Raw genomic sequence first — 63,601 nt, 5'->3', positions numbered from 1 at the left:
GTCTTACAGCCAGTAGGCAACAATGCCCAGGATTTAATTCAGAAGCTAGAATCCTTCCATTTCACTGCACTGTCTCCCCAGTGTATGCCAGGGACCACCTGGGACAGTAAGACACGGGCGGGGCAGGTCTCGAACACAGTGGCCCACCCAAGGGTCTCCACAGCGTTTCTGGCTGACCGTGGCCATGCCTAGTTCCCGAATAACACCAGGGGGGGCTGTGGAGCCAAAAATGCCAAGGAAGCTTATTTTGAAGGAGTAGTGGGGAATATTTGGAGTCCACGATTCTAAGGATGGGGGGTGACCTCCAGGGTCCATCCTTCCGCCTCTGGGCAGGACCACCCCCCAGCACCAGCTGAGGGGTTTTCAGAGTCTCCCAGAGGCACAGGGTTCAATCTTCCTTTTGCAAAACCCTTCTGGGTTTCTTAGGAGAGATTGGCTCCCAGAGTCCTCTTAGTGGGGGACGAAGGAGCCAGTTGAGGCACGGGTGGTGGGGGTGCTGCATACAGGTTTCCTCCAGAGAGCCTGTCCCTCCTTCCTCTCTCCAGATGGCCGCTCTCCGGCACTCGGCCAGCCCTGGGCGGCTCCAGGCACCTGTCACATAGAGCTGGGTCAGGGCATCTGCCAGAGTCTGCCCCAGGGTCCCTTCTGGCCTGTGTCCCTCTAATCTGACCTGGCGGAGGGAGAGAGGTCTATGTGTGCATAAACACACACACACACACACACACACACACACACACACACACACACACCACACCGCCTACCTGGGCTGGATATGGAAGACAGCTTTGGCGGCCACAGAGAGCTGCAAGGGAAGACAGCTTTGGCGGCCACAGAGAGCTGCAAGGTAAGGGACAACCTTGGGCTGCAGCTGCCACTGTCCAGCAGAGGGGCCCCGAGTTAGCTAGTGCAGGCAGGGAGGGAAAATGAGGTGGTGGCCACCAAGGGGCACTTCCAGGTTACAGTGGGGTATTTTGCTGTGCAGACACAAACACAGACACACCCAATATATAGGCACAGCCTCATACACTCACACCTCACTCACACACACACACACACACACACACACACACACACTTCCCTATCCATTCCTTTCCTTCTGGGACAGCATCTTTCTTTTAATCCTGGCTGGATGACAGGCCCCCTGTCAAGGTGGGGAAGTGGGAAGGAAGGTGCCAGTTCTGAGGACCCTCACAGTTTCATTTGGCTTCGATATGTCTCTTCTCCATGTTAGGAAAAGAGGTGGCCAAGGTCCCAAGGAAAGGGACGAGGAGGGACCATTCCCCGAAACGGAGGGAGGCCTTCAGGAAGCTGAGCTGAGGTGATTGGCCATAAAACGGCTTGGCCACAGCATCTGGAAGAGATTGGAACCAGATGTTCCTGGGATGGGGGAGGGGAGGGCTGGGAGGCTGGGAGGGGGCTGCAGCAGGAGAAGCAGGCTGGTCAGTGAGGGGGTGGGCCTTCTGACTCTCAGGGGAAAACATCTGGCCTCCTTCTCTCCTCCTCACTCCTCTCCCCAAGTCAGGCACTACTATTTTTGCAAACTGGGGCAGCAAATCTTTTCACATATTGTAGAATCAGCTTTGTGTGTAAGGACAGTCAAGAACAGGGTGTGACTTGGGAGGTGCCCAGAAGGGCTACCAGCTAGCCAGAAATATGTCCCCCGCTGCCCCGCAAGCCCCGCCTTGCTGTGGGTTAAGCATTGCCCTCTCTGGCACATGTAGTTCTGCGCTAAACTCCTAACGCACGACTGGAACCTGGTGAACCCAGAAGTTTCCTTTTAGCATAGGAAGAGCTTCATCCAGGAACTGGAGAATTGTTTGGCAGATGACAGGAAAAGAAGGCCCATTTACAGAGAGCCTGTTTTCCAGGCGCTGTGACAGGCTTCCTCCAAAGTCCACCTCTTCCTTTCTTGAAACACTGTGCTATCATCTTCTGTATCCAGATGGGGAAACCAAGGTTGAGAGCAGTTAAATGACTCACCAAGGGGCATGGAGCCACCAAATGGGAAAGCTTGTATTCAAAACCGGCTATGTTTTTATTTATTTAAAATTTTTTTAGTCGTGCCGCGCAGCATGTGGGATCTTAGTTCCCCTACCAGGGATTGAACCCGTGCCTCCTGCAGTGGAAGCGTGGAGTCTTAACCACTGGACCACCAGGGAAGCCCCAAACTGGCTGTGTTGCATTCAAGCTTATAACCTTCTCAAGACCTACTGAGAAGACTGTGGGGTAAGGGGGAGGGGGAGGGATAAAAAGGAGTGAGGGGGCAGTGCAGGGCATCCAACCTTCTTTCTTTTACCGTTGAGCCGACAGTTGGCCCTGGAAGCCCCCAGCTGCCTCAGGAGCCTGGCCCTGTCCTCTGGCTCTTGGAGACTAGACCCCGACAGGAAGGGTTGCTGGGGAAAGGTGATAGGCTGGGGAGCAGAGGCCCAGGGAGGGGACAGTTGGTCAACGTCATAGGGCGAAGCAAGGCAGAGCCAGATCTCCTGACCGCCGGGCCAGGGCTGGTGTCCTGTCCTCCGAGGGCTAGAGAGGTGCACCCAGAGGGAAGAGGCCGGAGCTCCAGGGTATGTGGTTATCTTAACCTGGTTACCAGGGTGGGAGCGCAGTCTGGGGGCAGGTCCATCCTAGCTTTTCTGCTGCTGGCCACACACTCAGGACCCAGGAAACCTCAGGGACTTGGAGACGACAGTTGGACGAGGAAGGGTTCCGTCCTCTGACGCGGACTCACCTGAGCGGCTGGGCAGCTGCGCTGGAGTTCATCTAGTCTAGAAGCCTGAAGTAGCCAGAAGGTGAGGGTAGGCCGGGTCTGGAGAACACATTCATTAACTTCTGGAATGTGTGTCAATGGCCTGCAGCCAGCTCTTGATCAGCCTGCAGTGCCCAGAGGCAGCCTCTGGGAAGATGGGCCCAGGGAAGACTGGGAGGGCCCACTAGCGCGGGTCCCTGAGTCGTTAGAGGGGCCTGAGTCCACGGTGGTGATGGAGTCTCGGGACGGGTGCCCAGGGTGGCTGCATGGGTCAGTCCTGAGCTGCCTCCGGCTGTGCTGTTGCTGTTCACAGGGGCCCTGACCTGGGTGGGGGAGGACTGGGTACTCTCTTGGGCCGCAGTCCTGCAGTCTGGACGGGGCTGTGGTCCTGACTCTCTTCGCACATGTGGCTTGTAAACTGGCAGCGCGGTCCTCTGAGCTTCAGAGGAACCTGCAGGGCTGGTGAGGAGAGCTGTGACCACTGACTACAAATTCTGCCATGGAGCTGAGGCCAAGTTTGTTGGCAAAGTGTCCAGATGAGATGCCTGGGCGGCTCCAATGGTTTGGGGGTTTTTGTATTCTGTTCACGGCCCTCTGAGCTGTCCTGGGCACTTTGATCAGAGGAGGTGGAGGGGTGGCCGTGACATCACAGCCTGTGACCTCACTGGCCCTCCGGCCAGCACCCACTCCGTCACCTGCGCTCAGGACTAGAAGAGAAGGCTACAGCCTGACCATGGGAGCTGATCCTGCATGCGCATCAGATACTAGCCATGTGTCTGGTTTCCACTGCTGCTTTCTGCCTAAAGGACCAATATGGGATGCACCGTGCCGTATTGCTCCCTGGGGGTAGGTCCCCCCACAGTCCAGACAGCAGCTGGCACAACATCTGCCTCTGCAATGGGAAGGAGTTTGGGGCCAGTAAAAGACCTACAGTCCCCCGAAGGCTCTCAGGGAGCTCCAGGGCTTGGAGCAGGCTGCCTGCTCGCTCTGGAATCTGGGACTGGCCAGTCCAGGCAGAGAACCTGGGTCCTCTCTGGGCTTTCTTTCCCTGTGAGATCCACGGAGAGAAAGGGTAGAGAGAACCTCCTTTGAAGGGAAGGGGCAGGGATGTAGTTTCTCTCCACCTGGCCTCGGGGAGACAGGTCTGTGCCTCACTATTGCCTGGAGAGGAAGAAGGCAATGGCAGGAAGGAAGAAGCCAGACAAGACACAACCATGGGTCGCCCTGGGAGAGGGGGCCAGAGCTGGAATGTTTGCTCAGTGGCTGCGAGCATCTGGCTCTTGTCCCACTGAGGAGAGAAGGATCCGAGGGGCCAGCACTCGGGGTCCGACCTTCAGGAGGGCGGGCACTGGGGGCCAGCTGGTGGATCTGTACTGGCTGATGCTGGTGTTCTGGGTCCTGGTGGGCTCCCCTAGCCCGACACCCAGACCCAGAGACAGAAGACCCGGATGGACACTGGATGGACAGACACACGCCATCCCCTTTTACATATCTCCTCTCTCCCCACCGAACAGCCTGTTTACAGAACGTTCCACCCCTTCAGTTGTGTGGGAGAGCTGCGAGCAGTGTGCGTACATGGGGCACCTGCAGGCTGAAGTGTGCGAGGCGAATCTGTGTGTGCCCGACCGTGAAATCCCACCCTCTGGGGCCCTGGAATTGACGGAAGGAAAGGCAGCCAGTGAGGCCAGGTGTCCTGGCTGTGGGCCGGCCCCGGACACAGCAAGCCTGCGCATCTGGAGTGAGACGAGCCACCCCACGCCCGCCGCCCCCACACCCCAGACAGCATCTGGCACAGGATACTGGCTGTAACACTTTCGGTTTATTGGCTGGGGTGCCCCGGTGTGGCCGACCAGCCACTGGGCCTGAGCGAAGCCCTGTCTTGCTGCCGCACCCCCTCCCCTGCATCTTCCCGCCCTGGCTCCTGTGGGACATGTACGGAAACTCACGCCCCAGGAAACAGGGGGAAGTGGAGGCTTAAAATAAAACCAAATCAGGGCTGGAGAAGGGGTGGGAAATGTACATTACAATGAAGATATGCCACCGGCCATACACAATACAGCGTGTAGAGACGGGCAGGGAAGGTGGGCGGGTCCCGCTGACAGACCCTCTCCCACCGGGCTGGGCCCCCAGAGAGGAATGGCCACTTCAAGTGTCTCAGGGGCAGCTCTGGCTCCCTGGCCCTGGCCCTTCACTCCTGGCGGGGGCAAGGGAGGAAGGGGTCGTGGGGCAGTGGCTCATGTAGGAGTCCAGTGCCCTGCCACACCTGGACCACTGGCCCGCAGGTCCTGGCACCTGGGGGACGGGGACGGGGTCCCGCCTTCTGCCCGGCCCCCGCTGTCCGGCTCAGTTGACTGAGGGCAGCGGGCCTCCCGTCCCCGCCGTGTGAGGGCAGTGGTCACTTCCTGCTGTGCAGCATGTCCTGGAACTTCGTGCTGGTGTATCGCAGGTGGAAGCCTTTTTTGGTGATGGTGTCATCCGAGTGGAATTTCACCAGGACAGAATCTCCCGCAGAGTACACCTCCTCGGGAGGCTGACGGAGGAAAGGGGTGGGCATGAGACTGAGGACCAGGGGCTGGGCTGCCGTTTCCCTCCCCGAGTTCCCCAGCTATAAGGGAGGTGGGCAGCTCCCGACTTCCGCCAGATTCCCCCAGCGCCGTGAAGCAGGAGGAGGATTCTTGGGAGCGGGGGTTTAATGGGGTGCCTGGAGGAGGGGACGTAGCAGCGGGTAGAGGAGCTTGTCTTAAGTGCAGAGTTACACTTTCATTCCACATCCAGCGCTGCTACTAACTAGTTAGCCGTGAAGTCTTAGGCAAGGCACTGCCCCTCGCTGGGCCTGGCTTCCTCAGAAGCAAATAGGAGCAAAAGCTCTCTGCTCTCCAAGCCTAGAAGGGCTGGTGGCAGGAACAAAAAGAGGATAGCTGTGAAAGGGAGCAGCTTGTCTGAGTGGCTGCCTTGTTGCTGTCCCGGCTGTCTCTTGGAGAAGACAGGACAGCTGGGTCCCCCAGGCCCGGATTCGGCCACTACGCTCCTGCCCTCCCCCGATGCTGGCCATGGTCAGCTCCGGGGGATGCCCCTTCCTAGGCTCCTGCAAGCCCCTCCTCACCTCTGTGTGCAGGCCCTCAGAATGACAGCCGCCCACAGGGCATCAGCACCAAGAGGCCCTGGCCCTCAAGGCGTGGAAACGACCATTTCCGAAACCCTTGGGGACATTTCCAGCAACCATGCCAGGAAGCCCTGACGGAACTGGGTTCCTTCCCCAGGTCCCCTCCCGTTTGCTCCAGCCTGATGGAAGTCTTTGGAGGAAGCCACCTGGGGACACCCAATTTGGTGTGTGACTCACCCAAAGGTGTCAGATCAAGGGAGTCATAAAGAGCTAAGTGGGGAGGGGGCACTAGCTTGGTAGCCTGGGGATTCTGGAGCGGCTGAGGCAGGCAGGCAAGGGGGCTGTGTGCTCCGCTTCCCCAGCTCTCCACCCTGTCCCAGCCCGGCCCAGCCCTTGCCAGTTGACAAAGGCTGAAGCTCTGTTCCTAAGGGGATATTCCACCGACCAGTGCTGGGTTCAGCAGCTACTGCTGCTCCTGGGAAGTTTAACCCTTCCTGGGGCACCCAGGCAGCCCTGGAGCACGGCCATGAGATAGGCAGGGGACCAGGGAAGTGATGGGAAGGAGGGCGTGTCTGAGTGTGCCTATGAGTGTGAGTACGTGTGCAAAAGTGTGTGTGTGTGTGTGTGTGGAATGGCGAGGGGAAGATGGCATTCACTGAAGGAGGAGAGGATTAAAAAGAAAAGAAAAAAAAACAAAAGAACTCACAAGCTCTGCCTGGAGGAAAATAAACCCACCTCTGTGGTTTTCCTGTGGCCTTAGTTAAAACCCCATCGAGCAAACTTTTGCCCACTGCCTCTGAAAGTGCTATTTTATGGACCAAGAAGTAATATTCAGTATCTGCTTGGACAGTGACATCAATGTGCTTTGGGACCAGCTGGCCTTTCACCAAGAAGAGAAACTGGCAGCGGAAGAGATGAGGGTATTGTATAGCTCCGCCAGAACGACTGCCTAGCGCGACTCAGCTCAGTTCTGGTCTCTGGCTCCTGCCCCAACCTCTGCCCTCATTCCGGGCCCTGGTCAGCTGCCTTTGGACTGGGACGAGGGAATGAGAGGGCAGAGGGAACTCCATCCCCCTCTCCAGATGCAAACTACCTTCGAGACCCAACCAAACTGGTGCTGAGCAGGCTTGGGTCAGGGCAGGGCCTATCCCAGAGGCTGCAGGAACCTCTGTGTTGACCAAAAAGGACCTGGTTTCCTAGGTGGGGATGGCCCAGGGTGGGGCGGGCCTCTGTGAGCGACCACCCACTTTGTAGGCCTCTGGCTCCTACAACGTGCCAGGCAGGTGCTGTCCCCTGGGCCGGGACCCCAGGCCTGCAGAGGTGAGGGGTGGCGGGTCTCACCCCGGAGCCGCAGTAGCGCCCCAGTCTGGGGGCCGTGCTGTCGTAGCCGTCGAAGAGCTCCATGTAATCGTAGCCGCAGTCGGCCTCCTCCTCCACCTCGAAGGTCTGGAACACCAGCTCCACGCCATAGCCTTCCTCGGCCACGATGACCCACTCGCAGTCCACGCCCCCGGGGTAGTTGTTGTCGCCAAACTGGGCGTGGGAGTAAAGGTCCTTGGTCTTCACCTCTGCCTGCACCTGGCCTCCACACTCTGAGGGGGGAGGGGGACACAAGATCAGCCACCACCCCCTGAGCACGGCTGCGGCCCAGGCACTGTCCCTCCCCCTATTCAGGCCTCCTGGTCGGATGGAGGCCCTGGGACAAGGCCACATGGCTAGTGATAGGTGGGTTTGGACCCGGCCCAGGCCTTGGCCTGGAACAAGTGCTCTGTGGCTTTCCCTCTGGAGAGATGCCCGCGGAGGCCCGGGGACGTGGTGGGTGGAAGGCCGCTCTGAGTGGAAGCCCCAGGGAGAGGTTGCTGCTAATTGGCTCCAGCTGACGGCTGTCACGGAAGAATGTGGGCCCTGTGTCGCCTGAGCTCCCATGCTTAAGCGAGAAGACGTACTTGTGGATTTTATGCGAAAACTCCTAATTTTTAAACGTTGGCTCATGTTTTTAAAAAACACAGTGTGGGCCAAACAGAGCAAGTCTGAGGGCCAGCTGGAGTTCCGGGCCTCCAGTGTGTGACCCTGTGCTGGGAGGGGCAAATGAGAGCAGGCAGGGCAGGGTCAGCCCGTCCACCCCTTCCTATGCCCTCTGGCCTCCAGGACACCTGGGCTCACGGGTGGGGAGTGGATGGGCGAGGCCTGGGTCAGGGGCTGAGTTAAAAGGGAGGAGCGGGACTGTGGACCCATCAGTTCTGGGGCCTCCCCAACAGGTTGCTTAAGACCCACAAGAAGCCTGCTAAGCCCCCAGCAGTCACCGTTGGCCTGATGTCCCAGGCCTCACAGGACTGGGCTCCAGCCTTTCTCTGTAGCCACACCATTCCCAGTTCACTGTTGTCCTCACATGCCATTGCTCCAGCCAAACTAAATGACCTGCAGTCACCTGTGTGCGCCCAGAGCTGTCTGGGGTTATGGCTGTGCTTGGTCTCCTCCCCTGCCTGCAATGACCCATCACCTCACACCCAGAGCGAGGCCCTTATCGTGTTTTGTCTCCTGCTGTAATTATCTGTCCGTGTCCTGTCCCTCCCCTGGGCTGTGGGTCCCCGTGTGGGCAGGGTGAAGGGCTTACACCTGATTCATCTCTCCGTGCCCCTCTGAGTCTCCTGCAGGGGCCCAGGGCTCAGTAGAAAGGTTGCTGAATAAACGAGCAAGTAAATGCAGAGTAAACCCCTCAAGAACTGAGAGGTTTGTCTGCTTCGTTCATTTTTTTTTTTTTTTTGCAGTACGCGGGCCTCTCACTGTTGGGGCCTCTCCCGTTGCGGAGCACAGGCTCCGGACGCGCAGGCTCAGCGGCCATGGCTCACGGGCCCAGCCGCTCCGCGGCATGTGGGATCCTCCCGGACAGGGGCACGAACCCGTGTCCCCTGCGTCAGCAGGCGGACTCTCAACCACTGCACCACCAGGGAAGCCCTGCTTCGTTCATTTTGTGACCCGCACTTAGGATGCTGCCGCGTACCTGCCACGTGTTCACAAATGTCTGCGGAATGAATGAACACGTGAATCTCGGGGGGTGGAATGTGGGTGGCCTACTGCACAGTCAAGTGTCCTACCTCTGGGGACTCCAGGGGATTCCCTCCCCATCTCTGGTTCTCTACCCACTGTTGTCACTGCCCTGTTTTCTGACCTTCGCACCCCTCATCCGGACCTCCTCTCCCTGGCCCAGGAGGCTGACTCTCTGCCCCTCTGGTCTGGCCTTCAGGACATGCTGTCTCTCCACCCGGCCACGGGCTGGGCCTGTGTCTTCAGGAGCTCTCTGTAAACCTCCGACTGGAGCCCAGGGCCTGCCTTTGAGACCAGGATCAGCAGATGCCTCCAGGACAAATGACCACACAGGGCACCGGCTGCCCCCACCCTGGCCTGTGGTGGGCTCACCTGTGGAGTGGGACGCCTGGAAGCCCTTCCTCTGCACGGAGTTGTCAGAGTAGAAGCGCAGGAACATGCGGCTGCCCGTGGCCAGGACGGGCTCGGGCTTCTTGCTCCCACAGAAGCGGCCCAGGACGGGGGCCTTGGCGTCACGCCCGTCGTACGCCTCCAGGTGGTCATAGGCACACTCAGGCTGGGACTCGATGTCCATCTCCATGAAGGTCTGGAGGGCATGAGGGAGGACAGCAAATTAGGAATTATGTGGCCGGGGGCAGGAGGCGTGGGCAACAGGTGGCAGCAAACCAAGGCCCCTGGACCCCAGTTCACGGACACCAGGGCAGTGGCCACTGCTGGTGGATGGGAGACGGGGAGGACCTAGGAAGGAAGTGACGGCAGGTACAAACCCACTGTATGCGGGGAAAGGGCCTCTGTCCACACCAGACTTGGGCTTCTCACAGGGATGGCAGCCCTGTGGGCTCAGCCAGGCCACCAGCCCGCAGCCTGCATGGCCCTGAGCAGTGCTCTGAGTGACGTGGGGCTTTGAAGCTGACAGGAAATAGGTGATGGGCAGATGGCACAGAGGAGCGGGGTGGGGAGTGGGCACCTTACCAGCTTGACCCGGTGCCCGGGGGTGCTAGAGATGGCCCAGGTACACTCCTTCTTGCTGGGGTATTTGTCAGGCCAGTTGGGGCTGGTGATGGTGCCGCTGGTGGATGTCACCCTGTGGTCACAGCCGGCTGTGGAGAGGTGAGTGAGGGGAAGGGGATCAGCAGGGACCCCAGTGCTCCAATGGCCCCTGTGAAGAAAGGAAGGAAGAAGCCCCTCCCTCCCCTCCTCCTCCTTTCTTGCTTCTCTTGTCCCCCACTTAGAGGTGGCAGGAAAGCTCACATCACTTCTTGCCCATTCAGTCACCCAGCCCGGGGAAATCGAGCTGCTTGGTTCCAAGCTGGACCTCACCTGGCACCGTCCATGGAAGCAGCCCTCCCAGGCGCCCTGTGTACACTCCTGGACCTTGGAGGCCATTTGGCCATACCACCTCTGCCCTCCACGAAGCTGCCATCCTCTGATCTCCTGCCACGCTTCCATATCCACAGAAGACTTTGGCACCTGACTCAAGTTCTCTCCACTCCACTCCTGCCACCATCCTAGGTGATGTCAACAAACACATGGATGGTCCACCCACACGCTGGCCTCGTGCCCCTGACCTCCTCAGCTCTATGGGTTCTCACCTCTCACCCCCAAGGCTTCGCCATCACCCTCCAATTCTCGATGCTACAAACACACCACCATCGCAGTGGCCACCTCCCTTTCTTCCAGGGCGCTCAGGCCCTCCCTTTCCCTAACACCTCTCCAGCTTTAGAGAGAACCCTCCACTTCCTCCCAATACTTCCTCCTGGGTTGACTTAACTTGCTTCTCTATCAGCTGGACCATGTGGCCCATCACCCCAACTGCTCATCAAGGGCCATGCTTGAGCGGCACCATCTTGGAAAACCCCATTCGTGGTCTCCAAGCATGGCTGGGCCCCCACTCCCTTGACGTTTTTTGGATTCGTCCTTCACCAGCTCCATCTCCCACCTCCTCAGCTACGGCTCCGAACCTTTGGCCCTCTCAACTCCCAGCCCCGCTCCCAGCAGACAACCTCACCTCCTGCTTCCTGGAGAAAAGCAGGGCCCTCAGATATGAACAACTTCAACTTCCCAACCCCTACCTGCAAACTCACCTTCCCTCCTGCCTTGTCTTAGAGAAGGTGCCACTCCTCCTGGGCAGGAATGGATTTTCCTTCCTGGAGCTGGAGCTCATTGCTGCCCACCATCTGGGGACCCTCGTGTCACACATTTCCCGCGCTCACTCCCTCTGCCAGCTCGGCCAGGCCACGAACCTTCCTACGCTTTGCCCATCCTGAAACAACGCTCTCCTCCTGCTCCCACCCATCCTGTCTCCTTGTCTTCAAGAAAACTTGCTACACCATGTTCTCACTACTCAGGGCTCCTTGATCCACTGCAATCTGCCTTCTGCCTCGGAACGGCATGGCCTCACAAACTCCAAGGCTGATGCTTCTTATGCGTTATCATCCAATCTGACAGGTCCCTCTGAGGAAAAGCCAGTGCACTTCTGGACTGGGGAGGAGAAAGGGGTGGGTGGGGTGCAGGCTGAACAGCTGTGCCTATAGTCAGAGGCTCACAGGATGAATGCACAGCCGCCAGGGTCCAGAGGGGCAGTGCCCTCGCAGGCCGCCCAGCAGCCCGGGTGGAGGCAGGTGGAGCTCCTGGCCTCCACGTTTGAGCTATGAGCTGCTTCCATTACCCATCTTCACCTTCCCATGTCCACACACACTGCCCCGCACCCCATTTTTACACCAGTTTTCCCCACCCTCTAATTTCTCCTTCCATGCCCACTTCTCTCCCCAGCTACACTGCAGTCTCCTCGGGAGCAGAGGGATCCCCTCTTGAACCCCCTACAGAACTTTGCACAGAGCTACACCCTCCGCAGGGGGTCAGGAAATACTGATTTGTTACTAGCCTAGCACTTGAGTAAGAAACGATGAGTTCTTCTAAAGTGAATCGGAGCTACACACAGGCCGTCTTCCCAGGAAGCTTACACCTGCTCCTGCTATCTTGTTGATGTCAATGCTGAGGGTTCTTTAGCAAAACCCTGTTTTTCATAGAGAGTACAGAGATGGCTTGTAGTTTAGACAACATCAGAAGAAGGTCTCCCCTAGCTAAAAGATAAGGGGGCTCCGTGAGTCAGGTACTCTATATTTGGAGAGCCTGAAGTGATGGGGATGGAAGCCCTGGAATGTCCGTTGGGTGCTTCACCTCTGTTTATTCTAGTCGGCAGTTTATTTGCTGGTACTTTGGTTGTCCACCTAGTAATGGTGAGAAGAGGCATTTGCCAGGCACTGTGCTCAGTGCTCAAAGCAAGGGCTCTAAAGCTTAGGACCATCTCATGGGTGAGGCAGTTGAAGCTCAGAGAGCCAAAATGACTCACCCAATGGCACACAGACTCTCAGTGTCAGAGGCGAGTCTACATTGTGCTGCTGGGATAGTACGTCCGCAGCAGGCACGGGCCACAGTGGAATCGGCAACTGGGAGCGGGCCAGGGTTGTACTGCATCCAGAGAGGTGTCACGTGATACGGGCAATGACCCGAGAGCGGTTTCCAAGGATCTGCAGGGCTTCAATGTCAGGGAAGCAGCAGCCTTGTTCTGGGTGTCCCCAGGGGTCAGAGATGTGACCGATACCAGTGACATACGTGACTGCTTGCTATGAGCCAGGCACTGCTCGGAGCACATCACAGCGCCCCGCCCCTAGGAGGAGGGTGCCGGTGCCATCCAGGAGTCACTCAGTGAGCAAACCCGGGTGCGGAGAAAGGAAGTCAGCTGCTCAAGGGCACGTGGCTGGCTAAGTGGTAGGGCTGGGCCAGGCAGCCTGGCACCAGAGTCTGTACTCTTCACCACTGTCCCAGCTTGCCTCCCTGACAGCGGGAGGTCGGACAAAGAGAAAGACTTGGACATGGATTTTAAGGAGCACTAATGACCAGAACAGCCTAACAATGGGGCCTGGGGGCAGCCCCTCCTCTCCAGAAGTGTGTGTGGCTTGGATATTGCTGGGGGGGTGGGGAGGGATGGGGGGGGGCGTCCGTGCTCTAGGCGGGAGGCAAAACGAGGTGACCTCAGAGGTCACTCAGCTTCTCGAGTCCAAAGAGAGGCCGAAGGAGATGGCACCTCTGAGCCCGCTCCCCAGCCTCGGTCCTTCAGGCCCCAGGCCGTGGGCAGGGGAAGGCGCCCGGGGGCTCCGGCAGCGCTTACCTTCCTTGCAGTCGTGCTTGTTGTCGTGGAGGACGAAGCCGCTGCGACACTGACACTCGTAGCTGCCGAAGGTGTTGACGCAGTCTTGCTGGCAGCCACCGTTATCCTTGGAGCACTCGTCCTTGTCTGCAGGGGGAACAGGCAAGGGCAGGCCGGTCTGTGCAGGGCTGAGGGCTGCGTCACCCCAGGGGAAGTGGGAGGACTGGCTGGGCGTCCACCTCGCCCTCCCCCCGCCCCCCCCACAGGCGGGGTGGGGAGCGGAGGTCAAGGCGATGGTGGGGGTCCAGGGCACTGCATCAAGCGGAGGCAGCTGAGGGGGGCCCAGCTGTGCGGAGAGAAAGGAGGAGTGGACGGAGGGAGGCTGGGGTCTGGAGCGGACCAGCGTGGGAACCCTCTACCATTACCTGCTTACTGGACAGACGGACAAGTGGAAAAATAGACACACGGACAAGCAGACTGCAAGAGAAAGGAGCAGGACGCAGGGGTCCCTCTTTTACTTCACAACAGGAAATGTCACAGACACCATCAAAATGGGAGGGGCGGGAGGCAGGGAGGGTCCCCTGTCCACGTGAGCGGGGGCGGGGGCGAGGAGAGCACCAGTTCTGTCCGGCCGGGGGGGAGCCGGGCCGGCATGGCCGAGCGGAGGTCGGGGTGGGCGGCAGCAGAGCCCCCAGCCCATTCCGTCCAAGGTGAGGTTCCTGAGTAACAAAGGGTCCGGGAGGCCAGGCGGGCCTCACTGGGGGGTCCGGTTTCTTTTCTGCACTCGGAATTTGAGATGGTGGGGCCGTCCCCGGGGGGGCTGCAGAGCTGGCCTCTTTTCTGAAACGAGAGAGAGAAGGAGAAAAGGGACCAAGGGGTGCGGGTGGAGGGCGGGGGCCAGGGAGGGAGAGCAATGAAAACCAGGCCCGGCTCCGAGGGGGGTCCACGGGCAGCGCGGGGTGGGGGGCAGGACACACATGCAGGACGGCCATGTCCGGAGCAGCCAGGCCACGGAGGGGCAGCGGGTGGGAGGAGGCACAGCGACAGGGGACAGACGGGAGGAAGCCTGCGGCAGGGAGAAGGCCTTGGGGGTGGGAATGAGGCCCGCACGCTGGGGAAGGAGACGTCGAGTCTCCAGCAGAGGGGAGCAGTCCATGGGAAGGGGGCCTCATCCAGAGCTCGGCTCTCTCCTTCTGGTGCTGCAACTACAGAGTGTGTTACAGACACAGGCACACACTCACGCCAACACACCCACAGACATATTATCCCTCACCCTGTACCGTCGTCCCGACACGGCGGCACAAACACTGACCCACAGGTGCACAGGATACACGTCAGCCCCTCACACACAGACACCACACTCACACACATCAGCCACCAGCCACCTGTGTACACGTGCACACAGGGATAGACGCCGCTGGCTCACTCCCTGTGCGTGAGGAAGCATGCACAGGCACACACAAGCACAGGTACAAACAGAGACACACGTGGATGCAGAGACCACGGGCTCGTCAGCAGGCCACTGCGGACTCGGGAGGGCTCACAGGCGCAGCTGCACCCATTCGGGTGGATCTGCACATGCGCTCTCCCATGAACACAGAAACCGACACACAGAGGGACATGTGGTCACAGGCACGGACGGGTACATCACAAACACATATTCTCCAGTCTCTCCATGGTCATTTTGGGTACTGTGTGCCTGGAGCAGAGGCAGGCATTCAGGGAGGGGGAGTGGACACACAGAATTCCAGAGATGAGCCCCGAGGTAGAAAGATGCCCGCTGACATTCACATGGCCAGGCGGAGTCTGTGACAACGGCAGCCTGTGCCGGGTCTCCCTTGGGAGAGGGGCCCGAGGGCTGGAGCACTGGCTCCCAGATGGCCCTGCTTCTCCAGTCCACTCTCAGGTGAGCCAGACCCCGTGGGACCCAAACAACCCAAGGTCAAGCGGTGGAGTCCCCAAGTCCTCCCCCAGGTCTCCTCAGTTAGAGCATCGGGAGGGACCCTGACAGAGGGCCCTGTGGAAGCTGCCTTTGCACAAGCCCTGTGAGAATGTGGGGTGATGGGCACCCTACAACCCATCCTGGGGTTTCACCGAGTAACTCATTGGCGACTATGCTGGGAGCTTCAGGAGTCCCAGCTCACGGAATGAGCAAAGCTTGTCCTGAAATTGACCCCCATGCCTTCCTCATATTTGCACCCCAAAAACCGAGTACAGTGCCTGGCACATTGTAGGGGTAAAAGAAATACTTGCCCAATGAATGAGTGAGTGGGTGAGTGAGTGCTGAGTGCAGTGTTGAGCTGTGAGCCCTGAGAAAGGGCTGCTTTAGTGCCCGGAGAGGGGCTCTGCCATGGTTGGGGGCAGCCTCTCCTGGGAGCCAGGGATGCAGGTTGCAGGAGGGGCAGGAGCAGGGAGTGGACACGGGCTGGGACAAGGAGATGGCACTCACCCTCCAGTGCCAAATGCCCCGGAAGGTGGCTGGGGTCACACTGAAGGTCTTCAGGCTCGCTCTTCTTCTTGCCTTATGGTCTCCTCGCTGGGTGTCCCAAAAGTCCAAATAGCCCCCCTCCTGGGGGGTCAGAGTCAGATGCCCTGGACCCTGAGGGCTGAACCTTGATGCCCAGCGGTGAGGGTCCTCTGCAGGTTTCTCGTGAGAAGGGGCGGTGCAAGTGTGCATGTGCAGGTGTGTGTGTGCGTGCGCGTCTGTGCAGAGCTGAGGGTGGGCTGAGGGTGGCACAGTGTCGGGCCAGGGCAGGGTGGTAACCGTGGGTGGAGAGCCCTGGGCTCTAGGTCTGACAGGTGGGGTGCTGGTCCCCCTCCGCCCCCCCCCAAAGACTGGAGCAACAGAAGGGCAGGAAGAGACAAGAGTAAGCAGGTAATGGTTTCCCCGGGGCCGAGCCCATCCCTGAGTAGATGTTACGTCCCCTCAGCCCTCTGGTGAGCACCTCACACGGGTTCCAGGTGGGCCCAGGGAAGAGAGGGAGTCGCATTGCAAGGGTCTCAGCCAGCAGTGGGGCAGGGGCTGTGAGGTACTGTAAGCAGAGCGGGGTGGCTGGCAGTACGAAGCAGGGAACCAGTGCACAGGGGCAGTGCATGGCATCCAGTGGGGCAGGCGAGGGTGCAGGGCGGCCACATAGGGGGCTTGAGGATGCAGGACCCTGGGCAAAGGAGGGGAGAAGGAAGGCAGCGGGGACCCGGCCGGAGGCTTCTGGGCTTCCTGCCGCCCATGCCTGGCCCACCAGGCGTGCAGGGGATGAGGATCCCTGGGCTGCGCACCGATTAACTGTCTGCTCCAGCCAGCCCATGGCCTCCTGTCTGCCCGGAGATGGGGCCCTCAAAGGGACTTGACCCCTAGCCTTACATGGGGCAGCTGTCAACAGACATGTGCTGGTTGGATCTGAGTCCCCCACCGTGGGCCTCGGGGGAGTGGGAAGGCTTTGGGGTTGAGGGAAGGGAGGCTCCTCATCGCTTCTGAAGGCCCCGGCATGACCCCATTTGGTGTGTGCAGGTTCCGATTAAAGATCCAGCCGCTGCCAGATAATCCGCCCCACAGTCCAAGGCAAACACCCTCCTCTTCTGCATGCGGCAGTAGCCGGCCTCACTGAACTCCCTGTTCCCAGGGCCTGACCTCTCTCGGGTCTTGGCTTGCGGCCCCTGAGGCCTGGAGCGCCCTCTCCCTTCCTTTCTGCAGGCCTATGTCCTGCCCGGCCTCAGGTCGGCTCCCATACAGCCTTGAGGGCTCAGGAATAGCGGGGTTCAGGCGGGGAGGGCTGTCCTGGTAGTGGAGGGCCAGTGGGGGGAGCAGGGGACAGACTCTGCCCGGCACCAGAGGGGCTGCAGAGTACAGGGGTGCAGCGGCAGGAAGAAAGGGATGCGGGGCTCGGAGCTGGGGAGTCCGGGGTTACCTGAGAAGAAGTGGGCCTTGAAGCCCTTTTTGGAGACTGTGTTGTCGGACTTGAATTCCACACGCATGTTGTTGTACTGGGAGGTGATGACCTCGGGCTTCTCGGAGCCACAGAACTTGCCGTGCAGCTTGGAGTCGGCCGTGAGTCCGCTGCGCACCTCCACGAAGTCGTACTTGCACACCTGTGGGGCAGCGCAGCTCCAGGCCCACCTCCTCCAGGAAGCCTCTCCTGACCACCCTCGCCTGAGGAGGCTCCCTGTTCTGTGGGTCCTTTCGCCTTTAGTTACCTGCTTTGCCACATCTAACAATTCAAAAAGTGCCACCCCACCCCATCAGTTCCTCTTGTGCTCCCCACACAAGCCCCCAGCCCTGCCTCTCCCCACAGGCTTCTGGACTCCACGTCCTTCATTCCCACGTGCCACGTGCTCCCTGGCCTTCAAGGCCCTCCTCCCTGAGCCTCCCCTGCTTCCCCTGAACCGCCCCCCCCCACCCGCCGCCTCTACATTCCTGGAGTATTTCTTTCGGAGGGTAGGAAGCAGGCACCAGGCTGAGCTCGCAGGCCTCAGATCTCCCTGTGTCTCCCCAGCCCCAGGCGGGCACTTACATCATTGCCTTCAGTCTCGAAGAAGTCAAACTGCAGGGAGATGCGGTACTGGGTGGGCGCCACCAGCTGCCAGATGCAGTTTTTGTTAGGGGGGTACTCCTTGGGCCAGCCCGGGCTGGTGATGGAGCCATTGAGCTTGGTGAGGAATCCACCACAGGCAGCTGGGGGAACAAGGGAGGTGGCGTCACCCACCAGGAGTCCCGGCTCTAGAGAAGGGCATGGACACAGGCTGGGGTGCGTGAAGGAGGAGGAGGGGGTTTGTGGGTTCCCCCAGCCTGGGGGGCTTGTGTGTGGTCTCTATGGGGAAGGAGGCAGGAGAGGCGGGTGTCTTCAGAGTAGGAGATGTGTGGTCACTTCAATTTTCTCTGGGAGAGAACAAGCCAGGCGTCTGCTTAGAGGTGGGGGGTGGGGTGAGGGGCTCCAGAAAGGCAGTACCAGTGGGCAGGGTGGGGGGGCGTGGCTGGGAGGGAGGCAGGGAGGACCAGGGGGCAGGGACTGGGAGGCACGGAGGGAGAGGGAGCTGCTCAGAGGTGAGTGGAGAGAAGCCCCGCAGCAAGACCAGGCTGAGCTGGAGTCAGTTAGCCAGAGAGTGTTTCACTACCTCCTGGGAATATTTATAATGAGAGGCTGGAACTCAGTGCCTGTCTAAGAACAGTGGCTTCCAAACTGTGGATCATGACCTACTGCTGGGTGATGAAATCAATCAAGATCAGCATTTAAAAAGAAGAACAAGAATGAAAACAAAACCAAACCAGAGTACATCACACCTGGTCACAGTGTGTTCCGGGGGACTGAAATAGACAATGTATTCCTTATCCATGAGTAGTGACCAAAGTGCCAGGGAATCCTAGTTTTTCTGGAAAGGGGTCTGTCCAAGGGCAGAAGAGATCCAGGCTGGAGGGTTTGGGGTGGGAGAGGGAACAGGGTCCTGGGCAGCCTGGGGGCACTTACCCTCGCAGCGGCGCTTGTCAGGGGCCAGCTCATACCCAGGGTCACAGCTGCACTTGTAACTGCCCAGGGTGTTGAGACAGCGTTGCTCACAGCCCCCACGGTTGGGCCGAGAGCACTCGTCCACCTCTGCGGTCGTAAGGAAAGGGTGTCAGTGACTCCCAGTCCGGGGCCTGGGTCCCTCCTCCTGCCCTCTGCTTGGGAGTCAAGTCCAGGGTCCCTCAGGCTGCTAGGACCACCCCCAGTCCCATTCCAGGGGGAGGAAGTCAGCTGTGACCTGCTCAGAACCCCACTCGGTCCCCAGGGGATCCTGTCTGTGACAACCCCAAAGGGACAGGCAGTGCCCTGAAGGAGGGGACAGGTGGACCCATGGAGCCTTCCTTCTGACCACACTGGCTGGGCTGGTGGCCACCACCATTCACTGGGGCCTCTCATGTGCCGTCCCCGGCTGAGTACTATTCTTTCACCTCTGCTGCAATCCCTACATGAAGCCTGTGATGGAGGGGCTGTAACTGTGCCCAGCTTACGGACGAGGAAATGAGGTTTGGGCAGAACACCCTCAGTGCCCAGGTTCACGCCGATGAAAAGTCCACGCTGCCTTGTCTCCACCCTGAGCTCCTAGGGTACTTCCTGCCTGCACATCTCACCAACGTTCCTTCAGTACAAAGTTCTGGACTTTCAGGCAACTCCTGAATTGTTATGTCAGTTCTCTGTCGAGCACCTACCGTGTGTCAGCTACTTTTACCTACGTTTGTCACTTACTCAATGAGGTATGTAGTGTTTCAGTGGGACCTTTTCTGCCCAGTTAGGCCATACATTCAAGGGCAGGGCGCCAGGGTCTACGAATCCCTCACAGTGTGTTGAGTGAGTGAATGAGGAATGAACGAAGCCATGGCAGCACCATTCACAATAGCCAAGGTGTCCACCAACGGATGAGGCGAAAGGAAATATGGTTCAGACACACAGTGGAATACTATTCAGCCTTAAAAAGGAAGGACATTCTGCCATATGCGGTAACACGGATGAACCTTCAGGACATTATTTTAAGTAAAATAAGCCAGTCCCCAAAAGTCAAATTCTGCATGATTCCACTTACATGAGGTATCGAAAATAGCCCAATTCATAAAATTAAAGAGTGGAATGATGGGTGCCCAGGGCTGGGGGAGGGGGGGGGAGTCATGAATCAGAGGGCATAAAGTTTCCGTCAAGCAAGGAGGTCTGCACAGCACCGTGCCTCGGTCAGCAATGCTGGTTTGTACACTTAGATGTGTTCCGAGCGTGGATCTCAGGCTAAGTGTTCTTACCACGGTCAAATAAACTTTAAAAAATAAAAAGAAGGAACAAAGGCGGTGGGTTGGCCACAGGAGTGGGCCGGGGTAGGGGAGCGGGGAAGGAGGCACCTTTGAAAAAGTTGACGGCGAAGCCAGCTTTGTTAATGGACCCATCAGAGACGAACTTGAGCCACAGGCGGCTGGACGTGCTCTTGATGTCGTCCGGCTTCTCGTAGCCGCAGTAGCGCCCGATGAGGGTGCTGCTCTCGCTGTGCCCGTCGCGCACTTCCAGGTAGTCATAGGCGCAGCTGTCATGGCGCTCAATCTGGGGGTCGGGGGCTCCGTCAGCAGGAGGAGCCCTGGCGGCCCAGACCCAAGCCCCGGAAGCCCGCAGGAGGTGGGCCGTCCTGGAGGTCTCTGACCCACCTCAAAGGACTGGAAGGTGAGGCCCACATGGAAGCCCTCGGACACCTGGATCCGCCAGATGCAGACTTTGCTGGGCCGGTAGTCGTCGGGGTAATTGGGCGACTGGATGTGGCCGTTGTCCTTTTTCACATCTCCCCCACAGATGGCTTTGGGGACAGGGAACGAGGTGGGAAAAACAGGATGTCGGTCAGAACGCTCTGCAATGTTCGAGAGCCCCTCTACCCCCCTCTTCTAGCCCTGCCCACCTACATCCCCGGCTTCCCAGTGCCCCTGGCCCTGGCCAGTCCCAGTGGGATCTCTGCTTCCTCCTTCACGGGCCCTCGGCCTTGCCCCTGGGGTGCCAGGAGGGAGTGGTTCTAGGGTGCCCCAGGACCCCACCTCTGACTCCCCCGTGCCCCTGCCTCGGTACCTTCATAGACCGCGAAGAAGCCTTTCCCGACCCAGTTGCTGCTGCTGCGGAATTCAACCCAGAGGCGGCTGTCGGTGGAGACGATGGGCTCTGGGAGTTTGCCCCCGCAGAAGCGGCCTGCACAGACAGCGCGGACAGGGGCCATTGAGGCCCGAAGTAAGGCCCTCTCCCTTCCCGCACCAGGGCTGCACCTCCAGGAAGCCCTCCCCACCTCTCTGAGGGGCTCGGGGGCTCTGGCCCTGTCTACACTTGACACACATTCAAGTTGGCCTGCATCTGGTCCAAGGTCCAGTTTGGCCTTGAAGAGCCAGAGTCCACTCTAGAAGATTTCATGCCCTTGAGGGAAAAGATAGGAGTCTGTTTCTGGGAGGAAAGGTGACTCCTCACGTTAGCCAACGGTACCTGTGTTTCATTTACTTTTTAAAAAGAGCATCACCATCACTACTGATCCTTTCTTATTTACTCTCCATGCAAACAAGTAATAACCAAAAACAAACACAGTTTTCTTTTGCTCAAATGCAGGGGATGCCACGGGACCCCAAATAAATCCCAGAATCCAGGGACTGGGTGAGAAAATGTCCTCTTTGAAATAAAACCTGACAAGAATCCACATAAGCGGATGAGGCTGGCCATCTGTGGAATTGTTTGTAGTCAAGAATTGACTAGGGGGCTTTCCTGGTGGCGCAGTGGTGGAGAGTCTGCCTGCCGATGCAGGGGACACGGGTTCGTGCCCCGGTCCAGGAAGATCCCACATGCTGCGTAGCGGCTGGGCCCGTGAGCCATGGCTGCTGAGCCTGCGCGTCCGGAGCCTGTGCTCCGCAACGGGAGAGGCCACAACAGTGAGAGGCCCGTGTACCGCAAAAAAAAAAAAAAAAAAAAAAAGAATTGACTAGGGATGATTTGTGTGTTCGTAATAAGATGGGTGTTTCCCAACTTTCAGCAATGGACAGAGGGTGCTGCCCTAGGAATGTAAGTTATGAAAAAGAAACTGCAAAAAAAAAAAAGAAAGAAACAGCAATCTTGGAAATGCTAACACTTCTGTAGCAAGAAGTGTCGTAATGACAGCTGCTTTGGGTGACTAATAAGAAATATCTGAACATCAGAAACTGGGGGAAAAAAAGAGATGGTTGGCAAGGATTTGTCAGCCTGCTTCAGGCAGAGGCTGTGAGACAAAGTTCTAACGCTAATGAGCGGTCCTGAGCTACTTAGGCTCACATCCAGATCGAAGAAGGAGAATTCATGTAGCTCTTCAGCCTCTAACTCTGTGTCCATTACAGCATCTTCTGTCCTGTGGTTCTGACCCATCCATCTCCCACTTACCCACTCCCCTACCCCGAGACAAAGCACCCTGTGCAAACAAGTTTGGGCGACCGTGCCAGGAATGTAGGCCTCTGTGGTGCACCAGGCTGCATTGTGGGCACCCTCAGGCCACATCTCGCAGACAGAAAACAGAGCCTCTGAAATCGCCCAGATGAGGAAGAGAGCCTGGAGCTGAGAGGACGGGCCTGTCCATCTCCCTCTGTCACCTTGTGTGACTGCCCACACCTATACACTGACAGCCACCCTCTGAGGGAGGCCTGGAAGCCCATACTGAGGACCTTGAGGTCCAGACTGGGGAAGAGACTTGCCCAAAGTCACACATTTAGTGATGGAGCTGGCAGCGCCGAGTATACCAGGACTCCTGGTTCCCATGCTAGGGCGCTGCCCACAGCCAAGTGCTAGTGTTGGGGGGAGGACGCACAGCGTGTCACGTGAGTAGTTCTAAGAAGGACGCAGCTGTGGAGGAAGTAAGGCAGGGCTGTGCCGGTACCTCGGAGGGGCGCCTTCCTCCAGAAGCCGTCTCGGACCTCCACGTAGTCGTACCAGCACAGGCGGCTGCGGTACAGGTCCATGGACGTGAAGTTCAGGATGATCTGGGGAAGTGGGGGAGGAAGAAGGTGACACCGTTGCCCACACATCGCCCGCCGGCCTCGCCCACCAGCCCCATGACCGCTGCCTGCCTCGTGAGGCTGTTTGCCATGGGTTATAAATAGTTAAGTGTTCCAGAAAGGAGCTCCTGGCACAGAAGTGTCCCTCGTCTCCAGCCATCTGCCAGTTCTAGTCAGCATTCTTCCCAGATACCCCAAGCCAGGCCTCACTTAAAATGCACAGCCTCGTTGAAAATATGTTTGAGACCTTGGGTCTCATTTCACTGACCTCCTTAGTAAGGAGCCGTTGCTTAGGGTTAAACAAACCCAGCTCTCTTCATGGTCAACTTAAGTAATATAAATTACAGCATCTTTAGAGGGAAGAGGTCTCCTTGGTGACAGGAAGGGCCCAGGGAGGCATGTGGGACTGGGGGCAGGGGGCGGTCTGAACGGGAATGAAAGGTCCAGAGCGGAAGAGCAGAGGGAAGAAGGCCTGAGTTACCCATCATCACGTATTTACTGAATGCTGGTTCTAGGCAGGGCTCGTGCTAACCGCTGAAGGGACTATCAGGTCTGCATGCCTCCCAAGAATGGGTTTAAGACACTCAATTATACTTCAATTAAAAAAAAAAAGGGGGGCTTCCCTGGTGGCACAGTGGTTAAGAATCTGTCTGCCAATGCAGGGGACACGGGTTCGAGCCCTCATCCGGGAAGATCCCACGTGCCACAGAGCAACTAAGCCCGTGCGTCACAACTACTCAGCCTGAGCTCTAGAGCCCACGAGCCACAACTACTGAACCTGTGTGCCGCAACTACTGAAGCCCATGCGCCTAGAGCCCGTGCTCCACAACAAGAGAAGCCACCGCAATGAGAAGTCTGCGCACCTCAACAAAGAGGCACCCCCGCTCACCACAACTAGAGAAAGCCTGCACACAGCAACAAAGACCTGACGCAGCCAAAAATAAATAAATAAATAAAAAAAAAAAAAAAAAAAGATTTGTCCCTGTCAAGGAACTTAGGACTTAAAAGAATAAGACATATGCATGAAAAGACCACCTAGTGAAAAACTCAGATTCCAGTCATACGAGCCTGGGTTTGAATCTCGCCTCTGCATAAAATGGTACATAAAATGAATGGTGCATAAAATGAGGAAACAGCATCTCACCCTAACACAGCAATACATGGGTACAGATACTGCCCTAAGCACCTCCTTCACATAAACTTATTTCAGCCCTTGAACTCATCAAATGTTCACCTAATACTGGAGGAACGTTTGATACCTCGGTAAGTACCAAGTCTCCCCAGCAGGGGGGCATATGAACAGGTAGAGAAGCACACTTCCTAGGAGGGAAACTGCTTCCTTAGTAGTTTCCGGAGTGAGCCCTGAAGCCTGCTGTATGTTCAGAGTCCAACAAGCAGGGACTCCAGAGAATGGCACCTGCATCTGCGAGGAGTGTGCAGTGGGCATGAGAAGGCCCAAGGGGCCCACCTGTTAGGTGCTAGCTGGGTTCCCTGCTGGAGGAGAAGGGGACAAGGGTGTCCATCTCCCCTGTGGCGCGCCGCAGTGTTAGAGGCAGACAGAGTGGAGGCCAGAATGAAAAAGATCCCACAGGTGCTGGCAGTTGCTGTCTGCAGCCAATACTGCCACTGGTCAAGGAAGAGCTCCTGGCTCACGGTCACTTTAGCACCGACCCCGTCAGAATTCTTGGTGTTTTCTTTTTTTTTAATTTTAATTTTAAATTTTATTTTATTTTTATTTATTTATTTTTGGTTGCATTGGGTCTTCGTTGTTGTGCGTGGGCTTTCTCTAGTTGCAGCGAGCGGGGCCTACTCTTTGTTGTGGTGCGTGGGCTTCTCTTTGCGGTGGCTTCTCTTGTTGTGGAGCATGGGCTCTAGGCATGTGGGCTTCAGTAGTTGTGGCTCGTGGGCTCTAGAGCACAGCTCAGTAGTTGCGGCACACGGGCTTAGTTGCTCCGCGACATGTGGGATCGTCCTGGGGCAGGGCTCAAACCCATGTCCCCTGCATTGGCAGGTGGATTCTTAACCACTGCGCCACCAGGGAAGTTCCTTCTTGGTGTTTTCAATATCCACCTGCACTATCCTTCCCATTTCCTGACCTTTGAATTCCCTAACCTCCTCTTTCACCCTCTCTCTGCCCCTTCTCAGCCAGCACACCATGCCCTCGACCTTGTTATCATCCATAATCTCAAATCCAAGGACCCCACTCTACATCCACGAGCCCCAATCTTTCCTTGCTCACTCCCTCTGTACACAGAGCTCAACGATCCTTCCGGTTCACTGCAACCTTCAATCTACTGAGCCTGTTGTACTTTCACTGCCTTTCACCCCCGTGTACTCACATTTCTTCTGACCTAGCTTGGAACCCATGGTCCATCTTTCATATTTTCTTTTGATTCACACATGAGTTTAAATATGTTTGTGTTTGGGGGGGCTTTCATTAATTTTGTTACTCTGAGATGTAATCGAGTGAGATTACGTTTTGAAAAGTGCACTACAGGGGACTTCCCTGGTGGCGCAGTGGTTAAGAATCTGCCTGCCAATGCAGGGGACACAGGTTCGATCCCTGGTCTGGGAAGATCCCACATGCCGTGGAGCAACTAAGCCCGCGTACCACAACTACTGAGACTGCGTGCTGCAACTACTGAAGCCTGTGCGCTTAGAACCTATTCTCTGCAACAAGGGAAGCCACCGCAATGAGAAGCCTGCGCACCGCAAGGAAGAGTAGCCCCCGCTCGTCGCAATTAGCAAAAGCCCACGTGCAGCAACGGAGAGCCAACACAGCCAAAAAATAAATAAAAATCTAAAAATTAAAAAAACATGAAAAGTGTACTATATTACTCCTTTTTGTTTTGGCCGCGCTGCATGGCTTACAGGATCTCAGTTCTGCAACCAGGGATTGAACCCGGGCCTCGGCACTGAAAGCCTGGAATCCTAACCACTAGGCTGCCAGGGAACCCCCGAAAACTGCACTATATTACTCTTTATGATGATGATTAATCATCATTGGGAGTATTATTATTATTATTATAAAAATACAAGTCCTGGCATTTTGAAAAACTGAAGTTGAAAATCTGTTCTAACTCTTGCTATAGAGCCAGTGTCTTATGACCCAATATTTTACCTTTTTAGAAAAGACCAAATATGACCACAGAGGAAGTTTGATTCACTATGGAATCCTCGGTGCATGGCACATAATAGTTGTTTAATAAATATTTCTTGAATAGAATTTTGCTTTTTGGAATCTATTCTAATATACTTGACCAAGTGTATAAAGATTTAAGTTTCAAGGTATTTATTTTGGCAGTAATAAAAGCTTGGAAGAACTTAAATCAGCATCCATCAAGAGACCTGAGGGGATGATTAAATAATTTAAGGGCAATCAAGATGATGGGATGCCAAGCAACCACGAAAATGATTGAGGTAGATCTATATGTGCTGACATGGAATGATGACTGTGATTTATTGTTGAGTGAAAGGCAAGTTACAGAAGGCCACCCCCACACCCCCACACTACAGGGGTCTGGAAGGACATCCCAAGTGTTACCAATGCTTAGTTGTCTCTGTGGAGTGGGATTTGGAGGATGATCAAGGGGAGAAAATTCACTTTTTACCTTAGGCATTCCTATATTGCTCAAAATTTTTACAACATGCATATGTTATTGTTATATCTAGCAAACAACAAAAATATCTTTCGAAGAGCTGCTGGGTGGAAGAAGGAATGCAGAGGGCTGAGTGAGGGCTCCCTGACTCCTAAACTTACACCCTTAACCCCTACTCCACGTGGCCTCCTTGGGCCTGCCAATCAATTTCACTCAGCAAGCAGCCCTGAGAACGGCAGCCACTTTCCCTTCCTCCCCGGAAACAACTGTGACTCTGTCCAGGGGGGATGGATTCAGGCCTCTGAAAAAGAAACCGTGCCCAGCCAGCAGAGCCCCACAGGGCCCACCCAAGACCTGCCACGAGCAGGAGGAAGCAGAGGCCACCTCACGTGGAAGGAAGAGACCTGGGCGAGCAGTCAGGGGCATCCTACAGGGAGGTGCAGCCACAGCTATACTGAGACCGGAGGTGTCTAATTAAGAGTTGTAACAACTTCTGTCGTGTGGAAACAGCTGTGCGCTGGTGGCAGGGGCACTGCCCTTTGCCAAGGAGAACTGGGCCAGCTCTGCCACTTCCTGGCTGGTGACTCCGGCCCACGGCTTGACTTTGTGCCTCGCTGTCTCTGTCTGAAAAATGGAGGTGACCATAAGGACTCCACTGGGGAGTCGGGGGTAAATGAGATACGGGTCCAGAGTCCCCAGGTGCACCCTGCGTGTGGCAAGTATTCCTCATGCTTGTTGGGTGCTCTCAGGGAGGAGATGGGAGAACACGCCGACCCTGGGGGACCTGTTGTCTGGCTTCAGTCAGATCTTAGGCCTCATGTAACTCCTCTGGGCCTCTGTTTCCTTATCTGTAAGATGGTAACGGTAATAGTACCAGCCTCATAGGACTTTGGGAATCAAACTAATACATGTAAAATTTACGACCTTGTCTGACACGGGTGCCATACATACATGTCACACATCCATATGACAGGGTATGCCACTTGATAAACATTAATTTCACTCCTGGAGTTGAATTTGCTTAGATAGTTTGATACTGGGTTCACAGGATGGTCCAGATCAGAATCCAGGAAATAGAAGGTGGCAAATGAGGTACCCGGGGAAGTTGACCGGGGCTCACTCATTTAATAGAGCAGGACCGTAGAATGATACTAGCAGCTAACATTGATTGAATTCCCACTATGTTCCAGGCAGTGCCCTAAGCACTTTATGTACATTAACTTGTTTAATCCTCGTATCAACCCCATGAGGGAGGTACTATCACCAGGCTTATTTTACAAATGGGGAAACAAAGGCACAGAGAGGGTAAGCAACTTCCCCAAGATCATACATCCAGTAAAGAGCACAGCTGGGAGTCAAACCCAGGCACTCTGGATCTTAAACTTATACCCTTAACCTCCATTCCATGTGGCCTCCCCAGGCCTACCCATCAAGTTTGCCCAATGGCTGCGCAAAGAACGAGCATCAACTTTCCCTCCATGCTCAGAGCTCTACGCCCTTCAGTGCCTGAGAAGAGGGACTTAAGGGAGGGCCCAGCCCAGGCCTTGCAGAGGAGGGATGGGAGGGGTCATCTCTGCCCAGCTGGGGGATGGGAGGAGGCAGAATTTGGGTTGGACCTTGATGGGAGTGAGGGTGGATTCGGCCAAATCCAAAAACATTTTAAGCTCTTATCTTCCTGGCTCCTCTGCAACATTTGCCTACATTTGTCTCCTTCTGAAACCACTCTCCCGCTCATAAAGGAGTTCCCTTTGTTGCTTGGGAAACACTGTAAATCCTCTTCAGGGCAGTTGCTAATTACGTGCAGTGTAAAGACTTGAGGATCCTCCAAGGAGTCCTCCAGAGCGGCTCTTTCTCCTGCCTGACATCCCTACGACTTGCACAATTGTACAAGATAAGTTTTACATATCATCACTTGCATGTCTGGCAATAAGCTGAGAACTGGTAGGCAAGTGAAAAACAACAACCTCTCAGGAGCCAAATAGATGTCAAAGTCCATCTGCTAACACACGTGGATTTATTTAAGGTTTACTGTTGAAAGAGTAGACTTTGGAGTCAGATAGTCCTAGAACTGAATGCTGGTTCCACCACTGTTACCTGAGCAAACCTGGCCAGATCTACTCCTGCACTTTAAGCCTCAATTCCCTCCACTCTCCAGTAGGGATAACAGTACCTACGTCCTGAAACGGCTGTGAGGAATAATGAGATCGTGCATGTACGATGCCAATACTTTGGCACATAATTGGTAAGTAACAAAAAGTGGCCATGCCAACTTTATGATACCATCCTCTTCTGCCTCCCCAGCCTTTAAATGTTTCTGTCCCCCAGGGTTCCATCTTTGGTTCAGTTACAACTCTACAATTTCAACCAGGACCATGGGTGAGTTTTACTTTTTGCATTTCTACAATCATGCACTGGTTAATCTGGAATTTTTATCCGTAGCCCACTTCTCTCCCTGAGCTCCGGGCAGGCCTCTGAAAAAGGATGGGGAGTCTTGTGGGAGCTATGAAGGGAGTAGTTCCCAGGCAGAGAGAGGCTCCTAAGGCAAGGCCATGTGTTCTCTAGAGACTAGGGCCAGCCCATGCCAGCCCACAAAGCAAGGAAAGAAGAGGGTCCTGACCAAGTTGCCATATGCCTGCCAACTGAGCAAACCTCCTGAATGGGAAAGAAAGTGATGCTCTACCCTACTCTGTGCTCCGTGGGGCCGCGGACTGTCTCGTGCACCTGTCCATCCCCAGGGCTGGGCCCAGCACTGGGCACCTAGTGGCCACACAAGTTGCCGAAGGGCACTTAGTTGTTGGAATGGGACAAGGCTTTGGAATACACAGAGTATTTCAATCACAGACTTTTATGTCATAATCTAGGATCTATGAGATCTTGGGCAAGTTAATTTTTCCAAGTTTGTTTTCTCATATACAGAATGAGGCTAACATTAGCACCCAGCCTATAATGTTGTGCTAAAAGACAAAACACAGAGATTTAACACATGCCTGGCCAATCATATGCTCAATAATCATTAGTTGTTATTATTATTATTGTTATCTGCGGTGAGATTTCCAAAGGCTGGAGACCCTCAGCAGAGGAATGAAGGAATCCAGGGCAAGGTCACTACAAGACAGTGAAAAGGACTGCAATTTTTAACTTAGATTCAGAACAAGAAGAACAAGGAAGGGGTGGGTTCACTTTTGAGGGAAGATGGTAGAAAGTTAACCAAGGGAGACAGGGAATTACTCAGCTCTCCATAAAAGCCTGTCGTAAGTGAGGACGATCTTCAAATTATAAAAAATAAAATCAGCATCGTTTGGAAAGGAAATAGAAGCTCAATAATACAGAAGGAGAGTCAGCGAGCGCCTCTTTAAATTGGCTTTTGCCTCTAGACTCAAAAATGACATCAGAGGACATTCAAATAACTTGCAGATGTGAGCAGTGTCTGTAATATTGAGAACTCAGAACAAAATCTTTCCCAGTTTTCAGAAGGGGTTTGTATGCATGCGTGCATGCACATGCGAGTGTTGGGAAGGGGGTTTAGAGTGAATTCTGGGAATTGCAAACCACTGAGTTCAATGGTGATCCCCAATTAAACAGATGGTCTATGACCATTTAGAAAAGAAACACTTGACTACTTTGGGGTTCACTTGAAACAAGGTACATGAGACAAATCTCACTTCCTTTTTAAAAGGGGATTTACCAACTGGTGAAACTGGTGGATTTGTTTTGGTAAGGCAATTCATCCATGTATTCGGCATTTATTAATCACTTCCTGTGCCAGAGACATCAAGATGACAAAGGCCTGGTCTCAGAAGCAGCTCATATGGTGGTTGGTCAATAAGGTGGTGACCGGTGGCTGGCTGGTAATGACATTTAGCATAGTCATAGCTAGTGGAATAGTTTTGCCTGAAGCCTGCAGATTACTGGGTCAATGTCAATTCAGAGGGAGATCTTGGATCTGCTTTAATTCATGTCCTGTTCAATATTTTGATCAAAGGCCAGGTTCGGAACACCCAGAAGACATGCTTATCAAATGAGCTCATGGCAGAGTGAGGACGGCTACCTGCTGGACGGTGGAATTCTGATTCAAAATTCTGTTGGAATGAGCAACGCGGCCGGTAGTAAAATCTAACCCAGCTCAAGGCTGCACTAGGACATTAAGAACCAAGTTCCAATCAAGGGAAATAAAGCCTTAAAGCTGACTCTTGGGAGCAATAAAAATATGAAGAACATGGAAGGTCCAGGGGTGGGTGAGAGGTCCAGACGCCACATGAAAAGCCCGTGAATGGATCTGAGAAGCACTTGGAAAAACGTCTGGCACATAGTAAATGCCATTCACAAGTTAGCATTTATATACAACTAATACTAGAAGGCTCTCATCATCCTGCAGGGTGAATGAGTTTATATTCCCAGGGAGGTCACTCACAGCCACATTGACTAAGCTCTCCTACTCAGGGGTCCTGGCAGAGGAGAGGATGCTCAGTTACCTTCTCCCCAGGTGTGACTGAGATGCGCCATACGCAGTGCATGTGGGCGGAGTAGCCGTTGGGGTACTCGGGAGAGGAGAAGTTGCCCGTGCTATCTTGCAGGGTCTCTCCGCAAGCTGTCAAGGGAAGGAAATGACTGGGTTGCTGGCTGCACGTGCCCAATCCCCCCAACTTTCTGGCTTCCCTGCCCTGAGCCCTGGCATCCTTTGGGGGAGAGGAGAGAGTCTGGGATGGCCCTGTCCCTTTAAGATCCATCCCTTCTCCTTTCCGTTCTACCTAGTGCTGCAGGATGCCCTGTTGTCAAGGCAACATGGGTTCCAGAGTTAAGGTCAAGCTCCTTGGGGGGCCTCACTCCATCTCACTCCCTGAGAATCGCTCTGCACCCCCCATTTTCTGCTCCTACTGTCCCTCACTCTCACCCTCAGAAGATGGGTGGCTCGGCATCTCCCCACCTGATCCAAGCCCCACTTTGGGTCTGTAACTTGAACACCCCCCCTCCCTGGGTGCCCCATCCCCCGACACCAGGCAGCCTCAGCCTTTTCTAAGTCTCACAGCCTCAACCTTCTTGGCCCCAGGGCCTGCCCTCCACCCCACCCTGGCCTGTCCCCACCCCTGCCCCGACCTGGGCACTTGTAGAGCTTGCGGGCCTGGGCAATGTCCCCCTTGCTGAGCCGGGTCCTCTGGCCGATGGGAGGCTTCACCCCATTCACCTCGTACTTGGGAACGATGGTGTCCAGGAAGATGCCCCTGAGGAGGAGAAGCCCAGCCTGGGTGAGAGTCCGATGGGAAGGAGGGCGGCTGGCCTGCGTGCACCGGAGGTCACGACCCCGCAAGAGCCCAGACATTCCTCAGCAGGGTCAGGGAAGGGTGGAGACATCTCACCCTGTCATTACACTGCCCACTGACCAGCAGCCACCCTGCTCCGTGGCAGCCATACCACAGGGCCTGGGGGAGCCCCAGGAACGCTTTGGGAGGTCGGGGACATGGACCTAGGAGGCCCTGGGGACCCACCGGTGCTCCGGCTTAGTCTGGCCCAACTCCCAGCCCCGGGAGAGCTCCAGACCTCTAGTCAGTCATGTCTCAGCCCTGCCCGGCCCTGCTTCTGAGGCCCCCTGTGCTGATTCAGCCCTGACTGCACCTCTCCCAGGACTACCCAGGGCCAATACTTCGCCCTGCTGGCACGGGTTACTCCTGATGTCACGTGCGACAAGGCCAAAGGGCAGGCTCCACCGTGGCCAGACCAGACCCCAGGGACAGCCCCGCTAGCTCCTGATCCATCACTGTCCCCTGTCCCCTCTGTTCCTGCCTGCTAGGTCCTGGATGTTTCCATCTGGGAGGAGCAGGAGGAAGCGGGAGCAGGCGTCGCTCCACCTCCCCAGGGCCCCTGACTCACACCCAGCCGGGGAGGACTCAGCAGGAGGTGGGGTGGGATGTGGTGGGAAATGTACAGGGGGTGGTCTGTGGGTGCGGCAGGTGGGATGACCTCACCACCCTTCCTTGGTCTCTGTTCCCTCAGGTCTGGAGGCAGGAAGAGTGGGTCTAGAAGGAGTGTCTGAGGAGAGGGGGAGGGCCAGGGTCTGGGAGAGCAGAGACAGAGGATGAGGACAGAGCCAGGCACGGGAAAGGCCAGGAGGGGGTGCGAGCTGGGGTGCAGGGGGCTGGGGGGAGGCTGAGGAGGAGGAGGGGCTGTTTCCCACACTCTGCTAAGGAGAAGCTGGGATGGGGAGGCTGGGCCACTACTTCTGGGAGCTCTGGCTGTGATTTCTGGGAACCTAGGCCCAGGATAAAGAGTAGGTGTAGGGGGCTTCCCGGGTGGCGCAGTGGTTGAGAGTCCGCCTGCCGATGCAGGGGACACGGGTTTGTGCCCCGGTCCGGGAGGATCCCACATGCCGCGGAGTGTCTGGGCCCGTGAGCCATGGCCGCTGAGCCTGCGCGTCCGGAGCCTGTGCTCCGCAACGGGAGAGGCCACAACAGTGAGAGGCCCGCGTACCGCAAAAAAAAAAAAAAAAAAAAAAAAAGAGTAGGTGTATACGTGCTTGTGAGCTGGGGAGCGGGGCTGGTCCAGGGCAGAAGCCAGACTTTGTGCCAATCAGCCAATTACGAAAAGGCAGACCCATCATGCCCCCTTTGGCTGAGGGTTGAGAGGAAAAGCTCAGCTCCTTCGGGCGGATACGGGTCCGGGGCCACAGCACACCACGCGGCTGCATAGCAGCTGGGTTTCAGCCTCCGGGGCCAGGTGTGCCCAGTACTAGGTGAAGAACCCAGGCTCTGTGAGTCCCGGCCCTGCCATGGACCCACCGTGGAAGAGGACAGCAGGGCGGGCAGCACCCACGGGTCCTCTGCTCGGGGGCCGCAGCCACCCAGAGGCCCACCCTTGTCCTCGCCAAGGCCCCCAGCAGGGGAGGCTAGTGCGAAGCGGGAGGCCTACGGAGGGCGGGGCTGGGCTGCCCCGGAAGAGGCGGGGCCCCGTCGCTCACCTGGAGAATGTGTTCCGGGCATAATGCATGATACTGTCAAAATCATAGGTCTCCCCCAGGGATTCCACCTCCTGGACCTCCATCTTCAGGAAGTTATACTCCTGCCCTGCGAAGACCAGGAAAAGGGTGTGGGGAGGTGGGAGCGGGCGGGTCTGTGCGGGATGCAGTGCTACCTTTTCAGGGTGGGGAACGGGGTCCTCCTCCCTGCACTTGAGAGGTGCCCCCCCTACCTGAGGGTCTGGGCAGCTGCCAAGGGAAGCCTGGGGGAGGGGCGGGTCTCTAGAAGAGTCTGTCCAGCAGGGCGGTGGGGGGTGGGGTTGAGGACTTGCTGGAGGGAAGGCTCAAGGGAAGATGGGAAGGAGGTGCCCATTTCTAGAACCACAGGGAGATAAGAGCAGTGAAGAGTGGAGGAGGCCTGGGGAGAAAGGGAGGAAGCAGGAAGGGAGGGAAGAAAGAGAGCACAGTGGGGAGAAAGGAGAGAGGAAAAACCCCTTAGAGGACAGCATAGGCCAAGAGCGGGAGACTGGGGAAAAGTGAAGAGAAAGGCTGAGGCAGCATGGGGGATGGGCCCACCCCTTCCCACCCGCCACCCTAAAGGCCAGGGGGGTTCTGGCTGCTCCAGACAGCCCCTGTGTGCAGGACCTGGCCATGGCCTGGCCCCCCATCTGACAACTGATCTGCAGTCCCTGAGCTGCTACTGACAGGGAGGAGATGCTGCAGGGGAAGGGTCTGGACCCCAGGCAGGGCTGTGACTACCCAGCTGGCTGGGACTATAATGCTGAGTTGACCAAAGGCGATGGCTTGAAAGAGCAGCTCCCACCCTGACCAGGAGCCCTGGAGGGGCAGGTAGAGGCGCGTACCTGGCTGGATGTTCTCGCGCACGATGGAGACGTGGCGGTCTCGGTCGGGCCGCGTGTGTTCGTGCCAGAAGCCGATGACATGACCCAGTTCATGGACCACGATGCCGAACTTGTCACAGTTCTTGCCGATGGAGATGGCCTGGGGGCCCCCACCACGGCGGCCCACGTAGGAGCAGCACCTGGAGGGCGGGGCCAGCTCAGGGGGGCGGTCCCGAGCTGGGGGAGTGCATCCACTCAGGGGTCGGGTGTGGCTGCCAGGGGGGCCAGGGAGCGGAGGGGTTGGGGAGGGACCCGAGTGCGGGATGCCCGGACTGTGTGCTGGGGTCTGAGCCACATCCGGGGCAGCTCCTGGGGAGATGCCCCATGGCGGGAGGGGACAGATGACGCAGGGCCGTGCCCAGATGGGACAGCTGCAGTGCTCAGGACAGAACATGGGTTGGGGCAATGGCCGAGGGTACAGTGCCCAGGGGCCCCTGCTCACCCGCAGGGTCGATAGGTGAACACAATATAGCTGTCCTCGTCTGTGCGCTCCAGGAAGGTGACACAGGTGTGCTTCTCCCAGTGCCTCATGGCCTGCCGGAAGACGGCCCTCTGGCTGCCTGCCAGGACCAGGGAGGCCAGGCTGTCACGGTTGTCCAGGTGGGCCCACTTCCACCCATTGCTAAAGAGTCAGCCGTTCATTGGACAGGCAGAAGGCACACCACTCACGCCATCACGCACGACGGGGCTGTCCTGAGGCCAGGCCAGGGTGCAGGCTGCTCCCCACATGCCCGACATCATGCTCACCAGTGAAGTTTCCCCCGATGACAAAGGGGATGACCCCATCGGGCCACACGCGCTCTGGTCTAGACGTTGCTGCCCTCCGGCTCCGGGACCTGCTTCTCCATCTCCCGTGACTTTTCCTCTGCGGCTGCCCACTAGTGCTCTGACAGTTGAGGGTGGAAGAGTTTCCTGAAATTGAAAGAAGAAGGCATTTGGTAGCAAGGGAATGAAGAGCAAGAGGAAGCAAATTACAACTGATCCTCATTATCTAGGGATTCCGTATTTGCCCACTCAGTAAAAGTTCTTTGTAACCCCCAAATCAATACCTTCAGCTCTTTCATGGTCACTTGCTGTCATGCACAGAGCAGTGAAAAATTTAAGTCACCCAACAGGCATGATCCCAGCTGAGCCCGAACAAGGCGACAGGCTGCCTTCTTGTTTCAGCTTATACTGTAAATATCTTTTTCACGATCTATTTAATGCAACATTTTTTTGCATTTTGTGCTTTTTCTTGGTGAGTTTGCTGTTTAAAATGACCCTCCCCTTACCCCCCTGTAGTGCTGAAGGGCTGTCCAGTGTTCCCAAGTGCAAGAGGGCTGGGATGTACCTTATGGAGAAAATACCTGGGTTAGAGAAGCTTTGTTCAGGCATGAGTTACAGTGCTGTTGGCCATGCGTTCAACGTTAATGAATCAATGCTATATTAATTAAGGTGTCTTTAAATAGAAACACACATAAGACTGGGTTACGTATTAATGAGTTGATGAAAATGTGACCAGAGGCTTGCAGGAACCTAACCCTCTATTTCTCCTAGGAGTAATGGCTCAGAATTTGCTAATTCAGTGTTCGCAGTGACTTTATGGAATAACTGTAAGGTTATTCTATAACTCTATTCATAACTACCATGAACAGAGAGAACTGACTGTCAGTGAAAAAGACAACAGCGGTGTACTCGTTTCCGCAGACCTGCAGGGGACCTGAGACTAGGCAACAGTCCCATCTCAGCCAATCAACCTTCATATTTATGGAGCATGCAGAACTTGATGTCCTCTTTAAGTATTCCCAAGTACATGTCCTCATTTGACACAGTAGCTCTCTGGATGGACTGGGCAAGTGTCGCTATCTACGTTTGACAGATGAGGAAACTAAAGCCCAAGATTTGTGCAAAGTCAGGCGGTGGGTTAGTGGCAAGTCCAAGTTATCCAAATCTCCATTCTGCTTTCCTCTTGTCCCATGTCTACAAGTCCCCACTAAGGTCAAGTAAGCCTTGCTAGTTACCAGGCTACCAGGTCACCCTCCAATGCCAGCTGCTCTGTGGGGTAGTTTGACCTTTACTCCATGGCCTGCCCATGCCAGGATCCTCCCTCCTGTCAGATAGGACAACTGCCTGGCACCACCAGAGTGTGCCCAGAACAGGTCCCAGGTGAGAATCCCCCACCTGGGCAATGGGAGGGTTACCTGTGAGCAGGACCATGTTCCAGAGCGGTGAGAAGGCTGGAGAGAAACTAGACAGCCCAGGCCCTCAACCCTCCCATTCCCTCACACATGCACAAGTGCCAGGCTCATTGGGGTGGGGGTGGGGGGGTCCTTGGACCCACCCCTGACCCTGAAGAGCTTTGAGTCCAGCTGGGGAGAGAGACATATAAACACATCATTGCAGTGTGGTGCGACTTGTGAGATGCTAACCGTGTAAGCCCAGAGGAAAGAGCACAACGAATGGTGGCATGGTCAGGACTCGGGGATGATCGGGGAAGATTTCACAAGGGAAGCTCTTGAGATGGGCTTTAAAGGATGCGTAGAGTATTGCCAAATGGGAGCAGGAGAGGAAGCCAGGAGGGACTGAGATGTGCAGCGAAGAGCCTGGGATTTGGAGTGAGAAGGCTTGGGCTCCTGTCCCAGTTTTGCCACTGACTAGCTTTGGGACCTTGAGCATGTCACGTTACCTCCGTGACTCTTAGTTTCTGTACAGATGGTCTCTGACTTAGGATGGTTCTACTTACAACGTTTTGAGAGTATGAAAGTGATAACACACTCAGTAGAAACCGTACTTCGAATTTTGAATTTCCTGGGCTAGTGAGAGGCAGTGTGATCCTCTCTTGAGATGCTGGGCAGTGGCAGTGAGCTGCAGCTCCCCGCCAGCCACACCATCACGACGGGAAACAGCCCATACGCTTACAACCATTCTGTACCCAGACCACCATTCTGTTTTTCGCTTTCGGGACAGTATTCAATAATTATGTGAGGGATTCATCATTTTATTATAAAATGGGCTTTTGTGTCAGAAGATTTTGCCCAACAGTAGGCTAGTGTAAGTGTTCCGAGCACCTTTAAGGTAGCCTGGGCTGAGCTATGGTGTTCAGTAGATTAGGTGTATTAAACGCTTTTTTTTTTTGTTTTTTTTTTGCAGTACATGGGCCTCTCACTGTTGTGGCCTCTCCCGTTGTGGAGCACAGGCTCCAGACACGCAGGCCCAGCGGCCATGGCTCACGGGCCCAGCCTCTCCGCGGCATGTGGGATTTTCCCGGACCGAGGCACGAACCCGTGTCCCCTGCATCGGCAGGCAGACTCTCAACCGCTGCGCCACCAGGGAAGCCCCCCCCAAATGCATTTTTGACTTAAGATATTTTCAGCTTATGCTGGGTTTATCAGGATGTAACACCATTATAAGTTGAGGAAGATCTGTGTCTGTAAAGTGGGAGTTGTCCTGACCTACCTGTGAAGGTGTTTGGGGACAGTCAAGTTAGACCATGCTTTTGAAAGTACTTTGTAAACTGTAAGCAAAAAACAATGTGGGTGCTTAGCTTCTGGGTATGTCTACACTTGCCACTGCTCTGGGGAAGGGATAAAGATATCCCAAGGGAAGGCAAGCCCTTATGCTGGGTTGAAGCTCATGGCCTCTGTCCTGGGAGGGCCTGGCTGGGAACAGGGAGGTTCCTTGTTTTTCCAATTCTGGAACCCATCTCTGGGACAGAGAGGGGCCAGCCCGTACTGGGTGTACCTGCAGCATTGATGGAAGACCTGCTGGTTGCACGCTGTCTGAGATCCGCAGCCTGCTGCACCTGGAAGGCCCTCAAGTCCTCCTCATCAAGGGCGATGTCCCCAAGGAAGGCAGCTGGAGAGAGAAGAGGCCGGGGCGAGTCAGTCCCCCAACCCAGCACTGGAAGCCCAGCCCTGTGGGCACAGCCTCTGGCCCCAGCAACTGTAATCCTCAAGTGCCCTCTGACGAAGGGGAAGGGACATGGGGGCTTTGAGGATCTCTAGGGAGACTCATGATCATTTTTCAGTTGGAATCTCAGCAAAGCGGATGCCCACCCCCACCAGACTGTTAGCTACTGAAAGCCACAGTCGTGTCACTTATTCCAACATTCTTTAGCAAATGCTTAGTAAGCACCTACTGTGGGCCGGCGCTACTCCAGTGATTAGCAAGACAGAAGAGGTCCCTGCTCGCAGGAAACTGACCTTCAAAGAAACACAAGTAAACAAATACAGAGCTCGAGAATTCCAGGAAGGGATGGGTGCTACCAAGAAAATAAAAGGGGATGAGAGGACTGAGTGTCTACTTCGGGGGCCCATAACCTTAGCATTGTGCTGAGCATATGGAATTCACTTAACAAATGCCATTTCGATTACATTGAGGGGAGCGTATACTGAAGGGAGCCAGGACACCTGATGGGCTTGGAGGAAAAGGTTTAATAGTTCTCAAGTGATTCATATTCTGAGTCTCAGAGTCCCCTCTCTGGAGGAAGAAAGGCCTGGGGGAAAAGAACCCCCCTAACGGGACATTTTGATTTCTGGAGCTTCGGGGTGAGGTTTCCAGAGGGATGGGTTAAACAGTCTGTCTGCTTTTTGAGAAACAGAGGCCCTGGAGCTGAGCGCTTTGGAAGGAGCTCAGATGCAAGCTTCATGCTGGGCTGCTGTGGGGGAGGTGAGAGGCTGGGATGGAGGTGGAGCAGAGAGCAGCCTCCCCCCAGCTCCACCCACAGTGACATCTGCTTCTCATCCCAAGAGCTACACAGGCCTGGTGGGCAGCGTTACACAAATTGTTTTAACCTTGAGGCCTTGCACACAGGTTTCTCCTCCCCAGATGGCCCATTGGGTGAACACACACACACACACACACACACACACACACACACACAGTCCTACTCATCAACACAGAATCAGACACATGGGCCAGTGTTCCTCCAGACACACGGTGACATCCACAGCCATGCCATCAAAAACAGAGCTATAAAAGTCACAGAGACAACCCTGCACACACAAGCAGCACCCATACCACCCCTTCTGGTGGGAGGCACTCAATAACGTTTGTTCAAGTGAAGGATCACGTCGATATTCTTTGGGCTTGCAAACACGTGCCCCAGACACACACTCTTCTACAGATGTGACCTGGAGCTGGATGGGCAGAATGCGGGAGTGACTTTAGCAGTTATCTAGGCCAACTTTCCATTTTACAGATGTGGAAACTGAAGCCCAGAAGGGCAATGATTTAACTGAGACCATGTTGCTAGTCACTACAAAGGCTGGGTTTATAACTCATGCCTCCTGATTCCCAGTCCAGTGCTCACTGCACTGAAGTTCACCATCTTGCAGAACCCATATTCTAAATACTCACTCAGACACACACATCCACCAAAAAATACACACATCACAGACAGTCCTAAAACACACATGCAGAAGCTCCAACACACACAAACCCAACTGCAAGTTCCAAGCCCATTAAGCCTGTAATAGTAGCAATAATGACACCTTATGTAAATGTCTGTTGAAATTTATGTGGTGGTTTCCAGTTGACAAAGTGCTTTCATATTAATGAATTCATTAATCCTGGCCCACCAGGGACATGCCCATTAAGCCAAGCTCCACCCATACACTTGCCTAGGAGTGTCCCATTACAAACTCTTGGAGAGATAAGATACTGGCTAGATTCGAGCCCACCTCCCTGACTTGAGAGATCAAAACACTTGGATGTGAGTGGGGAAATGACTTGGCCAAGGTCACCAGCTGGTAGGTGGCCCAGAAGTTCTTCCTCCACACGAGAAAGATTCTCTTATTGAAAACATCACCCTTGGCGGCCTTGGCTCAGCAACTGATGGGATAGCAATACAAGGCGCTTCTCAGCTGACATGGAAGGGTGGCCTTAGCAAGGATATGGGATGGTAGGTACACCCCACGGAGGTGGTGGCGGGTCCTATGTGCCAGTGTTCATACGGGCATTCATGTCCCACGTGAATGCCCTCACACCTCTGCTCACTTTGCACCTTTGCACAGACGCTGCACCGCCAGGCTCACACAGCCACACCCGCAGACATCACCAAGTACACATGTGGCTGGACATTTAGACTCATCTTCAGACATAGCTGCAAACAGCAAGGTCTTTGGAGTCAGACAGACCTGTCTTTGAATCCCAGCTTGACTACTTCTCACTGACAAGTCATATGAACTCTTCTAAACCTCAATTTTCTCCTATATAAAAAAGGACCAAATAAAACAATCTGTCTCCCAGGATTACTGCATGAAATAAGGCATGTAAATGAAGCATGTAGCACAAAGCCTGGAGCATAGTAAGAAGCCATGGAATGGCCACTGTTAATATCGCCCCAATAGTAGCCCTATAATATCAAGTTCAGCTCTCTACTTTCAAGGGCATAGAGTTTTCACCCACACTGGCCTCCTGGCTGAGTGAAGTCCCCAGGTGCTCAGAAGCAGAACCTTAAATTCCAAGTACAGAGGCCACAGAACTGTGTTGGCCTGTGGGACCAAGGCGGTGTGCAGGGCAGGGTGAGCGGAAGGCGGGACACGCTCTGGGCTAGCCTAGACGTGGAGCTCACTGACAGCAGTGCCCTGTGGTGGGAATGTCATGACTGAAGAATGCGTGGGAACTGAGGGGGGAGGGGAGAGATGGGGGTTGGGCAGGAGAGCCTGATGGCCAGGAGCTGGGCCTGAAAGCCCTGTCCATTTGCGATGCCCTCCGGGGAAGCTAGGGAATCTGGATCCTGGAGAGTCCAGGATGCCCCTCCTTACCAGGAAGGAAGCCCTGGGTCAGGGTCAAGGTTAGGATAGTAGTTGTTTTCAACACAGGATCAAAAGTTTTTGTTTTGTTTTCCAGCTGTAAACCAGCCAGGAGCACTTATGGCTGCTCCATAGCCAGTACCCTGCCCCCCCGCATACACACACACACACCCGACCCCCAGCAGGAGAGGAAAGAAGAGAGTAAGCATCGCACCCTTCAGGTCGGCCTCCTCACTGCAGTCTCCTCCCCTTTTAGGGGGAGGGAGAGGAGCCTGGCTGGTGCGACGGGAGCCCCAAAGCCATGTGTACCAGGCATACTACGCATGTCCCATTACACAGATGCAAGCTTCTTGCTGGGGGAGGACATGCGTAAGCTCCTGCAAGTGTTTGCGTGTACTTAATCACAGGTGTACATTTACACACAGGTGCACATTTGCACATGCACTTACATGTACTCAGGGGTACCAACGTGCACAGTTGAACAGACTTGCCCATAAAGCAGGGGCACACCCACAAATGTGCAAAAAACACACTCTTGACTACTTCCCTGTGCAAGCCCTAGTGTTTTCAAACACACAAAGAACTACACATGCATACCCCATTTCACAGGCTACACCCCCAGAAGGAGAAGGGCACCTTTAGAAATGGAGAGGGGAGAGGAGAGAGAGAGAGATTAGCCGATTCCCCAGGCTATCCTCAGGAGGTAAGCTTCAGTGGCCTGAGGAGTGATACATTCGACTGCCTCCCCTCCCCCAATATCTTCTCCCAAAACCCCTGGAGAAACTAAAATTTTTGAGAGTTCCTTCTTCTGGGCGAGTCCCATCGGTCCTCCTCCATCTGGAGCCCAGGGAGATTGGGAAGACTTTTCCTGCTCCCTTGGGGCACCTAAAAGAGAAGGTGACTCATGGAGCAGGGGTATAGGTGGGTGGGTGACTCATTCAGCGTGTCTGGAGGGGGAATGTGGTCTGGCAAGAGAAGGAATTGTTTCTCAACCTCTGGAGCTGATAACCTACTCCTCTGAGGCCCCCTGAAGTCCAAACCTGGGCTACAAAGCCCCTGGGATGAGGATGCTGACAAGGGCTGGTGAGCTACTGGCCCACCTCACCTCCCCAAAGCAGACCTCTGAGCTGCCAGGTGAGGCTGAAGTAAGGTGTTTGCTGGCTCAGGAGAAGCCCTGGGGGCTTCTCTGCTGATGGGAGCAGCTGTGTCCCAATTCCTGCCTCTCAGGTCCCTCCCAGAGTCCTGAGTCATCTGGGGCAGCCAAATGGAACTGGGAATCTTAGGGAAGGATTCCCTTGATGGTTTGGCATCCCAACGTACAGGAAATCAGGGCTGACTCGCAATCTCCCTGGGAGAGAGAGAGGGCTTGGTGGAACCAGCTCTGAGCACACACAGGCCAGCCTGGCTTCCTGCCCATTGTTCTGGTCTTGCCCAGAAGATCCAGGCACCTCTCCAGGGTATCAAGGGTCTTAATTTTGTCCTTACTGCAACAGTAAACCATCACTCTGATGGTAACAGCAAGAGGTGACCTCAAATGAAGAGGCCCCGCTCTCCTGAGAGATCACAGGTGAGCCAGGGAGTCAATGGGGCTTTCATTCTTGGTCCTCGACGTGCAAGGAGGAGGAGAGGAAAAGGAGAGAGCTGGAGAGCATCAAGTGGGTAGAGGGAGCAGGAACAGCCAGGTGCATCCAAAGGAAGTAAAGCCAGACACGCCTGCCACTGCCACCTCCCGCATCTGGAGGGCAGGGCTCGGAGGGGGCAAGAGGTGAAGGCAGGAGAGGTTAACACAAACAGAGGAAAGAGCCTGGGGACCTGAGGCCTGAGGGTGTCGGTGTGGGGTCTTAGGAGTCAGGCCGGAGGGAGGCAGGGCTGCACCAGTCACACCCAGGAGGGAAGCCTGGTCTGACCCTGACTCTTGGCCTTGTCAGGCCCTCCTGGCCACCCTCAGGCCTGGCCCAGCTCCCCACGAGCCACGAGCTGGAGAACTTTCTCCAGAGTCCTCATTTGCAGTTCCAGCTCAGCGAGCCCCTCCCTTCCATGAAATCTGAGACTGGGGATATCCCTCCAATTTCCAACCCTAGTGAAATACATCAGATTGGCTTCCTACCTATTCTTTAAGACCTTGCCTAGCCCTCCTTCTCCACGAAGACCTCCCCAAACTTCCCAGCTTACTGTAATCACTGTTTCTCTGCCACCACCACCCAGGGCTGCAGAGGGGCAAGAGACTCCTTGAGCCTTTCGGGCTTTCCCTCCTTGGTTTGCGCAGTTGGTTATGTCCATGTGTGTCTTGTGCCCCTTTTGGACTGTAAGCTCCTTGAGGGCAGGGGGCATGACTTATAATTCTCTGTATCTCCCACAACATCAAGGCCAGGGCCTGGCACCTCTTAGGCATTTAGTAAATGTAGACCAGTTGGATGAATAAGTGACACCAGGATGGGGTTAGGGAGACACTCCCTTCTCCTGAAAACCAAGCCTATTCCCTCAGAAAAAAAATGAAGTCAGAGCACGAGGCACAGAAAACAGGGGGTAGGCCACTAACATTTATTTAGTGCTTACTGAGTGTTACGCTCTCATATGCATTTTATATATGTTCTCACATTTAATCCTTACCACCAGCTCTACGGAGAATCGGAGAATCATATTATCAGTTCCATTTTACAGGTGAGAAAAGCAAAGTTCAGAGATGATAATTACCATTCCCAAGATACTACAGCTAATGAGTTATGGGTCCAGGATTGACAGCTAGGTCTGCCTGCCTCCAAAGCCCACACTCTGTCCACTTAGCCTCATGTCCACCCCAAGCCCAGCGAGAAAGACGGAGGCTAATGTCTGGTTTGCTCACAGCCCAGCAGGGGAGGAGGAGGAAGGGCTGAGGGACTGGCTTTTCCTCCTCGCACGGGAAGGACTCTTATTCCTCCAGTTTGCTCTGATCCATCACCCAAAGAGGGGTCCCCCGGGTCAGGACCAGGGCAACCTGCCCCCCAACACCTCATGCTCCACACAGGCACTTCTAGAACTCTAGGCACTGTGCCACTGCCCTGGCTCTGGCTATTTGGAGACAGTCTGAAGTCAGAGGCAGGAAGTCGAGGAAAGGTTCTGGTATCTTATGCCCTGTGTGTTCTCTTGTCCCAGGCAGCCTGTTCAGGGTCATCCGATCAGGCAAACGGCTGGAGTGCATGACCATCTGGTCACTCTGTGTGGCGGGGCGGCGGCGGGGGTGGGGGGGATCCCTCTGGGCCCCGGAGGAGTGAAAGGGTTACACGGGGTCTTCATGGACAAAGAACACACATACACACACACACACACACACACACACACACACACACACACACACACACACACACACACACACACACACACACACACACACACACACACACACACACACACACACACACACACACACACACACACACACACTCTGGGGCCCTGACCTGGGCTAATTAGCCTCCAGTGTCTGTGGGACAGAGAGGACTGATATACAGTATCTGAGTTCTCTGTTTTTCCCCTTTCAACCCCACTTGGCCTCAGTAGGGTCCTCTGGCACACGGGCAGAAGTTAAGTCCCTGTCCTGGGCTGGCTTCTCTGACTTTGACAGCTGTCTCCGAGGTCAGAAACCTGCTGCCGCTGTGGGGATCATGGGATTCCCAGTGGGCATGATCTCAGAGGATCCCTTGAAAGACTTTCTTCTTCCACTTGCTGGGTGGGGGCCTCAGGAGACCTGCTCCTTGGAGATATAGGCCTCCCTGAACCCAGCGGGACAGACGTGCAGCCCCAGGGCAGCCTAGACAGACAGGCTGGAAAACACCAGTGTGCTGGAGCCCGGGATGGGGGAGAAGGGAAAAGTGCACACACACACACACACACACACACACACACACAGAGGAGTTTGGCCGGAAAAGTTTCCAGTAGAAGGAAAAGCCTCCTTGGCAGCAGGTTTCTCCTGGGACCCGGGCAGGAATCCTCTGGGAGAGACCAGAGACAGCCACGGCAGCTCCCACCAACAGCAGCAAAACTTCAGTCCCTAAAAGTCCCCCAAACTTCCCCCTCCCTCTCTCCCTCTTTCTTTTGTTCCCCACTGCATTGCCAACCAGGCAGCTCCCGGCTTCCCACACCGGACTGTCCTCCCCCAACCCCGAACCCTCAGCAGCCCGCGCCTCCCTCCCAGCCCCGGCCCGCCCGCGCCCGGCCCAGGCGCCCCGGCACCGGCCGGTGGGGTGGGGGGCGCCTACCCGCCTTGCAGGGGTCTTTGTAGTTGAGGGGCTCCGCGTCGTCCTCCTCCCCCAGGTCATAGGTGTAGTCGGCTAAGTCGAGCTGCCGGCCCGGGCGCGCGAGCAGCAGCAGCCAGAGCAGCAGCGGCAGCGGCGGGCGGGCCACGCCGGGCATGCTGGCGGGCGCGGCGGCGGCGGACGCGGTGGCGGCGGCGGACGCGGTGGCGGCGGCGGCGGCGGCGGCGGCGGGTCGCGCCCGGACGCGGGAGCGGACGAGAGGGGAAGCGGAGGACTGGCGGCGAGGGGAGGGCGCTCCCGGCCGCCCGCTCTCCCCCCGCGCTCTCCCTACCTCTTCCCCTTCCCTCTCCTCGCCCTCCCTCCTTCCTGTCTCCCGCCCCCTCTCCGGCCCGGCTTCTCCGCTCTCCCTTCCCTTCTTTCCGTCTCTTTCCTTCTCTCCCTCCCTCCCTCTCCCCCTCTTTAGGGAAATGAGCTCGCTGGAGGGCGGGTTTTCGCCTGGAGCTCGGCCCCCCTCGGGGCCGGGACCGTGCTCGGCCGGGCCGGGACGTGCGCCAGCCGGAGGCGGGGAGGGTGTAGAGCCGGCCGGCCGGGAGGGGGCTCGGGAGGCTCGGGGCGCGGGGCGGCGGGGCCGGGGAGGGGGCGCCGGGCGCCGGGCCCCGGGGTGTCCGGCCCGGCGCCCCTCCCGGGCCGCGGAACACGCCGTCGGGTCAATCGTGCCGCCTCCGCCTCGCTCCGTCCCCCGATTTTGGGCCGTGTTTCCCCGCCTGCGGCTCTCGCTCTCTGCCTTTCTCGGACCCTCGCGCTCTCCCATCTCGGTCCCTGTCCCTCTAGTTCTGTCCTTCTGTCTCTCGCCGTATCCGTCTCGCTCCCTCCCTCGGGAGACGCCACTGGAGGGCGCCTGAAGCCCGCGGATTGCTCCCCAGTCCCCTCGCCTCATCACCCTGGGACCGGGGGAGAATGGGAAAGCCCGCTTGGCGTGCCCAAGGCCCTAGCCTTCCCCTGGCTGGCCCCCACCAAGAGCGGGACTGAGGCATGTGAGAGGATAGACGAGGTACACCCCTCGTTTTTCAATCAGGCTGCTTTATTCTTTGGTGTAGGAACCCCCTTGGGCCCTAGGAGCTGCTTCTCCTCTGCCCACCTCTCCCCACAGCTCCCATTTCTCCAGGACCAGTCCCAGTGGTATTGGCAGGAGCGGCTTCCTGCCTGTCTGCTCAAAACCCTTTGCTCCTGGAGCTTTGCTGTCCCTTTGGGGTTTGCTGAGGCCCTGCAAAGCAAAGGAACAATGTTTATTATGTGAGGGAGAGGGACGTGGGGTGGTGGTGCCTGTGAACCTTCCCTCCCCTGAGCTCTGTAGGTGACCCCGCCTCCGTGGTTCCCCCAGTGCCTGGTCCGCTGACATGACCATCCTGGGCCACTGTTGCTCCAGCGCCCTGGAGGAGGTCACACCTGCTCACCTGATGGGTCCTAGATGTAGTAGAGGGGCACCTCACCACACAGGGTGCTCACGGTGTTGCCCAGGAAGGCCAGGTCCCCGGAGGATGCCAAGCCGGTGTCACGGCCCTCCTCCTGGCCCAGCTTAGAGGTAGGTACTGAGGGCTCGGCCTGGAAAGAGCACTTGATTTGGAGGCTGCGAACTGAGTTTCTGTCTCACCTGCGGCCCTTATGTGGGACCTCAGGTGTGTCAGGCAATCTTTCTGAGTAAAGAAGGGGCTGTGCTGGAGTCAGAAGCCCCCAGGGGGTGTGTGGGCTCAGCTGAGGCCAGCAGTTGGGCTGTGGGGTGGGGATGGTAAATGGGTAGGAAAGGTTTGGTGCAGGGGAATCCCAGGAGGGCATTCACCTGGCAGTCCACGAGGAGCAGCGCCTTACAGGTGACAAAGAACCATCATCTTCAATGCTCCTCATAGCAGCCCTGGGAGGGAGACAGCCCGCTCTTACCCACACACCCACCTGGAAGTTCTGGAATTTTCTAGTGAGAGCCTCAAGACTTGGGATGCTCTGCGGATCCATCTTCATGACGTAGCAGCAGGTTCCCGGGGCTGGCTTGTAGGCAATCAGGAGCTGGGCACAGGAACCCCAGAGTTGGTTCGGGAAGGCGCTGCCTAGCTCGCTCCTAACTCTGGTCCTTGGCCATCTCCCTCTAGGTTGGGGACGGGAGGGAGTCATACTGGAATCTAGGGCTCAGGCAAAAGTGCTGGGGTGGGGGGAGAGGTGGACATGTACGAGTCCACAGCTGGATAGGTCTAGCACGGTCTAGCCCTAGGGTCAAGAGGTCCAGGCACACCCACCCTCTGGTAGTCATACACCACGATGCCATTGGAGCCAACAGAGAAGGTGGCAGTGGTTCCCACACGCTCACTCAGGGCCAGGCGTTGCTGGGCTTCCGGCCCCGCGAAGCTCATCTCTAGGACCTAGGGGAGGGCATAGTGCTGCCTGGCATTCCTCTTTCCCCACTCATCATGCCCACCCTCAGTCCTCTATACTCAAATGCAATTTTTTCTTCCCTGGGAGCTCAGAGAGGCCGAGTGGAATCAGGTGCTGGAGGGAACAGGTCATCCCACCATGGGGCAGGGGCCTGGTGAAAAAGCCCAGGCCAGGTTTGCCACCCTGTTCCCACCTCTGTCCTTCCCTGAGGTGCCACTTGCCTCCTCCCCTCATTCCCCTTGGGCAATTTGCTATCTGCCCACCCCATCCCAGGGCCTTTGTCTGGCCTTCCCTGTACCCACTGCCCACCCCATTCCAGGCCTGCTCACCATCTCAGTATGTTTCTGGCTCATGTGAAGACCCATGAGCAGGGCCCCTACAATCACCACGACAACAAGGACCACCACCACGACCACGATGAGAAGGCGTTTGATGCTCGCAGGACAGCAGGGGATTTGGAACCGGCCCCCAGGGACTGCTGAGTAGTCCTGACGTGGTGGGGGCAGGGAGGGAGACAGGTGTGAGGTCATGAGGATGCCCTTTCCTCTCCCTGCACAGCCAGGACACCTTCCCACACTCTCCCGAGGCTGAACAACCAATGCTATGGACATGCAGAGAAGGGCTGAGGAGATCAGAGAAGGCTTCCTGGAGGAGGGGGCCTGGATTCCAACAAACCCATAGATGCTTAGAAGTGAGGTCTGGCTTGGAGAGACCCAAGAGAGACTGTTTCACCAGTCTCATCTCCTGCTGTTTCCTCCAGACCTCTGGCATCCCAACCATGCCTAGTCCCTCTCTGTCCTGCCTTGCCCCCCCCCACCGCAATCCATGCCTTTATGCATACTATCCCTTCTTCCTGCAATGCCTTCCTTCTTCTCAAGCTGGTGAGCTCCAACTAGTTCCTCTGGAGCCAGCTCAAATGTTATTTTCTCTGCGAAGCTTCCTGTGATCTCCCGAGTAGTGGCTCCTTACCCAGTGCTCTCTACAGCCCTTTCCACTGACCCCTGTGGTGGCTCACGGCCCCTCATATGGGAATTAGTGGCTGACAAGTCTATCTCTCCAAGAGTCTCTGTCTTAGTGGTTGGTGTCCTTATCTTGATTTAGCACAGTCCTAAGTTAGTTGAGTGAATGAATCTGGATGAGGAAACAGGCCCAGAGGTTGGAGGAGGTAGGGCCCACCACACACAGATACACTCCTGCATACATGCGCACACACACACGATCAAACTCACCGGCGGGCTCTCCATCAAGACCTCTTTGCTGCCCACATCCATCTCGCGGTAGACACCTTCCCCTCCTCATCTCCAAGTGTGACTAGGGTCTTATATGTGCCAGGAGAGAGAGGGGACAGAGGTGAAAGACCCAGCCCCTGTCTGCCAGCCAAGCCCTCAGCTTTGAAGCCTGTTTGTTCCTGGTCCTCCAGAGCCGAGGCCCCGATAAGCTAGCTGCAAGAGTGCCTAAGGGCCATTGGCGCTGGCACATGAGTCCTCTTGGCCCCAGCAAGAGCAAAGCTGGGTAAGGTGAGCAAACCTGCCCTTGGGCAATCTACACCTCTCACCGCGGGTGTCTTGCTGGCGTGCCCGCCATTCTTGCTGGCACCTGCCCCTGCAGTCCTTTGGCTTTTCCTGTTCTTCTGCCAGGCTGAACCTCTTAGGCAACCAAGGGTCTGACCCAGTGGGTCCACCACATTTCCCAACAGAACTTCCCCCAAGCATAGGGCTGAGCTCCAGGAAGGGGAGCCCCTGTGGACCCGCAGGGACAGTACTAAAGGCACAGGGTGCTTTGGCATCAGTGTGGGTGTTCATAAATGGTTCATAAATTCTCTGAGAACATCCGATTTTCACTTCAAGTATCTGCCTCACCTCCTCCCACACATTTCGTACCTAACCTCAGACATGCCCCCAGTCATTCTTGCCCAGATTCTGAACACTGTCCCCTCTGGTTATAAATGCTTACTAACACACAGTTTTTCTTTCTTTGGCATAGGCTTGTTCGTAAGCTGAAGGCTTTTTTTTTTTTTTTCTACCCTGCTTTTACTTTTATTTGCATTTATTTTATGCTGAATTTATTTCCAAACCATATGTTTTTGTTTCTTCAGTTTCTTCTGGGACAGCTTTCTCTTTTGTGCAACCTCCTCTTCGGGTTTAGGAACAATCTGCTCTATTTTTTAGGGAGGATCATCTCCATGTGGCGGGGGGAGTCCTACAGGGGTTAATCCAACCGTGAGCTCTGTGAAGTTCTGTGCTGCATCGTGGAGGCTTGTTCACCTGCATGCGCTTGATGACCAGAGAATCCACATCTAAACCCTTCAGTTCAGCATCACTCTCTGCATTTTGAAGCATGTGCAGCAAAATTCTGCACTCTTTTAGAACCGCCGACCCTATGTCCAGCCCCCAAATTGTAACAAGGTGCGTTTGGCCTGAGCACCCCTACCAGCTCCACAATTGTAATGAGGGAACAGCGCACATTGCTTCTGCAAAGTGACATCATTCAAATACTTGGTGGCTTTTTGGATATGCACACCATCGACAGCCTGAGCACTTTCACAGATGTTCCTAAAATGAACACGAAGATTTGAACTTCTGGATTTGCATGATTCTGTGGGGTTTCCTGTATCAAGTGAATAGCAAACCATTTTCAGAGATCAAGCTGGAGGCTTATGATAGCAGTTCCATGCCTGACACTTAGAACCAGACGCCTTGCACAGGGCTGGGGGTGGTGACGGACGGGGTCCCCATCTCCTCGTCCCTGAATCAGCCCACCTGCCTGGTGCTGATTCGCACCCTACCCTCTCGACACTCTTCTTTTTATGTCCTCTGATCCTATATTTGCCCTGAGAATGCTACTCACCCAGATATGAACCACTTTCTGGATCTTCTTCTCTCTACCTTTTTCCTGCTCTTTGCCCGAAGCCATCTCTGTTGTTTTGTTGTACTAAACCACGTCGACTAATGGCTGCATCCTTTCTCTTGGGCTCCCTCCACTTGCCGGGCCAGGTGGTCCCTACAGCGCCTCCACCTCTAAACTTTCAGGCCAGTGTTAAGTCAGAGCCCCACACCTCCCTCCACTCTTGGCCTCACCCCCTGTCCTCCTTGTAAGTGAACTCCAACACTTCACCCCAATTCCTGCCCCTTGCTGGGGCCCCCTCGCACCTTGGCCCTGCCCTTCAGTCATGAGCTGGCCCCCAACTCTCCAGCCCTTGCAGGCTCCCGTGTCCCCACAAGGACCCCCTCTCCAGCTGGAGAGCCTTCAGCCTCCAGGTTGCACAATGGCATGGCATCTGAGCTGAGAGCCCCGGGAAGCTCAGAGAAGGAGAGAGGGACAGAAGTGTTTGTTTCCCCCCACCACCACTCACCCCCCAGCTGCCACTTTAAATATTTGCCTAAGCCTCTAGCAGCAAGTGTCCTAGGAGGAGTGAAAGAGGGGGAGGGGGCTCCAGGGAGAAAGGGGGAAGAAGCATCCTCCTCTCAACTGTGTGCAGCTTCAGCTGCATGCAGGTGCCAGATGCAGAGGAGACAGCCTGCCTGCAGGGCCCACCCCTGCCCGCCCCAGGCCCCCACTCCCGCCCCCCGGTTGTCCTGGCAACACTGGAACTGATTGGCTGACTCACGAATACTGGACCTGAGCCAGGTGGGCAGCGGGCCAGCGGGAGAACCAAGGAGAAGGGCAAGCATCTCGGGGGTCCCTGTGGGCATCTGGGGCAGGGGGCACATAGTCCAGCTGTGGGGCTTGTTCTGAGCAGGTGCTGGGCTTAGGGCTCGCCATCATCTCTGGCTGCTGGGAAAGGGATCTCTTTCTTGGAAAGAAGCCTCGGCTCTCTTGGGTCCTCAGTCTCCCCTGCAGGCTGCCCTTAGACTGTGGTTCTTACAACTTTGTTTTTTTCTTTCTTTCTTCTTTCTTTTTTAACTTGTTTTTGCCTATTTGGAGGTTGGGGAAGGAAGGGTGAGCTCAAGTTTCATAAGGGAAGTTCAGATGCTGGCACTGACCTGGTAGAGGTTTCTTGTCTTCCTTCTCAGGAACGGGGGCAGGACCTTCCGCTGGGCATGCATGACTGTCACCTCGTCTCCCACACCAGCCCTCTGCTGCAGGTTTTTCACATTTTTGGCCTTTACTTAGGCCATTCCTCCTTCCTGGAAAACGCACCTTCAATGCTTCTTTACTTCTCTGAATACCACCCACCCTAAAAGCCCAGGCAAGAACCAGTGACACCCCATCTGTGCTCACCACCCCAGCCTACGGCGCCCCCTCCCTCCTCCAAGATCGCCCAGCCTTCCTGATGCACTTTCATCTGCCACTTAGCAGGCACTGCTGTCCCCATCAGCTACATGGGTGTTTTTGGTTGCCTTTCTTCCCAAAAAGCCTGCCGGCCCTGGGACCAGCCCTGAGACTGTGCTTCCCTGAGGCTTCCCTCCGGGCAAGGAGCATGCACGCAGCCAACATGTAATTCTATTCAGTGATAATAAGACTGTCACCAAACATGAGGGGGCTCCTGGTGAGGGGTCAGTAGTTTATTCCTTCAGTATGTCCTCAATGCTTCACTGGCCAGCTCAGCTCTGGGACTTTGAATAAGTCATTCTGCTTTTCTTGACTTTAGTGTGTTCATCTGCAAAATGGGTCTAATACAGCCTGTCCTGTCCCCTTCTCCAAGCTGTTGTGAGGATCCAATGACGTCACGATGTGAAAGTCCAATCTTCATGACTATCATCATCTACTTCACCACCAGGGCACCTCTTCTCAGTAGCTAAGAATAGGACCCAGACGGAGACTTCCCTGGTGGTCCAGTGGTTAAGAATCCGCCTTCCAATGCAGGGGACACAGGTTCGATCCCTGGTTGGGGAACTAAGATCCCACATGCCGGGCCTGCGTGCCGCAACTACTGAGCCCATGCACTCTGGAGCCCTCATGCCATAACTAGAGAGAAGCCCTCGCGCTGCACTGAAGAGCCCGCGCATCACAAGGAAAGATTCCTTCCTAACAAAAGATTCCGTATGCCACAACGAAGATCCCGCATGCCGCAACTAAGACCTGACAAAGCCAAATAAATAAATAATTGTTTTAAATGGTCAGAAATTGGAAGCAAAATTTGTGGAGCTTCAGGGCTGGAGAGTATTCTTTAAAAAAAAGAAAAAGAAAAAAAAGATAGGACCAGGGACTTCCCTGGTGGTCCAGTGGTGAAGAATCCACCTTTCAATACAGGGGATGCGGGTTCAATCCCTGGTCAGGGAATTAAGATCCCACATGCCACGGGGCAACTAAGCCTGTGCCACAACTACTGAGCTCGTGCGCCTCAACTAGAGACCCCATGTGCCGCAAACTACAGAGCCCACGCGCTCTGGAACTGGCACACCACAACTACAGAGCCCACGAGCCCTGGAGCCTGTGTGTCACACTAGAGAAGAGAAAACCTGCACGCCACAACTAGAGAGAAGCCCGCGCGCCGCAACGAAAGATCCCGCATGCCTCAACGACGATCCCATGTGCCGCAACTAAGACCCAACGCAGCCAAAAATATAAATAAATAAATAATAAATCTTAAAAAAAAACAGAGAGAAAAGAATAGGAACCAGACTCCCCCTTTCTGTCTGTCTCTGAGTTAAACCTCTCTGAGAACGTGGGGATGGAGAGCCCCATGGCAGCCACTCCTGTTTGTGCCTCCCCTTTTCCTTCTTCCAGCCCCTCAGCCGCAGGGGATGAACAAGATTCACTCTGCCCTTTGTGTGCTGGGCAGAGCCGTGCCAGGGACGGGGGTGGGGGGATGGTTGCCCAGCTGCCCCAGCCACTCTCCCCACCCCCACTGCTTTTCTTCCCACAAGCTGGCATGGGGAGGGCAGCACGGGCAGCTGGATGGGCCGTAGCAAGTGAGCATCCAAGGTCAGGGGCATCCCTGGCTGGGAGAACATGGACTTAAGCTCAGACCAGAGAATCCCCTGCCAGCAGAAGCTGGGGACAGCTGGGGAAGCATCTTATACCTAGTGATCTCGGTTTCCTGGACTGATAGAAAGAGCACTGGACTGGCAGCCCAGCCAACTGACTGTACCTGTGAGGTCTTGGGACAATCAAACACCCCCTCCACACCCCTGGGAACTAACGTAGTATAGAACAGCAGTTCTCAAACTTTTTGGCTGCAGGACCTCTTAAAAAAAGTAGCGAGGACCCCAAAGTGCTTTTGTTTATGTGGGTTATACCTATTGATATTTACCACGTTGATATTTACTGAGAAATTTTTAAATATGAATTAATTTAATTTAATTAAAATTTACTTTAATTAAAATAGCAATAATAAACCCATTCTATGTTATAACATACATAACATAAATTTTTTAATGAGATTAACTATTTTACAAAGCAAAAATATGAGGGAGCAGAGTGTCATTGTTTTACATTTTTGGAAATTTCTTTAATTTTGTTAATTCAGTTTAACAGAAGATACCTCTGGAAAATTCCAGGGTACTTCTATAAGAGCATGAAAGTGAAAAGGGCAAATAATGTCTTAACATTGTTAGGAAGACTAACAATGTTTTGACCTCAAAGACTCCCTGGAAGGTTCTCAAGGGCCTCTGGGCTCCCTGGACCAGACTTTGAAAACCCCTGGTGTAGAAGAACGGCTGTGGACTTTGGAGTTGGGCAGAGTGGATTTAAATCCCTGCTCTGTCACTTTCTTCTTCGGGTACTACGGGCCTCACTTTTCTTATCTGTAGAAGGGGATGAATATCAAAGACCTCAGAAGGTTGAGGCGATTAAGTAAGTAGAGTACCCAACACGTAGTAGATGTGATATCAAGCTTGGCTGCTTTCCCCTTGATGTGGGCTTCAGTTTCCTCGTTTGTTAAACAAAGGGCTGGACTGGAAATGTCCAAGGCCGTTTCCAGCTCCAACAGGCTGTGAGGTTATTTAGTTATTTAGTTATTTAGTGAGGAATGTTCTGGAATTCCACACATTCCCATTCCAACTCCAGTGATATTTCCCCTTTCAGCTCCCACAGACACAAAGGCACATTCTGTTTACTAGCCTGTGGAGACGTGAACACAGATACACACATGTCACTTATGATACATGACATGCCCATGAACTCTGCTTAGAGGCCGCTGAGCGCCAAGACATACGCACAGGTACACAGAGGTTCATGGATCTATACATAGCGCAGAAATGCCTGCCCGGAGGAATATGTGCATGTGCCTGTGCCCGTGCAGAGACAGGTGTGCACGCGTGCAGGATGCACAAGGAGAACTCGCACACACGCGCTCACGCACGGCCACGAGCAGATGGCCCCAGAGACCGCCCGCAGGGTGTGCAGCGGCCAGGGCCGCAACCACTCCTTTCAGTGGCTACTCCCCGCCCGGGACTCCCCCCGCTCCGCCCAGCGCGCCCCCGCCGCCCGCCGCAGTCCGCGTACTCCCAGCCGGTCAGCCCTCGGCTCGCCCCGGTCTCCACGCATCTCTGCATCTCTCCGAGGGCTCGGCTCGCTGGAGCAAGCAGGGGAGGGGACGGCCGCCGGCGCCCGAGGGCCCGAGGAGTCGCTCTCCGCAGCGGGCAGCTGGGGCCCTAGCTGCGGCAGCGGCTGCCTGTGGCGCCCGCGCGGGGTGGCCGAGCGTGGTGGGGCGGGAGCTCGCAGGCAGCATGGCGGGGCTGCGGGCCAGGCCGGGCTCGGGGCTCGGGCTGCTGGCGCTGTCCACGCTGGGCCTCTGCCTAATGCTGCAAGTCGGCGCCAAGAGGCCCCCCAAGACGCCCCCGTGCCCGCCCAGCTGCTCCTGCACCAGGGACACCGCCTTCTGCGTGGACTCTAAGGCAGTGCCCAGGAACCTGCCCTCCGAGGTCATCTCTCTGTGAGTGCTCTGGTCTGGGGTGGGGTGGGGTGGGAGAGCTTGAGAGGGGAGGAAGGCAAAAACCTGCTCTGGGAGTGGGTGGGGAGAACCCCTGCTCCACCTCTACAAAGTGTGGGGACCAGGAGGGCTCCAGGGGGTCCTCAGGACTGGAGATTCAAGGCATCAGCCCTGGCTGGGAGTTCTGCAGTCATGCAGGCTCAGCAGCGGTGGCTGGGAAAGCTGGTGTTTATGGCCAGGAATGAATCATCACCACCATCAGCATTAATGAGACCTACTGTGTGCAGGGCTCTGGACTTGGAGGGAGGGGGTTGTTTACATGAGCATGGGGGCCCCTGCCTGTGATGTCACACCAAGGACAGAAGGCTTCTTGTGGGGGAAGGGTGGCAGCAGGGGGAGGGGTGGAAGTGAGATACACTCCTACAGTGCCCTGGCACGGGTCTCGCCAGCCACTCTGCACGGGGCCAGCCAGCCTGTCACTTGCAGCCAGCGGCCTCAGGAACTAGACAGGCTGTGTGGTCCTTGAGAGCAAGATGCTAATCCACCGCCCCCATCCCAGTGCCCCATCCCTCAACAGCACCCAGCACACGGTGGGTGTCTGGATGATGGAGAAGGTGCGGGTAATGGAACCGTGTTTGGGCTGAGGTCCTTAGTGCTCAGAGAAGCAGTAGGGGAGGATGATGAGGAAGGCAGGCAGCGAGCTTGTGAGAAGGGAAAGACAGCCTCAAGTTGGGGGAGGAGCCAGGTGACATGGGGAGTTTCCAGGGCGAGGGTATGCAGAAACCATGGCCCTGTCCACCTCGTGCCACCCCAGCAGAGTCCCTGCATACTCCCCTGGTACTGACTCAGGTGTCCCCTGCAGGACGCTGGTGAATGCTGCCTTTTCGGAGATCCAGGATGGAGCATTTTCCCACCTGCCACTGCTGCAGTTCCTGTATGGACAGAGCCTTGCTGAAGGAGGCCGGGGAGAGGGGTGGTGGGGTGGGCAGGGGAAGGGGACAGATCCTGGACTGGGGAGAGGGGAGAGGTTGTGAGTAGCCTTTGGAGGTTAAGAGGCAGGCGTCCCTTACTTTCTCTCCAATGGGAGAACCACAAACAGTGAAGCAGCGGGGAGTCAGGAGGGATGCAGGGGGTAGCAGTTTGGGGGAAGGAAGGTGGGGGTCGCCCACAAAAGCAAAGAAGTGGGTATTGGGGGCCCGGTTCGGAATGGACTTTCCTCCTCTGCAGATCCCAAAGAATTGGGTGCAATAACTTAGGCTGGTGCCAGAGGGTGGACACTGCAGGGGAGAGAGCTCACCTTAGAGACAAGTGACCCCAGGGATCAGGTTCTGAAGAAAAAGCTGGGGGACTGAAAGGGAGGGAAGACGGGAGGGTCTGGAATTCTAAAAGGGGCTGCTTATGTTTGAAGCCCCAGTTGCAGGAGAGAATATACGTGGTTATCCTCAAACTTGTCATCCATCTGGGAGGGAGTGGAGAGAGCTGGGTTCAGGGTGGGAGATGGAGCAGTGGGGAAGGACCCAGCTTGACAGGAGAGATCCGCCCCTGGCTGTTCTTACCCTAGGAGTAAATAGGGACCCTGGGAGCTTCTGGGACCAGAGCAGGCTCCTGCCTGGACCTGCCGCCCAGGCTGCTCTGGGGTTCTCTGCTGGGGTCCCAAGGGTGGGAGGCATGGCCCGGGGGTGAGGCAGCCGGCTGGGGGCTGGCGCGGCAGGTGTGCCCTTGGAAGCTCTAATCCACCTTTGTCTCTGCAGGTTGCTCAATTCCAACAAGTTTACACTGATTGGAGACAATGCCTTCACAGGACTGTCTCACCTGCAGTACCTGTGAGTGGGAAGGAAAGGGGAATTGGGAAGTGGAAGGGAGGAGGGCTGAGGGGGAGGGGCAGTGAGGAGGGCTGGGGGTGGTGAGGGGGTGAGAGCCCTTGAATCCTCTGACTGCAGGACCCAAGCAGAAGGTTATTTCATCCATCCCTCTGCCTAAACCATCCCGCCTGGATGCCCTGTCACCACAGACTTAATGTCGCCAGATTCAGAATGGAAGCCTGTCTTAGGGTCATGGGCTGGAATCTAGGTGGGGCATGGGAAGTGGCTGGTCGAGGGCCTGGGATCCCGACTGGTGGCTGAGACAAGTTCTCATTTTCTCCAGCTTCATTGAGAATAATGACATCTGGGCACTTTCCAAGTTTACCTTCAGAGGACTCAAGTCTTTGACACACCTGTGAGTACATCACACTCGTACACCAGACCAAAGCCCCCTGTCTCCTGTGGACTTTGGCTTCGGTCATGATCTTCATATGACCCAGGGGTCTCTCTTGCAGCTCACTGGCCAACAATAACCTGCAGACCCTGCCTAGAGACATCTTTCGGCCCCTGGACATCCTGAGTGACTTGTAAGGCCTACTTCTTTTGACAGTGGCACAGAGGGACACGTCCCTGGAGGGAGGGGTGTGGGAGCCAGAATTGGGAAGATCATAAGGTCTTGACAGGCTGGGAGGGTTTGGGTTTGGGACGGGGAGGAGGCTAGATTGAGTTATATATAGATTGGTAGCCTTTCAAGTTGGGGTTCTTCAAGGCATCTGTGGGACCTCTTAAAATGCACACGAGACGTTATGTATATATGTTTTTTAAAACATGCGCTTTTAAAATCTATGTAAGATTTAAATCTACGTTAAAGTCTGATAGCATAGCCACAGTCATTGATCAGTATTTCTACAAGAAAACAAAAGCCCTGGATTGTGGAAGGTTTGGAGGAATTGGGATGCAACAGATAATTGTGCAGGTCATACACTGCAAAAGGCACCTAGCCAAGGAAGCAAGTAGGGGATGAAACTCAGCCCGCACTCTGCTGGCCAAGCACGTGTCTACGGGGCTGCACCCACCCCAAGGGGAACATCTTCCTAACTGGCACAAAGATGCCACATGAGCAACCCACAGCAGCCTTGACAGTATCTACTTCTGAAAACCTAGATGGCCTGGGTGGGCAGAGCAGCTGGGAGCCTGTCCCTCTCTGTGTCCCCTCCATTACTCTCATGATCCAGGGACCTGCGGGGCAACTCGCTCAACTGTGACTGCAAGGTGAAGTGGCTGGTGGAGTGGCTGGCACACACGAACACCACGGTGGCGCCCATCTACTGCGCCAGCCCGCCCCGCTTCCAAGAGCACAAGGTGCAGGATCTGCCACTGCGGGAGTTCGACTGCATCACCACAGGTAGGAAGAAGGTGCCCCACCTCGGGCATCAGGCTGGGCCTCCCCAGGGAAGCTCCCAGCACTCTGCCTTGCCAGTCGAGTAACCCTCACCACCCAGAAAGCTCTTACCCTTCTCCCTAACCACCACCGCCCGACCCATCCCTGCAGATTTCGTGCTGTACCAGACCCTGTCCTTCCAAGCGGTGTCGGCCGAGCCCTTCCTTTACTCCAGTGACCTCTATTTGGCTTTGGCCCAGCCAGGAGTCAGCGCTTGCACCATCCTCAAGTGGGACTATGTTGAAAGGCAACTTCGAGACTATGATAGAATCCCAGGTATCTGCGCCTGGCCTGGTTGCGGTGGTCCTTATGGTGGGGTGGGCTCCATTGTTCCTCCTCATTGAGTTCCTATAGGTAGAAAGATAGATGAAACATGGTCTCTGCACATAAGAACTTTCTAGTCTTTGGGGGGAGGCTGACACATACACACATAACATCCAGATAATACGTAGGTGTTAGGAGGAAGATATGACCACGGTGCTCTGGGAGCACAAAGGAGAGGCCTACCCTGGGCAATCAAGGAAGGCTTCCTGGTGAAGTGGATGCCTAAGCTGAATCTTGAAGGATGAGGGAGAGGGAGGAGTGATATCCAGGATCCTGGCTTAAGTAACTGGACGGTGCCAGAGAACTAAGGAAGATATAGGAGTGGCCAGTGAGCTCAGTTTGGGATCCACTGAGTTTAAGCTGAGTCTAGAAGGCTGAGGGAGACTTAGCTAGGAGAAGAAATGTGGGAAGGGTATTCTGGCAGAAGGAACAGCATGAGCAAAGTCAAGAAGGTGTGCAACAGCTTAGCATGTGAGAGCATGCACGTGTAAACAATTAGCAGCTCACAGGATGACAGCGTAATGTTCAAGGTGGAGAGAGGCAGACGAGACCCGAGAGAGATGAGGACCAGGCCTCTGACAGGTTTTGAGCAGGTTTTGAGCAGAGTGTATGAGTCAATCCAATCTGTATTTTGGAAAATTCCCTCTGTGAGCAGTGTGGAGAGTGCTAGGCATGAAGCAAGACAGGTGGGCACACCAGGAGGGGTTCAGCTGGAGCCTGGACTGGCACAGCAGCAGTGTGGATGGAGAGGTAGAATAAGGGGGGATTGAACTGACACAAAAGGAAACAGAAAGTTTAAATTGCCCTGAATCTATGAAAGAACTTGAAGTCATTACATAAAAAACCCTTCTCCCGAAGAAGACTCCAGGGCCAGATGGTGAATTCCATCAAACATTTAAGGAAGAAATAATACCAATCTTACACAAACTGTATGAGAAAGCAGAAGGGAGGGTTGACAGGACTTAGGGACTGGTCAGCGGTGGGTGAGGGAGAGGGCGGCAGTGTTGGGGATGGCTCCCAGGATTCAGGATGGGGTGACTGGGTGGAGCCACAGATTGAAATCAAGAACACAGGTTTGGGGGTAGATATAGAGCTCAGTCTCGGCCAGCCAGAGTTTGAGATGCTTGTGGGTGTGGGGGGAAGGAGGGTCTAAGCTGCTGCTCAGGAGCTGGGGGAGTCATCAGCATCTGGGTGCACAGACCAAGGCTGTGGAAAGGACTCAGGGCAGTGAGTGCCAGAGCCTGAGGCTCAGCACAGGCTTCCCTTGGGAAACAAGTGGGGTCACGAGGAGGAGGGTGGTGAAACAGCTCTGGCAAGCAGGAGAGGAGAGGCCATGACTGGGGACACCAGGAGAGGCGAGAGTGTGTCCACACACGACTCCGGTGCCTGTGAAGGGGTCCGGGTAATCTGGTTGTGGTGCAGATGTTCTTGTACATAAAAGCCCTCTCGCAAGTGGGAGCTCTTGGGGGATTGTGTTTTCATACACAAGGCTCCAAGGCTCTGTTTACCTAGGCTTTGTCACCAGCTGTGGCTGTGTTCAAACTCTTTCTCCTTCCCCTGCCTCGACATTCGCCAGTGGGGTAGCTTTGGGCAAGTCACTAAGACTCCGAGCCTCAGTTACTTTCTGTGTGAAATTACAAAATAATAGGGTGTATTTCAGCGTGATTCATTGAGGCAATGTGTTCACACTTAGCACAGTGACTGTACACAATAAAAGTTCAATAACGGACATGACAGTTATACAATCGGTCGATATCTAGCAGCACCTACTTTGTGCTCAGTGTCAGCTTATATTTGAACCTTGGGGTCAAGAGCAAAGGGAGGGTGATGCTGAGATTGATTATTAGCTGTGAAACAATGAGAAAGCATTGAGCACCCAGTGGATATTCAGCGGGGAAAGAATACTTCCACCGTTGGAAGGGACCGACCCTCTTTTCTGAGGGTGTGGCGTGGGACAGGGGCTTGCGGGCCCCCTGACGCTGCCTGACTCGCTTCCTTCCATCCTGCAGCCCCCTCTGCAGTGCACTGCAAGCCGATGGTGGTGGACAGCCAGCTGTATGTGGTGGTGGCCCAGTTGTTCGGTGGCTCTTACATTTACCACTGGGACCCCAACACCACACGCTTCACCAAGCTGCAGGACATCGACCCTCAGCGCATACGCAAGCCCAATGACCTCGAGGCCTTCCGCATCGATGGCGACTGGTACTTTGCCGTGGCTGACAGCTCCAAGGCGGGGGCCACCAGCCTCTACCGCTGGCACCAGAACGGCTTCTACTCCCACCAGGCCCTGCATGCTTGGCACCGTGACACTGACCTGGAATTTGTAGACGGCGAGGGCAAGCCACGACTGATCGTGTCCAGCAGCTCCCAGGCCCCCATCATCTATCAGTGGAGTCGCACCCAGAAGCAGTTTGTGGCTCAGGGCGAGGTGACCCAGGTGCCTGATGCCCAGGCTGTGAAACACTTCCGCGCAGGTCGCGACAGCTACCTGTGCCTCAGCCGCTACATCGGCGACTCCAAGATCCTGCGCTGGGAGGGCACCCGCTTCTCCGAGGTGCAGGCGCTGCCCTCCAGGGGCTCGCTGGCCCTGCAGCCCTTCCTGGTGGGTGGCCGCCGCTACCTGGCCCTGGGCAGCGACTTCTCCTTCACACAGATCTACCAGTGGGATGAGGGGCGGCAGAAGTTTGTGCGGTTCCAGGAGCTGGCGGTGCAGGCCCCTCGGGCCTTCTGCTACATGCCTGCTGGGGACGCCCAGCTGCTCCTGGCCCCCAGCTTCAAGGGACAGACACTTGTGTACCGACACGTGGTGGTGGATCTCAGTGCCTAGAGGGGGTCCGAGGCCTCTGGGTTCCTCGGGCAGCACTGGAGGCTGGGTGGAGCCTCCGGGTGAGCAGCATGTTTGCCTGTGTGAAGACACACGTAGCCAACCTGCACACATGCCCTCACGTACACATCTCCCCTGGTGAGCATGGACTGTACCGTGGACTCTAGCCCAGGGATGCCACTTAATTTTCACTGTAATCAGCATGAAGTCTTGTATACGCACCAGACAACCCAGCCCCTGGTGCCCTCCCACATGTGGACGCCGGTTCACGCCACACCACATCTGCAGCCTCCCTTGCTCTGCTGCCTTCCCCATGCTCTGGCCCAGGGAGGTGTCCTGGGAGGGCTGGAGGCTGAACCGCTCCCTCCTGTTTTTCAGCTTATCCTTCTGGCCCTCTGGTCTTTCCTGTTGGTGCTCCAGGTGTCTGTTTACCTGCTCATGCTCTGCATTGCAGCCCATGGCCACATCCTTCATACTGCCGGGTGCACTCACCCACGCTACCTGCCTTCTGCACGCACACGTGGACACGGACAGACCCCCTCGGTTACACGCACACACACCTGTCTACACTCCCATCTCCATGTGCACACATGCAGATTCAGCGCTGCCTAAAGTGGGTCCCCTCCATGACCTTGCCTCTCTTCCTGGAGGGGCACAGAGTACCTGTCCTCCTCTGCTCAGCCCTGGTGTGCCCACCCTGCAGCTGAAAATGATTGGAATGGTGGTGCCAACCTCTGGGCACCAGCTTGACCTCCTGGGGGCAAAGCCCCTCTGCCCGAAGCAATAACAACAGCTCCAGCAGACCCTGCCTTCTTCCCAGCGCTGCCTCAGTGCTTACTGGAGTTTCCTTCTCTGACCCTGAATCCAGCTCACTGGTGAACAGGAGACCACCCAGATGAAAGCCTTTCTGCTTTTCTTTCCTGTAGCTGCCCCAGCCTCAGACCAACCCCTGGTTCAGCCCCACCATTGGGATATGGACCCTGCGCTGTGTTGGCTCCTTTGGGTGCGTCCAACACCTGGCCAAGCCAGGGTCGCTGCAAGCACCTGAGGCATCTGGGCAGGTGCCAGGAGTGGAGCTGGGCTGAAGAGCATCCTGGGGGCCCTGGCGCCCCTCCAAACCACAGAGGCACACCCCAGGAGCACTGCCTTTCAGTGCAAGCTGAGTGCCGCAGGGGGGAGGGAGGGAGGGTCCTGTGGGAGCGGCACCTGGCAGCCAAGCTTCTGCTGCCCTCTGCTGTACGCTGGGAATAGAGGGCTCTGAGATGTTAGGCTGGTAGGGAAGGCACAGGGCGGGGAGCCTCTTCCCTGTGCCCAGACTGTGTGGGGGCCTCCAGGTAGGAGGATGCCCAAGGGCACTTGGGGACAATGCTCTGATTCACTTATTTTATTTATTCACAAATAAGAAGTTTCCACCCCATTGACGGCTCTCAGGTATCCAATGGTGATGGTCAACAGCACCTGTTTCCTTAAGAACAGAGCTGTGTTGTCTTGCAGGGGGCCAGCATCAGCTTTCAGACCCCCTTCCTCCCTGCTCCCCTCCCTCTGAGCAGTAGGCACCCCAAAGTCAGCCGGTGCTGGGGTCAGGAGTTCATGGTGATGACGCTCGGGTGCTGGGTGAGTGTGACTAGTCTCCATCACCTGGGCCTGACTCACGGTCAAGTGTTCCTTCTTGGAGATCACAGTCTTGGGGCCCGCTGAGACTGGAGGCTGTCCCTCGGTCAGGTCAAATCCAACCAACAGGGCCAAGGACAAGCTCAGCAGTCCGTCTCCTCTCCATCCCCCTCTGCTGGACAAATATGTGTCATCGCTGCTACCCTCCGCCCTAAGTGTGAGATTTCAAGCAAGTGGACTGACTTCTCCAAGCTGAGCTTCTCCTTCTGTAAAGTAAATAATAAAGCGTACTTTGTCCAATCCTGATTCTGCCACTTACTAGCTTGGAGGTCTCAAACATATTCCTTCGCCTATTTCTATCTCAGTTTCCTCATGTGGAAAATGTGGATAATCATGCTACCTATGTGAGAGGGTTAAC

At 55.7% G+C, this 63,601-nt stretch overlaps 3 protein-coding genes across 6 annotated transcripts; 1 reads left to right on the top strand and 2 right to left on the bottom strand.

The window, feature by feature from the left end:
• Positions 1 to 4,546: 4,546 nt before the first annotated feature.
• Positions 4,547 to 45,124, bottom strand: BMP1 (bone morphogenetic protein 1). 2 transcript variants are annotated; one of them, XM_060102501.1, is made up of 20 exons: positions 44,948 to 45,124; positions 37,702 to 37,815; positions 34,729 to 34,893; positions 34,424 to 34,541; positions 33,943 to 34,121; positions 33,083 to 33,188; positions 31,228 to 31,352; positions 30,606 to 30,721; positions 22,417 to 22,519; positions 20,607 to 20,723; positions 20,198 to 20,343; positions 19,901 to 20,096; positions 18,504 to 18,629; positions 17,553 to 17,713; positions 16,950 to 17,130; positions 13,066 to 13,191; positions 9,867 to 9,994; positions 9,267 to 9,480; positions 7,191 to 7,441; positions 4,547 to 5,276 (listed from the first exon to the last, which is right to left on the bottom strand). In XM_060102501.1, the coding sequence occupies exons 1-20, from the start codon at positions 45,099 to 45,101 to the stop codon at positions 5,142 to 5,144; spliced, it is 2,961 nt and encodes a 986-aa protein (XP_059958484.1). In that variant the 5' UTR covers positions 45,102 to 45,124; the 3' UTR covers positions 4,547 to 5,141. The 2 variants fall into 2 exon arrangements, with proteins under 2 accessions (XP_059958484.1, XP_059958486.1); XM_060102503.1 differs by lacking the exons at positions 4,547 to 5,276; positions 7,191 to 7,441; positions 9,267 to 9,480; positions 9,867 to 9,994; positions 13,066 to 13,191 and adding an exon at positions 13,709 to 13,884.
• Positions 45,125 to 46,408: 1,284 nt separating this feature from the next.
• On the bottom strand, positions 46,409 to 48,636 carry SFTPC (surfactant protein C). 3 transcript variants are annotated; one of them, XM_060101373.1, is made up of 5 exons: positions 48,595 to 48,636; positions 47,695 to 47,853; positions 47,230 to 47,352; positions 46,886 to 47,002; positions 46,409 to 46,558 (listed from the first exon to the last, which is right to left on the bottom strand). In XM_060101373.1, exons 1-5 carry the CDS (start codon positions 48,634 to 48,636, stop codon positions 46,409 to 46,411), a joined length of 591 nt encoding a protein of 196 aa, XP_059957356.1. The 3 variants fall into 3 exon arrangements, with proteins under 3 accessions (XP_059957356.1, XP_059957357.1, XP_059957358.1); XM_060101374.1 differs by having other exon boundaries at positions 46,409 to 46,546; positions 46,892 to 47,002; XM_060101375.1 differs by lacking the exon at positions 47,695 to 47,853.
• Positions 48,637 to 54,963: 6,327 nt separating this feature from the next.
• On the top strand, positions 54,964 to 61,575 carry LGI3 (leucine rich repeat LGI family member 3). The gene is made up of 8 exons (XM_060101824.1): positions 54,964 to 55,184; positions 56,044 to 56,115; positions 56,933 to 57,004; positions 57,327 to 57,398; positions 57,499 to 57,570; positions 58,219 to 58,388; positions 58,536 to 58,700; positions 60,758 to 61,575. Exons 1-8 carry the CDS (start codon positions 54,979 to 54,981, stop codon positions 61,573 to 61,575), a joined length of 1,647 nt encoding a protein of 548 aa, XP_059957807.1. The 5' UTR covers positions 54,964 to 54,978.
• The last annotated feature ends 2,026 nt before the right edge of the window (positions 61,576 to 63,601 follow it).

The sequence above is a fragment of the Mesoplodon densirostris genome, chromosome 6 (assembly GCF_025265405.1).
Source record: "Mesoplodon densirostris isolate mMesDen1 chromosome 6, mMesDen1 primary haplotype, whole genome shotgun sequence".
Lineage (NCBI taxonomy): Eukaryota > Metazoa > Chordata > Mammalia > Artiodactyla > Ziphiidae > Mesoplodon > Mesoplodon densirostris.
This window is presented reverse-complemented; position numbering and strand designations above follow the sequence as displayed.

What these genes read in the sequence shown, in the direction of transcription:
- BMP1 (XM_060102501.1), bottom strand. Translation starts at nt 45,101, where the DNA reads ATGCCCGGCGTGGCCCGCCCGCCGCTGCCGCTGCTGCTCTGGCTGCTG. An exon ending in CAAGCTCTACAAGTGCCCAG is followed by an intron (nt 30,722 to 31,227) that starts GTCGGGGCAGGG and finishes TTCCCTTGACAG; the next exon opens with CTTGCGGAGAGACCCTGCAA. An exon ending in GGCGCTACTGCGGCTCCGGG is followed by an intron (nt 5,277 to 7,190) that starts GTGAGACCCGCC and finishes TTCCTCCGTCAG; the next exon opens with CCTCCCGAGGAGGTGTACTC.
- LGI3 (XM_060101824.1), top strand. Translation starts at nt 54,979, where the DNA reads ATGGCGGGGCTGCGGGCCAGGCCGGGCTCGGGGCTCGGGCTGCTGGCG. An exon ending in CTGCCACTGCTGCAGTTCCT is followed by an intron (nt 56,116 to 56,932) that starts GTATGGACAGAG and finishes TTGTCTCTGCAG; the next exon opens with GTTGCTCAATTCCAACAAGT. An exon ending in GTTCGACTGCATCACCACAG is followed by an intron (nt 58,389 to 58,535) that starts GTAGGAAGAAGG and finishes CCATCCCTGCAG; the next exon opens with ATTTCGTGCTGTACCAGACC.
- SFTPC (XM_060101373.1), bottom strand. Translation starts at nt 48,636, where the DNA reads ATGGATGTGGGCAGCAAAGAGGTCTTGATGGAGAGCCCGCCG. An exon ending in TCTTGATGGAGAGCCCGCCG is followed by an intron (nt 47,854 to 48,594) that starts GTGAGTTTGATC and finishes CCACCACGTCAG; the next exon opens with GACTACTCAGCAGTCCCTGG. An exon ending in GCCAGAAACATACTGAGATG is followed by an intron (nt 47,353 to 47,694) that starts GTGAGCAGGCCT and finishes GCCCTCCCCTAG; the next exon opens with GTCCTAGAGATGAGCTTCGC.